Source organism: Ipomoea triloba, chromosome 8 (assembly GCF_003576645.1).
Source record: "Ipomoea triloba cultivar NCNSP0323 chromosome 8, ASM357664v1".
Taxonomy (NCBI): Eukaryota; Viridiplantae; Streptophyta; class Magnoliopsida; order Solanales; family Convolvulaceae; genus Ipomoea; species Ipomoea triloba.
In genome coordinates this window covers 20,445,320-20,517,408 of record NC_044923.1, presented here as the reverse complement: position 1 = coordinate 20,517,408, position 72,089 = coordinate 20,445,320, and the positions used below count along the sequence as shown (strand labels likewise).

The window sequence follows — 72,089 nt, the reverse complement described above, 5'->3', positions numbered from 1 at the left end:
AAGCAATAATATTAATCATCCACATAGGTCTACCATGGGGCCACAAATCCCCTATCTAATCTATTCTATCATACTAGAGAAACAAGAAAAAGAAAGGAAAATTCAAAGAAACAAGTATTGAATTAGAAGGAGAGAATGGTTACCACCCTTAGAAAGGGGATCTTTACAACCTTGATCTTGAAATCCCAATCTTCATTCTTGCCCTTGATCTATTCTAAACTATGAGAAGAAGGAATTTTCTCCCAAGAGAGGAGAAAACCCTCTAGATCTATTCTACCCTATTCTATGAATTTTCTGATCTAATCCTTAGTTGTTTTTAGGTTTTGGGCAAAAGGGATTTATATAGGTGACAAAAAGAGATCAAATTTCCCAAAATGGCCCTTGGCCCGACCACGCGTGGTGGTGGGTGTGGGAGCTTACTGGAATTATTCCACGCCCAGCCACACGCGTGTGAGGCTGCGTGGGATGCTACTGCATTGCGGCTTGTTTGTCTTTTGCTCTATTTTAGCCTCAAATCCCTCTCCAACCTGTGAAATATCTCAAAACTCTTTCTAGAAATGTTGTTAGAAGATTTTGATCGCATTTGAGCTAAAATGCATGCAATTGTTGTAGTCAGATGTCAAAACGATGCACTTTTAATCTAATGAAGACCCCTTATAAGTGCTATTCTTGGTGCTTATCACACCCCAAAGACAACAACACACGCTAGCGACCGACGCCTGCGGACGGGTCCTGCGGAGGAACTCTAGTGCCGGAAAGGTGGGGGTTCTGTGCATAGAAGGTATGTCATTGCGCATCCACCCACTGCGTCAGATTAGCCTCCATAGTGTCCACTCGCTGCATGAGGGTCAACTGCATAGCATCAAGCCGGGCAAACACGTCCTGGCGAAGCTGATCCAAAGCCCCACCCGGAGCCTCCGGTGGCGGGTCAGGCGCCGGGCGACATGCACGACCCCTAGGATTCCATAGAGGCGGCGGGGTAGGCGGCCGATCAGCATCATCATCATCCGAAGTGTCGTGGACACGAGAAAAACCAATTGTTTCCAACCTCCTGTGGTTAAAGGACCGCATCAGAGCCAACGACCTCTCGTCATCCAACTGTGGCCCGAGGCGCAAACCACGCAGCAAGATAGATACGGGCCAATGAATATGCCCGTAGTCTTATAAGAGTCATGCGCCTGAAGCATGCGAGCCATAACCATCCCCATGTGAATCTTAACACCCCGGACCATGCTATATAAACACAAAAGGTCCAAATGGTTGACCACAGTGGGGGCACCCATTCGGCCTGTAAGTGAACGCGCCAACATATGATGCATGACCTTAAACTCAGGTTGGGCCAGCGCGGTAGCTTTGGACTTACTACCCGCAAAGGTTCCCTACCGTGGGTGAGCTCAGCCCAAAACGCCGTCCGATCGATGGAAAGGACATCGTCCAACCAGGATCTGAAGTCATCGGTGGTGGTGTCCTTCAATTTGTAGAATCTCATTTTGGCACCCAAGTCATTGACTGAAAGGGAATATTCCACGCCGAAAGTAGAGAAATGGACGACTTTTTCAGTACAGTTATTGAGGTGGTCAATCTTCAGTGTAGCCAAGACTTCAAATGTCACGGGTGTAAGAGTGGATTCCCGTATGCTGAAAAAGTGCTTCCAATCAGGGCTCTCAATGAGAGGGGCGAGGAGGGACATCAACCCGTACTTAGAAAGCACGGGGTAGTCAAAGTACAGCACCGTTCCAATCAACTTGTTCTGATAGAAAGTAAATTTCTCCATGCAGCCAGGGGGCAACTCAACCTGGCGGTCCAACACCACCGGATGCCCGGAACTTGAACTCTCACCAGTTGGCCGAGATTTGCGTTTTTGAGTGGCTTTCTGCGCGTCATCGGTCGGGGCTTTCTTGCGAGAGTTCTTCCTGCACCCCAACAAAGCAAAAATACATAGAAAAACAAGGGTGAGTGGAAAAAACAATGATGTATATACTCTGCTCGTGGGGCATTCTGTCGTTGTTGTGTCTCAAATTGCAATGAATACGCACTTTTTTTTTTGGCAAAGAAAATAAGAAATAACGTATAATAAGCATAGAATTGGAATGACAAGAAATAGTGAAAACTAAAACATGAATGGAAGCTAAAGATCAAATGAACAAGAGCAACTAAGAAAGCAATTGCAATAAAGAAAAGACAGGAAAAGTAAAGCGCAATATATACAAAATAGCCAAATTTCCCCAAAATAGCCTAATGAATCAAGAAAAAAAATGACTTAAAAAGTAAAAGAAATAATGAAAACAATAAGAAGATAGAAGGATAAAGTTCCAATAAACAAGAACTACTAAGAAGGTAAATGCCTTAGATACAAAACACTCCTAAGTCTCAAAACTTGGATGGTTGTAGAATCATTTCACTGTCAACAAGAAAGAGAGCCAAAACACAGTAAAAGGAACAAATAATGTAAAACACAAGGGAACAAGTAACCAAGCATGTGCATAGCGCACGGTTCCTAGTTTGTGTTATTTTGTGATTTTTGTGAAATTGAAAACAGAAAGCATAATGAGCAAGAAGTAGAACTAAAAAAAAAAAAAGCAGTGAACAAAAGCTAAGAACAAGAAATTTCAAGACATGTAACATCCCCACTTTCCCCCAAATCCTAGGGTTCATGTACAAAGCTAGGAAATTCACAACTCAATGCTAATGCTATACCATTGCCCAAATTCGACAAGATAAAAGCAATGCTATAACCCCAAACAAGCAACAACACACAAGGAGGACAACATTGTATAAAGTTCGCACAAATACAAGCAATGACAACAGCAAGGAATGGACCTATAAGCATGAATATATGTACTGAAAATATAAACAATGGACAAGAAAAAACGAAACAAGATATGGAGTGCCAATCTAGTCTCCATGAAAGCAAATACGAAGCGGAGAAAGGAAAAAGCGGTGCTTGTGCGCTGCTGTGTGTGCGACAGCGTCTGGCTGGTGTGCGACGGACAGGGGGGGGGGAAAGGGGCGGTGGCGTGTGCTGCGGAGGAATGTGATGTTTGTGTGTGGCTGAGCGGTGGTGGGAGGGCAGTGAGAGGGCGGTGGTGCGCGGGTGAGGCGGGTTCGCAACAGAGAGACAGAGCGAAGGGTTTTGGGTTTTTGGGTGTTTGTTTAACTGTGGACTGTCGCGACTAAAATATTTTTTTTTAAGGGGTCACGGTCAAGGTCACGGTGTGACCTTAACCGTGACTATCATAAGAGCTTTCGGATAGTTGGGGTCACGCTGGCGGTCACAGCGTGACACCCCAACTTCAGAAATACAACAGCGGTGTCACGCTGGTGGTCACGGCGTGACGGCCAGCGTGACACCCTACTTTTCTCTTTCCTCTTTTTTTTTTTTTTTTTTTTTTTTGAAAAACAAAGCAATTGAAAGAACAAAAACAAACAATAAAAAAAAATGAAAAGGCTAAAAAGAGTTTGGGGTGCCTCCCAAAATCGCCACGTTTAACGTCTTTAGCCCGACGCAAAGTTAATTCAGAGTTGAAGCTCAACCAGCTTCGTGGTTTCCACGGAACGGTCAACACTCCCCACGTGGTACATTTTTACCTAGTGTCCATTGACTTTAAACTTCCCTTTTTCTGAGTGTGCAACTTCAATGGTGCCATATGGGAACACCTTGGTGATGGTGAATGGACCAGACCACCTAGATTTAAGCTTTCTAGGGAATAACTTCAACCTAGCATTGAACAACAACACATGATCACCTACTTTGAACTCTTTGCTTTGTTTGATATGCCTGTCATGATACATTTTAGTTCTTTCTTTGTAAGCCTTAGAATTTTCATAGGCTAGAGTTCTCCACTCTTCCAATTCATCTAATTGCCAAAGCCTTTCTCTCCCTGCAAAATCAATATCATTGTTAAGCTTTTTTATAGCCCAGTAGGCCTTGTGTTCAACTTCAACCGGCAAGTGGCATGCCTTGCCATAAACCAACCGGAATGGAGTGGTTCCAATAGGGGTTTTATAAATAGTCCTGAATGCCCACAAGGCATCATCAAGCTTCTCAGGCCAATCCCTACGGTGCCTTGCAACCGTCTTTTCCAAAACGGCCTTAATATCCCGGTTTGCATTTTCAACTTCGCCACTAGTCTGAGGGTGGTAAGGAACTCCCCCTCTATGTTGCACACCATATTTTGCCAACACTTTTTCCAATGGTGCATTCCTAAAGTGAGTTCCCCTATCACTAATAAGCACACGAGGCACCCCAAACCTAGAGAAAAACTTTTTAAGAAACGTAATCACTGATCTAGCATCATTTGTTCTCAAAGCCTATGCCTCTACCCACTTGGAGACGTAATCTATGGCCACCAGGATATATTTAAGTCCCTTAGCATCAGGAAATGGGCCAACAAAATCTAAACCCCAAATATCAAACACCTCACAAGCCAGGATGTAGGTTTGAGGCATTTCATCTCTCCTAGAAATATTACCTACTCGCTGACATCTATCACAATTCTTAACACAACATTGGGCATCCCTAAACAGCGTAGGCCAATAGAAACCAGCTTCTAAAACCTTCCTAGCTATCCTATTTGCAGAATGGTGCCCCCCAGTAGGCCCAGCATGACAATGTCCTAAGATTTCCAATCCTTCCTTCTCCGACACACATCTCCTAATCACTTGGTCAGCACAAACTCGAAAAGGAAAAGGATCATCCCAAAAGTAGTGCCTAGCCTCGGCTAAGAACTTTCTTCTACCGTGAGATTCTAAGTGAGTGGGCATGACTCCCCCAACAAGATAATTAGCTATATCAGCATACTAGGGGACCTCATCCACACTCAACAACTTCTCATCAGGAAAACACTCATCAATCTTAGAATTCTCATCCCCACACTCTGGCTGCTCAATTCTAGAAAGATGATCAGCAACCCCATTTTCAGAACCTCTCTTGTCCCGAATCTCAAGGTCAAACTCTTGCAAGAGTAGGACCCACCTTATTAATCTAGGCTTCGCCTCAGCTTTAGACATCAGATATCTTAAAGCCGCATGGTCTGTGAACACTATGACTTTAGACAACAGAAGGTAGGACCTAAACTTATCAAGGGCAAAAACAATTGCCAACAACTCCTTCTCAATGGTGGTATAATTCTGCTGAGCTTTGTCTAAAGTCTTAGAAGCAAAGGCAATAGGTTGAAAATATTTTTTCTTCCTTTGCCCCAAGACCACACCTACTGAATAACCACTAGCATCACACATAAGTTCAAATGGCAATGCCCAATCAGGTCCTACTAAGACAGGAGCACTCACCAACATCTCCTTAAGAGTCCTAAAGGCAACTAGGCACTCCTCTCCAAATTCAAACTCAACATCTTTCTCTAAAAGCTTGGTCAAGGGTGTGGCTATCTTAGAAAAATCTTTAATGAACCTTCAGTATTCCCTCTTCCACCATATAATAACACTTTTCCCAACTCAATGCAAGATTTACCTCTTGACACCTTACCATTACTTTTTCCAGATTTTTAAGACATTGTTCAAAAGATTCCCCCCAAATGGTAAAGTCGTCCATAAAGACCTACATGAAGTCTCCATTGTAATCCCCGAATATGGCTATCATGCACCTCATGAAAGTGGTTGGTGCATTACACAGGCCAAATGGCATGCGTCTGTATGCAAAGGTTCCAAAAGGACAGGTGAAAGTGGTTTTTTCTTGATTTTCTAAAGCCACTGGGATTTGGAAATATCCACTCATCCCATCTAGAAAGCAATAAAACCCATGTCTACTAACCCTCTCTACCATTTGGTCAATGAAAGGTAAGGGAAAATGATCCTTACGGGTGGCATCATTCAACCTTCTATAGTCAATGCATACCCGCCAACCCGTGACCTTCCTAACGAGAATCAATTCATTTTTTTCATTGGTCTCAACAGTTATCCCCCTTTCTTTGGCACAACATGGGTCGGACTCACCCAAGCACTATCGGAAATGGAGTAAATCATCCCCACATCTAGGAGTCTGACTACCGAAATGGAGTAAATCATCCCCACATCTAGGAGTCTGACTACCTAAATGGAGTAAATCATCCCCACATCTAGGAGTCTGACTACCTCATTTTAGTAAATCATCCCCACATCTAGGAGTCTGACTACCTCATTTTTCACAACCTCATTCATATTGGGGTTTAATCTTCTTTGGGGTTGGGCTACAGGCTTGGCTTCGTCCTCTAAAAGGATCTTATGAGTGCATAAAGTGGGGCTAATCCCCTTCAGATCACTTAGTTTCCACCCAATTGCCCCCTTATTCTTTTTCAACACCCCCACAAGTCTATTCTTTTGATTCTCCTCCAGTGAAGATGAAATCACCACTGGAAGCGTAGAATCTTCCCCCAGAAAAACATACTCTAAATGCTCGGGTAAGGGTTTAAGCTCACTCTTTGAACTACTTTCTTCCATTCCTCCCTCTTATTTTTCTTTCACATTATCAGCCACTAATGCAACCCGTTTCAATCCAACCCTTTCCTCCTCAACTTCACCATTCATATCGCAACAAGTATTATTATTTTCAATAACAGAAATAGCATCACAAGCATAAGAATCAACACTGTCAAACTCATCAACATCCAAAGATTCATCATTTACACAACCAGCAAGATTCTTATCAACAAGTTCAAAATTCTCTTCACAACAAGCAATAGTAGTGCCCCAACTAAACCTATCAAGATCTCTTTTGTTTTTTTCATCAAGAATCAAATGGGGCACTACCAACTCAATATGGTTATGCAAGATATCAACAAAATAGCAAGAATCATCAGTAGACATGGGGTATTTTGTCAATTTAGACACGTCAAAACTAGCACACTCGTCACCAGCACGAATGACTAGTTTCCCACTCCCCACATCAATAAGTGCCCTCGCAGTTGCCAAGAATGGCCTACCAAGGATTAATGGCACATCAATGTCGGGGTCCATGTCTAAAATGACAAAATCCACTAGAAAGATAAACTTATCAACTCTAACCAACACGTCTTCAACTATCCCCTTGGGATGTTTAATAGACCGATCGGCCAACTGAATGCAAATACGTGTTGGTTTAAGAGTTCCCAAATCCAAATTCTTAAAGAGTTCAAAAGGCATAAGATTAATACTTGCACCTAAGTCAGCTAAAGCCTTATGAAAATCTGTGTCACCTATCTGGCAAGGAATCGTGAAGCTCCTAGGATCCTTTAGCTTTTGAGGTAAGTCTTTGTGCACAATTGCTGAACACTCCTCACCAAGTACCACAGTGGTTGATTCCTCCAGTTTCTTCTTATTGGTGAGGAGGTCCTTCAAGAATTTTGCATATCTTGGCATCTGGCCCAAGGCATCTACAAAAGGCATGTTAATATGCAATTGTTTTAACAGGTGTAAAAACTTACCATACTGAGTTTTGTCCTCATTTTTCTTCAACCTCCCAGGATAGGGAAGTGGTGGCCTGTAAACTGGAACATCAACTTTTTCCTTGCTTTTTTCTAAGGCTTTCTCAGCATGTGGACTCGCGGGAACAACTGGGCTAATGTTTTGTTCTGCACTCTCTTCAACATGGACTTTCACGTTTTCTTCCTCAATTGGACTCTTTGAGGTAGAGCCCTTATGCAAGACAGGATCAGGAAGCTCTTTACCACTTCTCAAAGTAATGGCCTGAACTCTCTCCCGGGGGTTATTTTCTGTGGTACTAGGAAGTGTTCCCCGGGGTCTTTCTGCCATTGTTTTGGTAACTTGGGCCATCTGATTTTCCAGATTGCGAATGGAAGAAGTGGACTATTGCCTGTAGTTTGAGACCTCTTGTCTCACAGCTGAAACTTCCTGTCTTATATCTTGTTTCCACTCCTGCCTCATGTATCCCATGTCTTGCTTGATTTCAGTCATCATTCTCAACATTTTCTCTTCAAAACTCTCCCTTGGTGGCTCATCTCTAGGAGGATAATTTCCTGTTTTCTGTGTAGGTGGTGGTCTATAGGGCCCCTCTCTTTGAGGTGGAATTTGAGTGTTAGAATTGCCTGTAACACCACAATTTTCATAACAAATTTTTACTTGAATATTTTCTCTTTCTTAATTGAAATTTTACTACAATCATAGCGGAAGCATTAACTAACCAAATGAAAATGGGTGTTACCGCCACGCTCAGGTATTTCTCCTATACCCAAACGCTAAGGCTACTACTTACAACTTACAACACTTAATAAATAATCCAAATTCATCTAAAACCATAAAACTTTTAATAAATTTACAACCATGAATAAATAAATCAACTCTTCAAATAAAAATCTTCTCAAAAGAGTCTATTCTTATATAGACTTAATTCCATCCTCAACTTGAATTCATCTCAATTCCATCCTTGTTCACCTGTATAAATCATTTTAATACAAAAACAGAGTGTAGACAAAAATTAGCATAAGCTAAGTAAGAATCACTTCACCCCGTAAAATATAGGCTTGGATTTTATATTATTTTCAAAACTTGTATACTTTTATACTTTTCCAAAATACATATGTGGAAGTACACCTTTCATAGTATAGAGAATTAATATTTATAAATGGAGAATTAACAATCTCATCAAATCCACTTAGAAACTGAACCAATACCTATGTGTACACCCCTAGTAGATTCCAAGCCACTGGGTAGTATATGATCCAAGTAGCTACTCTTGCTACCTCACCCTTATAAAATTTGGAAACTGGATCACAACCTATGTGATACACCCTCATGGGATTCCAAGCCCAATGAGTGGTAATTGGCCCAAGTGATCAGTAATTACCTTTACTGAACACCACACAGAATAATGGTTTTCTAAAATAAATTATTTCTCCACAAATAAATACTTTTCTCCACAAAAATACAATTTTCTCCAATAAAATAATTTTCTCTAACATATATAATTTCTCTAAAAGATATATAGAGTTTCTCAAAACACATTTTCTCCACATAATTTCTCAAAAATAAATATTTAGTTCACAACAGTGTTAATACAATTTCATCATACTAATATATATAACACCAAAATTTCCAAGCCACACTTTTACTCAACACACGGGCTCGACATTCGAGACCCATTCTCGATAATTCGAGAATCACCACTCACAATGTTACCATTTATCGATAAATGTACTTGTGTTCACATTAATAGCATATATCATATCACAATCACACATCATATAGATATATATATACATTGGGGTAAAATATTTAGTTTTAGTGAACATGAAAACTTACCTCGAAGCTCAAAAACTCTTATCAATACTTAATTATATTCACCTTGATAAGGAACCTGTGTATCAATCAAAACTAATTTATTTAATAATACTAATATTATTATTATTTTTGCGTATCATCATTCTTAATCACAAGTCCATCCTTATCTTATTATTATTATCAAAACAAATACTGCCGAATCATCATCATGATCAAACTCCAACATCAACTCACCAATTTTATAATTATCGTCATCACTTTGCCATCATTATAATAATCATAAATATTATTATAAACTAACAACACCAAAATCATCAACCTCAATTCATTATCAGTAAGCTAAATTATTTAATCCTTACCTCATCAATGATCTTAGTATTGGCTCATCAACCACCCAATCATAATACCAATCACCATCTCATGGTCCAGAATCCTTTATCTTCATTGTCTCATGAATTCACCATTTTCACGCCATCAATACCCCATTAGTTATCATCATAAATTTCCAGATTAACAACTTAAAGAAACCCAAAATGTATTGATAACTCCGATGGATCGAGAGAGATTGCTTCAGTAGGAAGAACTTGCCATGAAATTGTGAAGTGGCTGAAATCTTAGAGAGAAAGACGGTCTTCGAAGGGATATAGGAGGAGAAAAGGGATGACTAAATCATCTCTTTATCCATCAAAAATAAATAAATAGGAATTATGAAGGGAAATTGTCATTAGTATAGGATTTGTAACCTCCAATCACAATCATCAAGAAATTTATTTGATTATCATATTTGATTATAAACATGTGCAAAATATATTATAATATAATATATACACATATATATGGACCAGCAGAAGAGATTAGAGTGGTTGCACAAGGGATTAGAATTAAAGAAACATATATACATGTGTCTGCCGAAAGAAAAATGGCAAAACATTGATCTAAGTTTTAAAACTTTCTGGGCGATTTAGGTAAGGTATTTTGACTCCATTTTCACCAAATATGGAATTCAATAAGTCTAGAACCTACATAAAAAAATTTCATAACGATCCGTGTAGTAGAAGTATAGTTTTTGAATTTTTTTTTCTAAAACTGGTCCAGAGAGAAAAGAATTCTGGACAGCACACCGTCAAGGGCAAAAATGTAATTTTCTGTGTTTACTCGAAGCTAAAAATGACCAAAATATTTTAGGGTTCTACCATAAAAATTTCAAGTAAAACGGAGTTCAAGAAGTATTTTTACTGAATCAATCTTTCGAACTGCGCCAAGCTGAAATTTTCTGAAAATGAATGGTTAGAAAAAATATTTGGCTAAAATTGAATTGTGTAACAATAATGGTGACGAAATTTCGGGGTGTCACACTTTACCCCGTAAAGAAAAGGCTTCGTCCTCGAAGCAACTTTACTTCTCACATAAATATTTCCAAAAAACCAAAAATTCAAGCCAAAATTTCTCTAAGGGTCTCTAACCATTTTGGTTCCTACCTTTCAACTTTTCATAACTTAAACCTATACTCAAAAATTCACAACTTAGGTTTTCTAATACCTCAAAGGTTCGTACCGCTCTGATACCAACTTGTAACACCCCCATTTTTCAAGATCAATTTAGACCAAATTTCCCTTTTTTTTTTTCAAATTAAAACTCATTCAGAATGCGGAAGCTTTACAAAACATAAACGAGGGTATTACCGCCACACTTAGGCAATTAACAGACCTAAGTGCTAAGGCTAAACCAAAATAGTATAATAAATTAAACCTCAATTCCAATAATTCTTAGGGAAAATACTATCCCTTAAACCACAAATGTACCAAATCCAAAGGAGTCTAAATAATTTATTACAAATTCAAACTTTCTCCTTGAAATCAATCTAACACATTTGCTCAATATTATAGCCCCACTCTCATCCTTCATCCATAATCAATTACCTGAACAATATATAATTTTTCCAAAACATATAAAAACAACACACAAAGTTAGCAAGATTTTGCTAAGTAATGTTTACCCACCACGTAAAATAATATTTATCAAAAATCATTTTTCTCACTAATAAATAATTTCAGGAAAATTACTTAGCCCCACGACTCTTTGAAATTTTCATAGTACACAATTTTCCATTTTATAAATTCAAATCTATAATTTGTAAATTTTAACAAATAATAATATTTCCAAATTCCAAAAATAAGGAGGATAACCAAACCAATAAATGGGAGGGTACTTAAACAATTAAGGCCCAGTGAAACAGTTTTTACAATACTGTTCACTCGCAATAATCCCAGCAATAACACATAATGGGCAAGAACTCACATTTTTAAAGTTCCTAGTGAGTCAGCTTTTACGTCACTGCTCACTACTCAAAATCCCATTCTCAATGCAACAGGACTAATACCTTAAGTGTACACACCCCCAAAGGATTTCCAGCCCCAAAGGGTAGTAAATAGTCCTAGTAGTCAGGATAGGTTTCTACAAACTACTCCTCACAGGGTATTTTACCCTAGTGGTTACAGCTTTTACGTCACTGTCCACTCCTCAAAACAACAGGACATTACGTCCTAGTGAGACAAGATATGTTTCACTGCTCACTTCTCAATCACAAACTTTGGGTTTTCTCCCAAATCATAAATTCCACATTATTCCTCCATAATATGCTTTCTTTTAATAATAATAATACTAATAATAATAAGCGTATTCAAAATAAATTCTAACACGCTTAATTATTTCAACTAAAATAAATAGATTCTCAAAACACTCGTTCCTTCATATATATTTCTACGAAATGACTTAATGTATTCAAATTTTTAAAAACAAACATTTTAGATACCAAAAACCACATTATGAGCAATTTACCAATTCCCTTATAAAATCATTACACTCATAATTGTAATTACTTAAATATACATATATTTACTCAATACAGCAATATATATATCCTATTTACGTAAGAATTATTTATGTACATATAAACTTAGACGATACATAAATTTATTCATATAAATACAATACATATTTACGTAAGAATTGAATAATTTATTTATATACACACATTTATATAGATAAGATACATAGATTTTTATATATAATACTAATTTACGTAAGAATCATTTATTTATATATTTACATTTATATCAATTATATGATACAGGGAGACATATATATAGTATAAGATTACTGATATATACTCTCAAAGAAATTCGTATATATGCATACAATTTTATAATGCTATATATATATATATATATATATATATATATATATATATATATATATATTAGAAACCACAAGAAATTTATAATAATTATTTTTTTTCAGTCTACAAATAAAATTTTTCCACGACAATACTCATAATGAAAATTTCCAACCAACTCATAATTATAATCATGAGAAAAATTCACACATACATTCCACGTAGTGGGAAAATAGAGATTTTAGTGGCATAAACACTTACCTGATTTTCCATTTAGAAATCCTCAAGATCTTTCAAGCCTATTCTTGCTCTCCTAAGTTTTCACCTCTTGAACACTTGATTCTCTAATCTTTGATGAACAAGGTTTTTTTTTTTTTCTAGAAAATATAGTGATAGGTTTTCAACCAAATGATGAAGACAAAAATGGTGGGGAATTCTCGGCCAACAACAGGAGGAAGAAAATAACTAGCATTGGCCAAATATTGAATAAATGGAAGATATCCCGATGATTAAAATTGATTGATAAAATTAGACTTAATAGGAAATTGACAACTAAAATTAAGCTAATTGAAGGATGATTTTTTGTGATTTGTCTAGGTAAGGTTTGACCACATGGAAGAATGAACCTAGACTCATCTTTAATCTAAATTCATACAAGCATATAATTAAACATATATAATATCATCTATATGTACATATAACGTATGTATGTAATAATATTTTTTTAACGTGTACCATTAGAATATAATAAGATACAACATAGCATAATTATACATATACAATACTTTATATATAAAATACTAGGTATATATATTATACGTTTATGTATATATATACTATATATACAAAATACTACTACTATTATATAATATATCCTTAATAGATTATTAAAATAAATACTACACATATACTACTATATCATAAAATAAAAATTTTGTATAAAAAAAATAATAAATTCTTACTATAAATAACTATCCAAATTTTGGGGTATCACAATCTACCCTCTTTAAAAAAAAGCTTCGTCCCCGAAGCTCCTAAAATAAAACCAGCCTAAGCAGACACGATTCTCAAGTTGCACAAAAAATAAAGCAGAGAAATGCAGCACTAAAAAAAATGGAGTGCAGACACGATTCTCAAGTTGCACAAAAAATAAAGCAAAGAAATGCAGCACTAAAAAAATGGAGTATTAAATTCTACCCTCCTTAGAAATAAAGTTACGTCCTCGTAACTTAAAAGAATACATGACTGAAATAATTCCGGATATCTACTCCGCACCTCTACTTCCAAGTAGTTCTTTTTGCTAATTTTTTTTTTTACCACAAAAAGCCTTGTATGCAACCCAATATTATACCACAGAGAATAAGCATTGGATTACCGCTAATGACCTCACTTAGACTCATTTCCTTAATTTGCACTTACAATTATGGATACTCATCAATCTTAGAAGTCCAACTAGAGGCCACACAAAATGTAGTCTTCATAATCAAAACTTTTTAAAAAAAAATATTGAGTTTATCCAACGATTAATCCAATAAGCCCGGACAACAATCCCCACTTCCAAATTCAAAGTCAAAGACTTAATCAGTCCAACAAAATTTACCTTAATTAAATATCTTAATACTAATAATTTCTCATTCTCAAATTTATGATCCAACATGTTCAATCTTTCAATCTAGCTCTCAAAAATTAAACACTATTATTCTTTTGACTATTTCTCAAGTAAAACTTCGAAACCACTAGTTCAAACATATCAAGTCTAGAATTTATTGTAGTCAATGCTCTTATCCACCTTTACAAAAATTATTACTTAGGCTATTTAGAAATAACCTATCTTTCATAATCAATAGTTGAGTAATTCAATCCCTAAAATCATCAAGTAATTCAAATTATCAAATAATCTAACTTTTACCATTAAGGATTTCAATATTCCAAATAAAATCACCGAGTTCAAGTATTTCCCTCAAAACATAGATTATCTCTTGAAATTTATACCAAAATTTCAACAACAAGTATCCGTACCTTGATTTTCATTAGTCAATTCAATGTCCAAAATTCCATAACTTAGGCTCTTATATCCAAAATTTCATAACCAATTCAAATACTTTCTTAAAAACCTAAATTCTCAAGAAATCAGCTTTTAATAACATCACAAATTCCAAATCATTTCCTTTTTAGGGAATCAATAAGTAGATCTTAAATAAGCCACTTAATCCAAATATTTCCTTCAAATATAGAATCGTAATATTTCTAAATATCTTCCTCAAAATTATTAAGCCAAGCAATTTCCTAATATAATAAATAACCAGGACTTCATAATAAATAATATTGTCTTAATAAGATTACTTAGTCTAACCACTTCCAAATAATTCTACTTCCATCAAATATAGGATACTTTCAAATAATTATATTCCTACCAAAATACAAAACACAACTTTAAAATATTTCACTCAACATAAATCATTACCTCCAAATATTTCTCTTTCCATCAACACATGTAACACCACCTGCTGATGTTAGCATTCAAAAACAAACATGCAACAACAATACAATGCCACACATCCTCACCGTGATATTTCTAAAATTTTAAAATCCTAAACATTTAAAATCCATCCGAAACAACTTTACTTCATATGTCCAAAAGTTCATAACCTAGGGTCTTATACTTTCTATATCAAGGTCTCATAACCTAGGCCCCCAAAGGTTCGAACTGCTTCTCATCATAAAAATAATTTTAGAATTTCAATTGTGAGTTCTCCGGGCTCACTCCGGTTTCCATACTTAAATTGTGAGTTCTTCCAGCTCACTCCGGTATTATGACCAAATTCCAATTAATAGGTTGTGAGTTTTCCGGCTCACACCAACACCAAATATCGTCATCCTCCAAGACTAAAATTAAATAATTTCTCCAAAATATTTCATATATAATTTCATACAAAAATATTTCTTTTCAAACTTTATTTGATTCTATGAACGTGGAAATATGATTTTGAGAAAATTGGAATTAATACCAATATATATAAGTATCAAAAATTCCAAGCCAATCATTTACACAACACACGGCTCGACATTCGAGACCCATTCTCGATAATTCGAGAATCACCACTCACAATGTTACCATTTATCGATAAATGTACTTGTGTTCACATTAATAGCATATATCATATCACAATCACACATCATATAGACATATATATACATTGGGGTAAAATATTTAGTTTTAGTGAACATGAAAACTTATCTCGAAGCTCAAAAACTCTTATCAATACTTAATCATATTCACCTTGATAAGGAACCTGTGTATCAATCAAAACTAATTTATTTAATAATACTAATATCATTATTATTGTTGCGTATCATCATTCTTAATCACAAGTCCATCCTTATCTTATTATTATTATCAAAACAAATACTGCCGAATCATCATCATGATCAAACTCCAACATCAACTCACCAATTTTATAATTATCGTCATCACTTTGCCATCATTATAATAATCATAAATATTATTATAAACTAACAACACCAAAATCATCAACCTTAATTCATTATCAGTAAGCTAAATTATTTAATCCTTACCTCATCAATGATCTTAGTATTGGCTCATCAACCACCCAATCATAATACCAATCACCATCTCATGATCCAAAATCCTTTATCTTCATTGTCTCATGAATTCACCATTTTCACGCCACCAATACCCCATTAGTTATCATCATAAATTTCCAGATTAACAACTTAAAGAAACCCAAAATGTATTGATAACTCCGGTGGATCGAGAGAGATTGCTTCAGTAGGAAGAACTTGCCATGAAATTGTGAAGTGGATGAAATCTTAGAGAGAAAGACGGTCTTGGAAGGGATATAGGAGGAGAAAAGGGATGACTAAATCATCTCTTTATCCATCAAAAAAAATAAATAGGAATTATGAAGGGAAATTGTCATTAGTATAGGATTTGTAACCTCCAATCACAATCATCAAGAAATTTATTTGATTATCATATTTGATTATAAACATGTGCAAAATATATTATAATATAATATATACACATATATATGGACCAGCAGAAGAGATTAGAGTGGTTGCACAAGGGATTAGAATTAAAGAAACATATATACATGTGTCTGCCGAAAGAAAAATGGCAAAACATTGATCTAAGTTTTAAAACTTTCTGGGCGATTTAGGTAAGGTATTTTGACTCCATTTTCACCAAATATGGAATTCAATAAGTCTAGAACCTACATAAAAAAATTTCATAACGATCCGTGTAGTAGAAGTATAGTTTTTGAATTTTTTTCTAAAACTGGTCCAGAGAGAAAAGAATTCTGGACAGCACACCGTCAAGGGCAAAAATGTAATTTTCTGTGTTTACTCGAAGCTAAAAATAACCAAAATATTTTATGGATATAAAGTAGAATAAGTTAGGGTTCTACCATAAATATTTCAAGTAAAACGGAGTTCGGGAAGTATTTTTACCGAATTAATCTTTCGGACTGCACCAAGCTGAAATTTTCTGAAAATGAATGGTTAGAAAAAATATTTGGCTAAAATTGAATTGTGTAACAATAATGGTGACGAAATTTCGAGGTGTCACTTGCCCCTATATGTGTTATATGAAAAACTTCCACCCTGATTTCCTCCTATCCTTTGATTTTGCCACCATTGATTCTGACTTGGGTGTTGTTGCCACCCTTGACCTTGCCTCCAATTCTGATTGGTGTTTCCATATGAATTGAAATTTTGAGGCCTTTGGTAGCCCACAACACTCACTTGCTCACAATCGGGATCATCATAAGTAGAAGTGCATTCTTGTGTCCCGTGAGGTCCACCACATATGTCACAGTAAAGAGCTAATGACATACATGGATTTCCCTCCTGTGGTTGTTTTCCCATTTTCTCAATCCTTGCATGGAGCCTCTGGATTTCTTTCCCATTGCCTCAACTCTAGCATCTGAAGCGGTACTGTTACTCACCTCATACAACCCAGACTTGGAATCCCTTTTATTATACCAACAAGATGTGTTAGCTGAAATAGTCTCAATCAATTCCTCATCATCTTCCGGTAATGAGGACACAAATGCTCCCTTCGATGAGGAATCCAACAGCATCTTATTCTCATTTGTTAGTCCCCCGTAGAAAGAACTAATGACATCCCACGGATGAAACACGTCTGGTGGGCATTGTCTTTTAAGTGCCTTGAATCTCCTCCAAGCTTCCCCTAATGACTCCATTGAACCTTGCTTGAAGTCCTGAACTTGCTTCCTAATTTTTAGAGTCTTTGTTAAGGGAAAGAACTCCTGCATGAATTCTTTGTGCAACTGTTCCCAGGATCTGAAGTGATTGTTGGCATGAGAATCCAACCAATGAGCAGCATCCCCTATCACTGAAAATGGGAATAACTTTAGCCGAACCACTTCTTCAGGCACCCCATTCTGTCTGTACATTCCACAAGACCTCACAAACCGAGTGATGTGGCCATGTGGATCCTCTGAAGGCAAACCACTAAATGGAGCATTTTGAACAAAAGTTATAACCGAAAGCTTGATGTCAAAGTTGTTTGCTTCCACGGGTGGTATGTAAATAGAGTTGTGCATACTGAACTCCGGGGTCATGAAATTTGCTATAGTTCTTCTTTCTTCTCGTCTTTCTTCTCTCATATAACCCTGGTACTTCTCGCGTGGAGCATTCATCCTCCTTGGTTCATAGTAATCATCTCTAGGAACTTCTCTTCCTCTTTTATCAAAGAAGTTCTCCCTCGGTACATTTCTCCTTCTCGGCTCAAACTGATCTTCCCTTTCATAGAATCTAGCTCTATCATTGGGCTGCTCATAGTAGGGATCCCTTTCCTGATACTGCCCAACATGGGGTAGTGGTATCAATGGTTGATCCCTTTCCCTTTGAAGAGGTTGTTCCCCATTTTCATCTATCTCTCTCAGTGGGGATATGTTCTGAGGTGCACTCAATCCTGCACTCCTTAATGTTTCAGCAGTGACCCCGTCTGGATGTTCAACCCTGCTTGGTGAAGCCATTTCTTCAATAATATGTTCTTGATTACGAGCTGCTTTATTTCGTCTTCTCACTATAGCGTTGATCTCGTGGTCAATTGCTAGCAATCCTTGTACACCTTTGGAACGGGTTTGCATGCAACTAGCTATTCACCTGTAAGCACAAAAACAACAACAACGCTTTTGCAACCAAAAGTAGTTGCTAGTGAGAGTAGTAACCAATTTAAAAGCTTAAAACGAAAAAGAAAAATCAACGAGGTACTTTGTGAGAACAATAAACAAAAAGATGTGGTTAGACTCTCTAACTTAGATGGTGGCTCATGTTAACCCAAATAAACATGCCACTCAAAACCGATGACATTTCCCGGCAACGACGCCATTTGAAAGTTGTAATTTTAGTGGTTGAATTTAGTGATTGTCGTCCTCTAGGAATGGCTAGGAGGGATTTGAGTAGCAAAGGATTAAACACAAGTTCATCGAGTGTTTGAAAGCTAACCAAAATGATGTATTTGATTGCATGAGATAATAATAAAAACAAGTAATTAAATAGAGAAATAAACAATGATAAAGAGGAGGATTTAAATCAAATAGCAATGCACAAATGCTTCTATAATGTTCTAAGATTCTAGGCTTAACAATGCTAAACAGCGAAGCGAGGGAATTAAGTCAATGCCAATGCCACTCTCGTGGACATTGGCTATCACCACAGTTCTAATCTCATTCTCATAGCAATTAGACTAGGTGAGGCATTTAATCAAACACATTGTGGGCATAATCCCTTCCAACTTCCCTTTCTCAAGAACAAGTTAGAATTGTGAAAGGGGTGGCTATGGTAGATCCCTATTCTCATAGGTGAAACACCAATTCCATAGATTTCTTGCATAATTTGGCCACAATCAAACAAGAATCAAATAATTCCCTAAAATCACAATCACATTCATATTAAAAGCAATGCAAAACCTAGATTAAACAATGTAATTCATGTAAGCATTCATGCATAGCAATTCAATCTAAATCCCTAAAGGATTTAATTATCCATAATGGAATTGAAAACTAAAACAATTGGAATAATCAACAATGAATTAAAATACAAAAGATATTGGAGAATTAAAAAGAAAAGAAATTAGAATTCTTACTTGAATGAATTTGTAACTGCCAAAATGAAATTGAAGTTTAATGTGTGATTACAATGGAGAATTCTTCTCTAAATCTTCTTCAAAACTAATGGAATTGTAATGGATTTAAGTTCTAAAGTGTTTATAGAGAGAAAACCTAAAAGAAGACTTAGAAAAATTGAAAAGTGAATTTAAAATAAAGCCTAATCCTATTTATACTATGACATTTGCGCCAAAAAAACTACCTTCAGGATGCCTGGTCACGATGGAGGTAACGGCGTGACCTTCATCGTGACCAGACTTAAGCTTTGCGGGTTCCAGGCCGTCACGCTGCATGTCACGGCGTGACCTGCAGTGTGACGCCTTGAATCCGCAAAGTGGCCTGCAGGTCACGATGGAGGTCACGGCGTGACCTTCATCGTGACCACACAGGCTACTTTCAAATGGTGCTGGTCACGCTGCGGGTCACGGCGTGACCTGCAGCGTGAGACACACCATCTGAAAGATAACCATGGTGTCACGCTGTAGGTCACACCGTGACCTCCAGCTGTGACACCCTCCCGGTGGTGTTATCTAGCTTTTCCTTTGCTCCAATTCTCCGTTGAACTTGCTATGGTTTTGACCCTTCATTCTTGACCAATTTTTGCCTTGAATTCATCCCGAATTGTCTTCATTTTACGCTTCATCATGCCTAGGTCCCAGTTTTCAATCATTGTGCCATAAACACCTGAAATATACTTCGTTCTTGCACAAACACATAAAATTCACTTAAAAGTTAGTACAATTAAAGCATATTTATAGGTTAATTCACGGCTTATCAGTTGGGTTCATCAGTTTGGGTGCTCAAACGGTGAATCGTAACACGTTTTATCCTGGGAAACCTAGGCTACAACGCTCCTAGCACTTTTGGGAGGTAGTAAATAAGGTTTTAAGGAAAGAGTGCTTCGCTCGACTCATGTTAACCCTTTCCAAATTATCCCTTTCATTCTTATCATTATTTTATCACAGAAATATTATTTTCGTAGTAATATTTCCCAACAGTCTTAAAACCTTATTCCTTTCTGTTTTATCTCTAATTTCCTCAAAGAAATGGATAACCCCGTTTTGCCAGTTCACAATGAGAACGATAATGTTGTTGAGAACAACAATGGTGAGAACGACAATAATGTTACCCAATCCCAGACTCCACCAGTGAATGTTGGTTCACAAGATGGTGGGAGCACCGAGGGATACATCCCCACGATGCGGGTACCTACAGTACCGATGACTCTGCTCTGGACGATCAGGTAGCTTCTTCGAGAGGTGAATCCGAGACCTCTGAAGCACTTGAGGTGGCCCCTAACACTGTTCTTCTTTTGCCACCACCTGAGTCCACACCCTCGAATGACACCGATGAAGCACAGACAGTTCGAGAGGGTGACATACCGTTGCTCCAACTCCCAGGCTTTCCCATCGATATGGAACTGCCTTCACCATTCCTACTACCAGATGACACAGCATCAACCTTTGTAGCTAGGATGGTTGAAAGAGAAAGGTGGAGTGCACCAGCTGCTCCTGAAACAATAGTGATTCCTGACTCGCCTGAGCAAGCTGAGGTGCGATCTGATGAGCAACGAGAGCAGAATGTCCCAAGTCCTGCTGGTTCGAGAGGTACTGAGGAGGACGATGCGACCATCGAAGGTGGAAACAGGGAAGCACCTGTCGACACTTCGTCTCCAACGCTAAGGGGGAACTTCTAATGGATGGAAACCGGGAAGCGTCCAATACAGAAGATCCCTCCCTGGCTGATCCAATCCCAACAGTTGCTGAAGCTGAGGCTCTAGGTTCGAGAGGTGAAGAGCAAGAAGTGATCCATCCCTCAGGTGGAAATCGGGAAGCGCCTGACATGGAGCTACCTTCGCGCTCTGAACCCAGTGTCCCTGCTGGTCCTCAGGAACTAAATCGAGAGGTGGACTCACAAATGCAATTCATGGGTGGAAATCTGGAAGCACCCAAGTCCCCTCTGATAAAAGGTACTTCTACTTCTCCTTCTACTTCTGCCTATGATCAACAGGCCGAGCAAGCTTTCATTGGCGAGGTGCGTCAATTCATGGCTGATCAATCTCAGAAGATGGTCAACTTGAGGGCGTACTGACCATTGTTCGAAACGCTGCAATACCTGCGGCTGGCACAAGTGAATCTCAAGCCAGTCATGAAGAACTTCTCGAACAGGCAGTATGGGTTGAGGATGCAGCACGGAGAGCTGCAAATGAGGCTGCTGTAGCTCGAGCAGAGGCTGAAGGTGCGAGAGCTGAATTAGCTGAGTTACGAGCAGAGCTTAGAGCCTACCAAAACTCTAGTGAACTTCGACAGGACATAATCAAAGCCCTACTTGATGATCTGTCGAACCAAGTACCTGCCCAACTTCAAGCACTCTTCGAAGGCATGTCCACCCTCCTTTCCCGCGCAGATGATGCCACCAAGGGGGAAAATACTCAGGGAAGGACATCAACAACTAGCAAGAAGAAAAGGGCAGCAAGTGAACTAGCTGGACCTCCTCCAAAAGTCCCAAAGACAATAAGCAAGGCAGTGGAGGAAGCCAAGAGGAAGGAGGATCTAAGGGTTCAGCGCACAAAAGAGTTAGAGAAGAGAAGAGAAGAAGACAGAGAAAGAAAAAGGAAAAGGCAAGAACAACAGACAGAGAAAGAAAGACAAGATGAACAAAAGTTGATCGCCTTCAAGTTCGGGAATAGAGAAGACACCGAGCAAAGTCTCGTTCATCAGATCTTCAATCTGGTGAAGTATGTTGGAATGTCTCTTCACAGCAACATGTCTCCAGAAGAATGTATCTACTGGTGGAAGAACGAAGTAATTGAAGGTGAGTTTGTTGGGGAGGCTTTCAGGAACTACCTATTCTTCCATGTCACAGATGACTATCTGAGTTTGGTAGACACAAAAGACCCCATCAAGACACGAGAAGCAATCAACAAGAAGATTCTAGCAAACAAGAAGTAAGCTCTCGTAGTCCATAACTCTTTCTTGATCATCTCTGATTGTTCTTGATCTCTTTTGTCTTCTTCTATCTTATCTTTTCTGCTAAAGTCTTGTAAAACATTCCCTTTATGTTAATATATATATATCTTTTGCTGGGGTGTTGCGTGAGTTCTTACTTCATGCTTTAGCAGATTAGCTCGCTTGTCAAACTTACCGTATGCGCTGAAAATAAAATCAATGTTCTTCTCTTGCTAATCAGCCATACAAGTAAGTATAAGTGTTGGCATCATCAAAAAGGGGGAAATTGTTAGGAACATATTGTAATAGGTTTTGATGATACCAAATGTAATCTATAATCCCCTAAGTCTCGAAAGATAGGAAATTATATGTAAGTTCGACAAGTAAACTAAGAGCGAAAATACAACCGGGTAACTTGAGCTCAACTCGGATAATATTTAAGCTTAAGGTAAACTTGTGTGAACATCTTAGAAGTCTCGTGTTGTAATCTAATAGACAGATCAGAAGAAGGCACGGGACAACACTGGAGGAATAAGGGTCTGCGAGACATTAACTAAGTCTCGAGACATAAGCAGAGTCCGAGAGATAGGATCTCTTGATACAACAACCCAGTTCGAGACATAAGCAGAGTTCGAGAGATAGATCTCTCGATACATGGGGATCAAGACATCAAACAATCGAGACATCAATCTTGGTCTCGATAAACTGACACTTCTCCAAAAGGCTGAATGACGGTCAGGAAGCATGGATAAAGTTTGGAGAAGAAAAATATCATGGAGATAAAATATTAAGGAGGTGCCAGAAGTGGATGCCACATCAGAGTTCCACAACAAACGGATAGAAGGTGCACTAATCCAAAGTCGGTCTTATTCCCTAAAACGAGGATCAATGGGAATTTAAAAAGAGTAACTTTTACCAAAAGTAGCAAGTGGAGCATGGACTCAAGAAAGTGGATTATGGAATATCCACTACCAAACAAAAGGTTCAAGTTACAAGACCACCACTCCATGAAAAATGCTGAAAAGATGCAAGTCCCATACACAACATGAGAGACAGATTTCAAACGGAATAATTTTCCCTCCAACGGAATTATTCCTCAACTCTCATATAAAAAGGACGTGAAGACACAAGAAGAAGTCAGTTGGTTCATTTGAAAATCTTAAGATGTGTCTGATTCAAACGTTCAAAAGTGCAAGTGCTCAATCTGGAATATCATCCTGATATTCAAAACAACGAGAAAAACACATCTTAGTGTTTGAGAGAGTTACAAAGCTTAAACTGCTATACATCTAGAAGGTGACCGAAGTTGCTCTACATCGAAGTTGATTCAACGATAGCTTTTGGTCAGATTGGAGCTTGTTACACTCAACTGTGACAACCAAAGGTCCTTGCTTTGGATTAAGCAAGAAGAGGCGGAGTAACCTGGCAGCTGTCTAGTGAAGATCCTGAGGCTTGAGGCGGGCTTGGTGATCAAAGCTCAAGTGCTCGAGAGGTGGAGTAACTGGAAGCGGGGAGAAAAACCTGAGGAGAGGCGGAGTAACCTGGAAGCTGTCTTGTGAAGATCCTGAGGCTTGAGGCGGGCTTGGTGATCAAAGCTCAAGTGCTCGATAGGTGGAGTAACAAGAAGCGGGGCGAAAAACCTAAGGCTTGAGGTGGGCTTCGTGATCAAAGCTCAAGCGCTCGATATTGTACTAGAAAGGGAAGTTTTTAGTGCAATCCTTCCAGGGAGTTTCTGGAAGAAGAGTGGACGTAGGCGGGTTGGCCGAACCACTTAAAAATTCTCTCTCGCATTTACTTTCTGTTTTTATCTCTCGCTAACTCTCGAACTGCACTACATATAAACATACCTCTCGAACTAACTCAAACTCGTGCTAATTAAAAGGGGATAACTTTTCCGCTGCGCATAAAACTTTGTCTTCATCTTGTGAGGTATCGGACCTAAACATCCTAAGTCCAATACACACGAGAAGTCGAAAAAGATTTGCAAAATCTTATACAAGTCTATTCACCCCCCCTCTAGACTTGTACCCCATCCCCTTGGGACCAACACTCTCAAGGAAGCAGCAAGGACCATGCTCTCACAAGCCAATATACCTCAAGGATTTTGGGCAGAAGCAGTCAACACAGCGTGCTATACCCAAAATCGGTCCTATATCGTGAAAGGAGTTGGAAAGACTCCATATGAGTTGTGGAATGGAAGGAAACCTAATGTAAGCTACTTCCACACATTCGGGTGCAAATGTTATATCTACAACAATGGGAAGACTCAGCTAAGAACTTTTGAAGAAAAGGCAGATGATGGAGTATTTCTGGGGTACTCATCGACAAGCAAAGCATTCAGAGTCTTCAACAAGCGGAGATTGGTGGTTGAAGAATCCATACATGTTTCTTTTGATGATAGAGCATCGACAGATCAACCATCGAAGTCAATGGAAGCAGCTGAGGAAGTTCAGCCAGAGTCTATCGAGAGATCTTACTTACCTCTCGAAGAAAAGCAGTCGATAGTTCGAGACGTTGCGGAACTCCAATTAGAATCAGATGATGAAAAGTCTACCAAGAAGAAAGCTCCTGACTCAGTTGATCCAATCTAGATCATAGATGTTCAACCCACATCTCAACCTACAACGGAGGTATCAACTGAGGAGCCACAACCCGACCTAAGATGGCTGAGAAGTCACCCTGCTGATCAAGTGATTGGAGATGTACGTGACAGAGTTCGGACCAGATCAGCATACAGAGAAAGCATGTTTGCTTGCTTTCTATCTCAAATAGAGCCTAAGGTGATCGATGAGGCTCTATGTGATCCAGATTGGGTGCAAGCCATGCAAGAGGAACTTCATCAGTTTGAGCGGAACGATGTTTGGAAACTAGTTCCGAGACCTCATCATCAGAATGTCATTGGTACAAAGTGGGTTTTCAGAAACAAGATGAATGAGGATGGAGTCATTGTTAGGAACAAGGCCAGACTTGTTGCCAAAGGATATTGCCAGGAGGAAGGAATAGATTTTGATGAAACCTTCGCTCCGGTGGCACGTCTCGAAGCCATACGCATCTTTCTCGCATATGCCGCCTTCAAAGACTTCAAAGTGTATCAAATGGATGTCAAGAGCGCTTTTCTGAACGGACTTCTTGAAGAAGAGGTGTACGTTGAACAACCTCCGGGTTTCTTGAAGGACGTGGGAGCTGACAAAGTATACAAATTAAAGAAGGCACTTTACGGCTTAAAGCAAGCTCCGAGAGCTTGGTATGACACTCTATCCTCTTTTCTACTTCAGTGTGGGTTCACCAAAGGCCTAGTGGACAAAACATTGTTTAGAATTAAGGATGGGGATCATATCTTATTGGTGCAAATCTATGTGGACGATATCATCTTTGGGAGCACCAATCCAAAATTGTGCGAGAAGTTCTCTAGTTTGATGAAAGGGAAGTTCGAGATGAGCATGATGGGAGAACTCAATTACTTCCTTGGACTACAAGTGAGACAACTTAATGAAGGCATCTTCATCAACCAGGAGAAATACACCAAGGACCTGCTCAGGAAATACAACATAGAAGGGAAATCCTCAATCAAAGTACCCATGGGAACCTCTCTACGAATCGGTGTCGACAGTGAAGGTCGAGAGGTCGATCAAACTACGTATCAAGGAATCATCGGATCTCTTCTTTATTTAACTGCTAGTAGACCAGATATATCCTTTGCAGTAGGTGTATGTGCTAGATTTCAGGCAAGTCCTAAGGAAAGTCACTTAAATGCATCTAAAAAGATCCTTAGATACCTCAAAGGTACGCAAAGTGTTGGACTTTGGTATTCGAGAGGTGGATCTTTCGAACTTATGGGTTATTCACATGCGGACTTTGCCGGTTGTAAAATAGATCGAAAGAGCACATCAGGGACATGTCAGTTTCTAGGTGGAAGACTTGTCTCATGGTTTAGCAAGAAACAGCATTCGATAGCTACAAGCACCGCTGAGGCAGAATACGTAGCAGCTGGAAGTTGCTGTGCTCAGATTTTATGGATGAAGCAACAACTACTGGATTATGGTGTTGAATGTAAAGAGGTTAGGATTATGTGTGATAACACCAGTGCTATAGCTATTACTCAGAATCCAGTGTTACATTCAAGGACAAAACACATTGATATCAAGTATCACTTCATCCGAGACCATGTTGAGAAAAAGGATATAACTTTGGAATACATTGCAACGGAGGAGCAACTAGCAGATATTTTCACAAAAGCGTTTGCAACGGAGGAGCAACTAGCAGATATTTTCACAAAAGCGTTATGAACGGAGGAGCAACTAGCAGATATTTTCACAAAAGCGTTATGTGAAAATAGATTCTCTCAACTTATTTTCACAAAAGCGTTATGTGAAAATAGATTCTCTCAACTAAGGTTAGAATTGGGAATGATAGAATTAGGGTGAATAATCAAATCTTATCTTCTTATATTAAGTGCCATGAACTGTTTCGCATGTGAGGAGCGGTTTCATCAACTTTATGGCAGCCTTGGAGTTACACAGCATTGAATGATCATTCATACAGCATCCCGTGACTCTACAGTGTTAACTTTTTGGGCTATAAATAGAGTGTTTCCTTCAGCAGTTTATGTCATCGACTTCTTCATGGAGAAGAAGAAAGGAAAAGACGATGTACCGTTCTGGTATAGAGGAAGGAAATCAGCAACCAAGTCCAAAGACTTCCAAGGAGAAAACTATCCAGAATCGAATAAGGGTGAACAGATTGCGGAGCTTCCTGATAATCCAAGCAAGCATCCTATTCCCATCCAAGGTGAATGGATCCCCAAATGCGAGGAGATCCACAACGATGGGATACTGGAGTCAGGAGAAGAGTCCCGTATAAGTGGGACTCCTACAGCTGCACACTCTGGAAAAGGCTCTCCCTCAACCAAACGGAGAACCAAGGGAAAGGGAGATGGAACCTGTAAGGAGGGCAGCAGCAGAGAGAAGAACAAGAAGAAGTAGCCACCTCCAGCTCTAGACCTTAGATGGCTAGTTCTTGTTCTAACAATAGATTCCTATATGGCTCTCCAAGGCCAAACAAAAGTTTCTAAGGAATCTAATAGGATATTGATTCATATGTAATGTATGTGGAAATCACTAAATGAACTTAAGGAAATGTTCCAAGTGATATCTTTTGGATGAATCAATCTTGTTTCTATCATCGCAATCTGTGTTTGAAAGGTAGTTCGAGAGATATATGTTCACTTTGCCTATTTATGTTATGTCTCGAAGAAGGGTAGTTCGAGAGATACGAGGAAGGGTAGTTCGAGAGATCACTTCGAAAGATATCAAACTGACTATCTACGTATCTCTAAAAAGAGGAATAAGGAGGGTTAGGGATCAATCACTCAGGGGGAAGATCCTTAACCAGATCAAGACGGAGGAATAAGGAGGTTTAGGGATCAATCACTCAGGGGGAAGATCCTTAAACTTATTTGGAAGACGGTTCACCTTCGAGAGGTGAAACTGATGAGCTCAACGGATATATGTGGAATGGCTAACTTTGGGCATTAATGTTAGCCACGTGGTCTTCGGTTACTGACGGTTTTCCGTACTTAAAGGCATTATCTTGATGAGTGGGAGCATTCTTATATAAATATCATCTCTTTATATCCCACTATCCAAAACCGTATTATATCTTACCAAAATACCTTTACCATACCTTACATACATAACCGTTATAAAAGGGTATTTCTGACCTTTCAATTCTTTTAAATTAACCGGGATCCCTTTTTCGGGTCAAGCTCTCAACCCTACCCATATATCCAACCCGAATCCACATGATATAAAAGCCAATTTCTTCTTCCTCACCCGGATTCAAGCTCAAACCGAATACCCAAAACCCCCAAATCCTAAACACTGTACACAATCCCTCCAACACCTCAAACAATGGCGTCTGAATCATCATCATCATCCTCATCTTCCGGTGCATACCAGAGGGAGCTGGAACACATACGCTCTCAGATAAAACAAGTCAAGGCGGGGAGTATCCTTGACAGAGATGGTTTCGTTGCTCACTCGACGAACCCAACGATGGCGGAGAAAGTCCTGAAGAAGTTCGAAAAAGCAGGACTTATGAAATACATGACACACGACTACCAAACCATTCATGAACTCGACTTCACTGAATGGTTCGCGAATGCCAAGGTCACGAAGGGCAAAATAGAGAGTCGGTTCAATGAGATCCATATCACGACCTCTGTTGGTGACCTCAGAGCAGCATTCGACTTCGCAACGTCGGAGGAAGCAGTCCAGCACCTCTCGGATTATAACTTAGACAAGCAAGCTTTTTGGGACAAAATCCGGCTGGAGACTGCACCGCCCAGAGCATCCTCTGCCCTCCGCAAGTTCCACCTCAAGGAGAGGTTTGCTTTTGCTACCGACCTTATCATGAAATTCGTGCTCGGCAAGGTGTCTGGAACTGACGAAATTAATCTGGACATCCTCAAAATCCTCCACGCCATCTGGAACAACAACAAAATGGACTGGGCCCATATCATCTTCAACTTCCTCCAACAACAAGTGCAAAGCTCAGTCTCCAACACCAACCTGACGATATGTAAAAAGGTTGGTTTCGGTTTTGTTGTTCAATATCTTTTGAGTTTGAAGGGCTTACAACTGAGGGAAGGGCGAGAGGTTCATCGGAATACCTATATGGGTAGGACGAAATCTCAAGCTCCAAAGGCTAAAGGTGTTAAGGTTACACCTTCTCCCTCAAAGCCTAAAGGAAGGGGCAAAAGGAAAGCCCCAGCCAAGGAGAAGGAATCTGATGGTGAGCCTCTGGATACCCTAATCAAGAGGGTTGCCTTGCCAAAGAGGGCTAAGAAAGCCAAAACCATCACTCAAATTCGAGAGGTAACACCTTCAACAATCCAAGTACCATTCGAAGACAGGGCACAAGCCCATGGGGAACCTCAGGCTACACTGGCCACTGAGGTTGAGAGAATGCCCCCTACCAGGTCCCTGTCAGGAGCTTTCTGTGTTGATCTACATGTTGATGGTGCTGAGGGTGCTGATGAGTCTGTAGTTGAGCCTCGAGAGGAGGTTCGAGAGATTGAAGGTACTGGGATCAGTGATCCAGTACAGGCAGATGTTGAGGAACCACGAGATGTGGTAGAAGCTGCATCACCAACGGAAATTCTATCCGCTGCATCTGCTGAATTGAATGCTGAAACTACATCTCGGTTGAATCAAAGTGCTGAAAATGTGTCTAGCCTGGATGACTTCTCCAGAGTACTTCGATGGATCAACTGGAGAACAGGTCCATTTGATCAACTGATCTCGAGAGCAGCAGATATGGAGGTTGAGGAGATATTTGCACTACACTGGTTAGACCTCACTGCAATCCCAGCCCATGAACTTTTACATCATGCCCATGAGATGCAAGTGACCAGGAGAAATCTTGGTCGATCTGACAAAGGAAAGGGCATAGCTGTTGATGCACAAGAAGTTGAAGCCGAGCCTGAGGAAGATCCAGAACTTGATGTTCAATTTCGAGAAGATATCAGGCTCGCCACTGCAATATCCTTGGGACAGACTGTAGCACATACGAGAGGTCCAGGAGAGACCTCTTCAGCTTCTGCTCGAGCTACTGCAGCTTCATTGGCAGCTTGCCGTGCTGCATCTTCAGCCCATGCTGTTGTTCGAGAAGTTCTGCATGACGGCCTTGGGATTCACTTGTGCCAGCGGTAGGCATTGCAGCATTGCGGACAACAGTGAGTATCCTCTCGAACTGAGCCATCTTCTGAGATTGATCGGCCATGAATTGACGCACTTCGCCAATGAAAGCTTCTTCGGCCTGTCGATCATTGTCAGAAGTAGAAGAAGAGAAGTGAGAAGTACCCTTTATCGGAGGGGACTTGGGTGCTTCCAGATTTCCACCCATGGCTTGCAGTTGCGAGTCCACCTCTCGATTTAGTTCCTGAGGACCAGCAGGGACACTGGGTTCAGAGCGCGAAGGTAGCTCCATGTCAGGCGCTTCCCGGTTTCCACCTGAGGGATGGATCACTTCTTGCTCTTCACCTCTCGAACCTGGAGCCTCAGCTTCAACAACTGTTGGGATTGGATCAGCCAGGGAGGGATCTTCTGTATTGGACGCTTCCCGGTTTCCATCCAATAGAAGTTCCCCCTCAGCGTCACCTCTCGAACCAGTGCTGGAAACTTGGTCATCTGCTGGTGGGGTTGGAGACGAAGTGTCGACAGGTGCTTCCCTGTTTCCACCTTCGATGGTCGCATCGTCCTTCTCAGTACCTCTCGAACCAGCAGGACTTGGGACATTCTGCTCTCGTTGCTCATCAGATCGCACCTCAGCTTGCTCAGGCGAGTCCGGAATCACTATTGTCTCAGGAGCAGCTGGTGCACTCCACCTTTCTCTTTCAACCATCCTAGCTGCAAAGGTTGATGCTGTGTCATCTGATAGTAGGAATGGTGAAGGCAGTTCCATATCGATGGGAAAGCCTGGGAGTTGGAGCAACGGTATGTCACCCTCTCGAACTGTCTGTGCTTCATCGGTGTCATTCGAGGGTGTGGACTCAGGAGCTGGCAGCAATAGAACGGAGTTGGGTGCTACCTCAGGTGCTTCAGAAGTCTCGGATTTACCTCTCGAAGCTGCTACCTGTTCGTCCAGAGCGGAGTCACGAACTTGGGATATTGGAGTTGCTGCTGTTGCTATTGGATATTCAGGATCATTTCTTGCAACTCCTGAGGTTTCTCCTGGACCTCTCGTATCTACTACTGGATATCCCAGGGATAAAGCAGTGGCGAGCCTGATATCTTCTTGAAATTGAGCTTCTACTTCAGGATCTACTTCAGGCCCGGCTTCAACTTCTTGCGCATCAAAAGCTATGCCCTTTCCTTTGTCAGATCGACCAAGATTTCTTCTGGGCACGTGCATCTCATGGGCATGATTCAAAAGTTCATTGGCTGGGATTGCAGTGAGGTCTAACCAGTTTAAAGCAAAGTCCTCCTCAGCCACCATATCTGCCGCTCTCGAAACCAGTTGATCAATCGGACCTGTTCTCCAGTTGATCCATCGAAGTATTCTGGAGAAGTCATCCAAGCTAGACACATTTTCAGCACTTTGATTCAAATGAGAGGTGACTTCAGCATTCAGCTCATCAGAGTCAGCAGACAGAAGTTCTGTTGGCAATGCACAATCCATTGCGTGTTCATTTATCTCTCGATGATCATCCGAGAGATCACGAGTCAACCCAACATCTGCTATTGTTCTTGCAATTGATCTTTCGACTTGTGCAGATTCCATGGGTGTCATTACAACATTTTCAGCATTTTGCACTGGGTCCCTGACCACAGTGCCATGATCATCAGCAGCGGCTTCAACTGAGACTTGATCTTCTGCTGCTGGGACTGATAACTCTCGAACCACCACCCGTGGTTCCTCAGCATCTGCCACAGTTTTGGCCCTCTTGGCCCTCTTCGGCAGTTCAACTCTCTTGACTAGAGTTTCCAAAGGCTCATCATCAGAGCCCTTCTCCTTGGCTGGGGCTTTTCTTTTGCCCCTTCCCTTAGGCTTTGAGGGAGAAGGTGTAACCTTAACACCTTTAGCCTTTGGAGCTTGAGATTTCGTCCTACCCATATAGGTATTCCGATGAACCTCTCGCCCTTCCCTCAGTTCTAAGCCCTTCAGACTTAAAAGGTATTGAACAACAAAACCGAAACCAACCTTTTTACTGATCGTCAGGTTGGTGTTGGAGACTGATCTCTGCACTTGCTGTTGAAGGAAATCGAAGATGATATGTGCCCAGTCCATTTTGTTGTTGTTCCAGATGGCGTGAAGGATTTTGAGGATGTCCAGATTAATCTCGTCAGTTCCAGACACCTTGCCAAGCACGAATTTCATGATAAGGTCGGCAGCAAGAGCAAACCTCTCCTTTAGGTGGAACTTGCGGAGGGCAGAGGATGCTCTGTGCGGTGCAGTCCCAAAAAGCTTGCTTGTCCAAGTCGTAATCCGAGAGGTGCTGGACTGCTTCCTCCGACGTCGCAAAGTCGAATGCCGCTCTGAGGTCACCTACGGAGGTCGTGATATGGATTTCATTGAAGCGGCTTTCAATCTCTCCCTTCGTGACCTTGGCATTCGCGAACCATTCTGTGAAGTCGAGGGCGTGGATGATTCGGTAGTCATGTGTCATGTACTTCAGCAGTCCTGCCTTCTCGAACTTCTTCAGGACTTTCTCCGCCATCTTTGGATTCGACGAGTGGGTGATGAAGCCATTTCTGTCAAGGATACTCCCCGCCTTGACTTGTTTGATCTGAGTGCGAATGTATCGCAGCTCCCTCTGGTATGCGTCGGAAGATGAAGTTGAGGTTGAAGATTCGGACGCCATTGTTGAAAAATTTGAGGTTTTGGAGGGAATGTGTACAGTGTTTAGGATTTGGGGGTTTTGAGTATTCGGTTTGAGCTTGAATCCGGGTGAGGAAGAAGAATTTGGCTTTTATATCATGTGGATTCGGGTTGGATATATGGGTAGGGTTGAGAGCTTGACCCGAAAAAGAGATCCCGGTTAATTTAAAAAAATGAGAGTTCAGAAATACCCCTGGTAACGGTCAGCGTATAACATAAGGTAAGGGTATTTTGGTAAGATATAATACGGTTTTGGATTGAAGATAGTGGGATATAAGAGGATAATATCCATTTAAGCATGCTCCCACTCATCAAGATAATGCCCTTAAGTACGGAAAACCGTCAGTAACCGATGATCACGTGGCTAACATTAATGTCCAAAGTTAGCTGTTCCACATATATCCGTTAGTTTTACCTCTCGAAGGTAACTCTCGACTTTGCTAGTTTAAGGATCTTCCCCCTGAGTGATTGATCCCTAAACCTCCTTATCCCTCCATCTAAGCATTCCTGTGGTTAAGGATCTTCCCCCTGAGTGATCGATCCCTAACCCTCCTTATTCCTCCATTTAGAGATACGTAGATAGTCAGTTTGATATCTTTCGAAGTGATCTCTCGAACTACCCTTCTTCGAGACATACCCTATCTCTCGAACTACCCTTCTTTAAGACATAACACAAATAGGCAAACTGAACATGTACCTCTCGAACTACCTTTCGAACACAGATTGTGATAAAAGAAGCAAGATTGATTCATCCAAAAGATATCACTTGGAACATTTCCTTAAGTTCATTTAGTGATTTCCACATACATTACATATAAATCAATATCCTATTAGATTCCCTAGAAACTTTTGTTTGGCCTTGGATAGCCTTATAGGAATCTAACGTTGGAACAGGGACTAGCCATCTAAAGTCCTACTTATCCTAATATCAGAACTAGAGGTGGCTACTCCTTCTTGTCCTTCTCTCTGTTGCTACCTTCCTCACAGGCTTCATCTCCCCTTCCCTTGGTTCTCCATTTGGTTGAGGGAGTTCCTTTTTCAGAATGTGCAGCTGTAGGAGTCCCACTTATACGGGACTCTTCTCCTGACTCCAGTATCCCATCGTTGTGGATCTCCTCGCATTTGGGGATCCATTCACCTTGGACGGGAATAGAATGCTTGTTTGGATTATCAGGAAGCTCCGCAATCTGTTCACCCTTCGTTGATTCTGGATAGTTCTCTCCTTGAAAGTCTTTAGACTTGGTTGCTGATTTTCTCCCTCTATACCAGAACGGTACATCGTCTTTTCCTTTCTTCTTCTCCATGAAGAAGTCGATGACATAAACTGATGAGAAAACCCTTCTATTTATAGCCCAAGAAGTTACCACTGTTGAGTCACGGGATGCCATATGAATGACCATTCAATGCTGTGTAACTCCAAGGCTGCCATAAAGTTGATGAAACCGCTCCTCACATGCGAAACAGTTCATGGCACTAAATACAAGAAGATAAGATTTGATCATTCATCCCAATTCTATCATTCCCAATTCTAACCTTAGTTGAGAAAATCTATTTTCACATAACGCTTTTGTGAAAATATCTGCTAGTTGCTCCTCCGTTGCAACATATTCCAAAGTTATATCCTTTTTCTCAACATGGTCTCGGATGAAGTGATACTTGATATCAATGTGTTTTGTTCTTGAATGTAATACTGGATTCTGAGTAATAGCTATAGCACTGGTGTTGTCACACATGATCTTAACCTCTTTACATTCAACACCATAATCCAGTAATTGTTGCTTCATCCATAAAATCTGAGCACAGCAACTTCCAGCTGCTACATATTCTGCCTCAGCGGTGCTTGTAGCTATCGAATGCTGTTTCTTGCTAAACCATGAGACAAGTCTTCCACCTAGAAATTGGCATGTCCCTGATGTGCTTTTTCGATCTATTTTACAACCGGCAAAGTCCGCATCTGAATAACCCATAAGTTCGAAAGATCCACCTCTCGAATACCAAAGTCCAACACTTTGCGTACCTTTGAGATATCTAAGGATCTTTTTAGATGCATTTAAGTGACTTTCCTTAGGACTTGCCTGAAATCTAGCACATACACCTACTGCAAAGGATATATCTGGTCTACTAGCAGTTAAATAAAGAAGAGATCCGATGATACCTCGATACGTAGTTTGATCGACCTCTCGACCTTCACTGTTGACATCGATACGTAGAGAGGTTCCCATGGGTACTTTGACTAAGGATTTCCCTTCTATGTTGTATTTCCTGAGCAGATCCTTGGTGTATTTCTCCTGATTGATGAAGATACCTTCCTTAAGCTGTCTCACTTGTAATCCAAGGAAGTAGTTGAGTTCTCCCATCATGCTCATCTCGAACTTCCCTTTCATCAACCTGGAGAACTTCTCGCACAAGTCTGGATTGGTGCTTCCAAAAATGATATCGTCCCCATAGATTTGCACCAATAAGATGTGATCCCCATCCTTAATTCTAAACAATGTTTTGTCCACTAGGCCTTTGGTGAACCCACACTGAAGTAGAAAAGAGGATAAGGTATCATACCAAGCTCTCGGAGCTTGTTTTAAGCCGTAAAGTGCCTTCTTCAACTTGTATACTTTGTCAGCTCCCACGTCCTTCAAGAAACCCGGAGGTTGTTCAACGTACACCTCTTCTTCGAGAAGTCCGTTCAGAAAAGCGCTCTTGACATCCATTTGATACACTTTGAAGTCTTTGAAGGCGGCATATGCGAGAAAGATGCGTATGGCTTCGAGACGTGCCACTGGAGCGAAGGTTTCATCAAAATCTATCCCTTCCTCCTGACAATAGCCTTTGGCAACAAGTCTGGCCTTGTTCCTAACAATGACTCCATCCTCATTCATCTTGTTTCTGAAAACCCACTTTGTACCAATGACATTCTGATGATGAGGTCTCGGAACTAGTTCCCAAACATCGTTCCGTTCAAACTGATGAAGTTCCTCTTGCATGGCTTGCACCCAATCTGGATCACATAGAGCCTCATCGATCACCTTAGGCTCTATTTGAGATAGAAAGCAAGCAAACATGCTTTCTCTGTATGTTGATCTGGTCCGAACTCCGTCACGTACATCTCCAATCACTTGATCAGCAGGGTGACTTCTCAGCCATCTTAGGTCGGGTTGTGGCTCCTCAGTTGATACTTCCGTTGTAGGTTGAGATGTGGGTTGAGCATCTATGATCTGGATCGGATCAACTGAGTCAGGAGCTTTCTTCTTGGTAGGCTCTTCATCATCTGATTCTGACTGGAGTTCCGCTACGTCTCGAACTATCGGTTTCTTCCCATCGAGAGGTAAGTCTAATCTCCCGATTGACCCCGACTGAGCTTCCTCAGCTGCTTCCATTGACTTTGATGGTTGATCTGTTGATGCTCTATCATCAAAAGAGACATGTATGGATTCTTCAACCACCAATCTCCGCTTGTTGAAGACTCTGAATGCTTTACTTGTCGATGAGTATCCCAGAAATACTCCATCATCAGCCTTTTCATCAAAAGTTCTTAGCTGAGTCTTCCCATTGTTATGGATATAAAATTTGCACCCGAATGTGTGGAAGTAGCTTACATTCGGTTTCCTTCCATTCCACAACTCATATGGAGTCTTTCCAACTCCTTTCACGATCAAGGACCGATTTTGGGTATAGCACGCTGTGTTGACCGCTTCTGCCCAAAATCCTTGAGGTATGTTGGTTTGTGAGAGCATGGTCCTTGCTGCTTCCTTGAGAGTTATGTTCCTCCTTTCAGCAACCCCGTTCTGTTGAGGTGTTCGAGCAACTGACAACTGATGATGAATCCCGTTCTCGTTGCAGTAGCTCTCGATTACTTGATTGACGAACTCTCCACCTTGATCTGACCGAATCTTTAGTATCGAGACATCCTTTTCAACTTGAACCTGCTTCAGAAGGTTTGGTAAGGCAACTTTTGTCACGCTTTTCTTGGTTAAGAACACGGTCCAGGTGAATCTTGTGTAGTCATCTACTACCACAAGAGTGTACTTTCTTCCTCTCATGCTGGGTGGGTCTACTGGGCCAAATAAGTCCATATGGAGAAGACTTAGTGGTCTAGTAGATGATGTCTCGGCTTTGGTTCTGAAAGAGGATTTGATCTGTTTGCAACGTTGACATGCCTCACAAATCTTGTCCTTTCGAAACGTAACTTTGGGCAGTCCTTCCACAAGGTTCCTCTTAGTAAGCTTGTTGATAGTTTTGAAGTTCAGATGGCTAAGCTTACTGTGCCAATCCCAGCATAAGTCTTCCTTGCTCCTTGCCAGCATACATAGGGATGGTTTGGCAGATCTCCAATCCACTATGTACATGTTTCCTTTCCTTGCTGCTTCCAGGACGACTTTGAGAGATTCCTCTTGTATGATTTGGCACTTGCTTTTGGTGAAGATCACTCTGTAGCCCTTGTCACAGAACTGGCTTGTGCTAAGGAGGTTGAATTTGAGCCCCTCAACGTAGGATACCCCCTTGATCACCACTTCATTCTTATGAATTTCACCAACAGCCTTTGTGCGTCCTTTCTTCTCGTTGTCTCCAAATGTCACCAAGGGACCTTCGATAGGATGGATGTTCTCTAGCAGTGTTAAGTTTCCCGTCATATGTCTCGAACATCCACTGTCAATGAACCATATGTCCCTGGTGTCCTGCAAGCAGATCAAGCAGATTTAGGTACCCAAACTTTGGGTCCTGGTTGGTTAGTAAGTTTAGGCATCCATTTATACCTTGGACCCATTACTCCAGGCCTAGGTGCAATGTAGCCATTATACGTTTGATAATCATAAGGAATGCTAGCAAAAGTTTTGGGCCTCTTTGGTGCATAAATCAACTTAGGTATAGACTTTTCGATCGGCTTACGCACCATGCCTTTCATACGCTGTTTGGTCATGTGAAATTNCATCCGTGAGTTCCTAACTCTATGGATCTCAGACCTTCCATATTTGCCTTGAGGCGCATTATATGGAATGTAGCTTCTTTTGTACTTGGAATGGCCTTGCGAGAGATAGCTAGGTGATCTCTCGATATTGTTTACTCGGCCATTCTTCGTAGCTTTCCTATACTTTCCATTGCTGGTGTATAGGGACGGTTTATGAATAGCTACTCTGGTCTTTTCTGTTGGTCTTTTATGACTATTGTTTGGTTTGGGTTGAGATCCTCCATTATTTGAAGTTCCCAAACCATTGGTCTGTTTATCACTCGAGAGACAGTTCTGACGTAACCCTAGACCGGTTCTATCACTGGTAGGTCTGTGATCATTCACCATTTTCTCCATAGCTTTGGAGGAATTAGTGTATNGGTTACTTTAGCTTCTAACTCACTTACTTTGAGAGTTAGCTCCGAATTCTCTTTCGAGACGTTCTTAAGCATATCTCTTTCAGCAGTTAGCTTGCTGTTTTCTTCCCTGATTTTGGCATGAGTGCTGTTAGCGACAGAGAGATCCCTTTTAAGTGTTTCAAGCATCTCAAAGGGATCTTCATCGCTTCTGAACGAAGAACAACGAGAGGTAGAGGTAGAGCAGCGAGATGTGGAAGTAGAGGTTACCTCATTGTCAATGGCCATTAGACATTGATCCTCTTCTTCCTCGGTGTATAAGCAGATGAGTCCCCTCTCATCTTCTGAGCTGCTGCTGCCTTCACTGGAGCTCGACGTCTCGGACTCCTCGATTGCTCTCTCGAGTTCCTCAGCAACAAGCGCCTTTCTGCGCAGATGTTTCTTTGAATCTCCCTTGAAGCCACTTTGTGCTGGCTTCTCTTTGGATTCCTCCTTTCTCCTGGAGTCCCTGCCTTCTTGGCCTTGATACTTGCTTACCATAGGGTAAGGGCACTCGGCTTTGAAATGTCCTGGTGTCCTGCAGTTGTAGCAAAGACCCTGATTTTCCTCCTCTATCCTTCTGGATGAATGTTTCTCATTGTTCCTTCTTGAAGAGGAAGGTGAACTTGTGTTGCTCTCCGTTGACTTCCTCATGAATTTCCTGAATTTCCTCATGAAGAGAGCAAACTGTTCGTCAGATAACATATTAGTTGGGTTAGGGTCTGACCTTGAGGATGTGGATGGTTGATCAGCAACAAGTGCCACGTTTCGTCGATCCACTACGTCCTCATCTCTCGGGAACATCTCAAACTCGAAGGCTTTGAGGTCTCGAAAGAGTTGGTTTGTGGAGGTATTCTTCAGATCTCTGTGATCTCGCATTGTGATCACCTTCATCTCCCACTCCTTGGTTAGGCCTCGTAGGACCTTCAGGTTTAGTTCCTTCTGTGGGATGTCCTTATTGAGATCATTGATCTTGGTTGTCAGCTTCATGAACCGAGATTCCATGCTGTCGATGCTCTCTCCTGGCTTCATCTTGAAGTCCTCGAACTTCTTCATAGCCACAGTGAGCTTGTTCTCCTTCTCCTGTTCGTCACCTTCACCAATCAACATTAAAGTGTCTCATACCTCTTTGGCTGTATTGCACTTCCTTACTCTAGGGAAGATGGTTTCGTCTATGGCTCTGAAAAGGATGTCCTTGGCAATGTTGTCAAGGTTGTTCCTCTTCCTATCGTCACTCGTCCACTCTTCCTTAGGTTTGGGGACATACTTTGGTGTATCCTTGGTTTGTTCAGCAGCCGTGTTGACCATTAAAATCTTGACTGGTCCAGATGTTATAACTTCGGCCATCTCATCATGGAGGGCTGATAGATACGCAAGCATGCGTGTTTTCCAGTCATCGAACCTGCTAAAATCAAAAAGGAGATGTCTCGACAACATGCTATCCATATTTGAAAAATTATCTCGTGCTTTGAAAACTTTTAAAGGATTTTTCAAAGAAGGATCTCTAGGCAATATAAACAAAGGTTTATATCGATCAGAGAACTTGCTCTGATACCAATTGTTGGTCCCAAGGGGATGGGGTACAAGTCTAGAGGGGGGGGGGGATAGACTTGTATAAGATTTTGCAAATCTTTTCAACCTCTCGTGTGTATTGAACTTAGGATGTTTAGGTTCGATACCTCACGAGGTGAAGACAAAGTTTTATGCGCAGCGGAAATGTTATCCCCTTTTAGTTAGCACGAGTTTGAGTTAGTTCGAGAAGTGCGTTTATATGCAGTGCAATCGAGAGGTTAGCGAGAGATAAAAACAGTAAGTAAATGCAAGAGAGATTTTTAAGTGGTTCGGCCAACTCGCCTACGTCCACTCTTCTTCCAGAAACTCCCTGGAAGGATTGCACTAAAACTTCCCTTTTTAGTACAATATCGAGCGCTTGAGCTTTGATCACGAAGCCCGCCTCAAGCCTCAGGTTTTTCGCCCCGCTTCTTGTTACTCCACCTATCGAGCACTTGAGCTTTGATCACCAAGCCCGCCTCAAGCCTCAGGATCTTCACAAGACAGCTCCCAGGTTACTCCGCCTCTCCTCAGGTTTTTCTCCCCGCTTCCAGTTACTCCACCTCTCGAGCACTTGAGCTTTGATCACCAAGCCCGCCTCAAGCCTCAGGATCTTCACTAGACAGCTGCCAGGTTACTCCGCCTCTTCTTGCTTAATCCAAAGCAAGGACCTTTGGTTGTCACAGTTGAGTGTAACAAGCTCCAATCTGACCAAAAGCTATCATTGAATCAACTTCGATGTAGAGCAGCTTCTGTTACCTTCTAGATGTATAGCAGTTTAAGCTTTGTAACTCTCTCAAACACTAAGATGTGTTTTTCTCGCTGTTTTGAATATCAGGATGATATTCCAAATTGAGCACTTGCACTTTTGAACGTTTCAATCAGACACCTCTTAAGAATTTCGAACGAACCAACCTCTTCTTGAATTTGTGTCTTCACGTCCTTTTTATATGAGAGTTGAGGAATAATTCCGTTGGAGGGAAAATTATTCCGTTTGAAATCTGTCTCCCATGCTGAGTATGGGACTTGCATATTTTCAGCATTTTTCATGGAGTGGTGGTCTTGTAACTTGAACCTTTTGTCTTGTAGTGAATATTCCATAATTCACTTTCTTGAGTCCATGCTCCACTTGCTACTTTTGGAAAAAGTTACTCTTTTTATATTCCCATTGATCCTCGTTTTAGGGAATAAGACCGACCTTGGATTGGTGCACCTTCTATCCGTTTGTCGTGGAATTCTGATGTGGCATCCACTTCCGGTAGTTCCCATAATATTCTTTCGGCACCTCCTTAATATTTTATCTCCATGATATTCTTCTTCTCCAAACTTAGATTATTTTATCCATGCATGTTGACTGCCATTCAGCCCCTTGGAGAAGTACCAGTTCATCGAGACCAATGTTGATGTCTCGACCACTTGATGTCTCGATCCCATGTATCGAGAGATCTGTCTCTCGAACTCTGCTTATGTCTCGAACTGGATCGTTGTATCGAGAGATCCTATCTCTCGAACTCTGCTTATGTCTCGAATCCATGTCTCGAACTGTATTGATGTCTCGGGAGACTCTATCTCTCGAACTTTGCTTATGTCTCGAGACTTAGTTGATGTCTCGCAGACCCTTATTCCTCCAGTGTAGTCTCGTGCCTTCTTCTGATCTAACTATAAGCTTACAACACGAAAACTTCTAAAATGTTCAATCAAGTTTACCTTAAGCTTAAATATTTTCCGAGTTGAGCTCAAGTTACCCGGTTGTATTTTCGCTTTTAGTTTACTTGTCGAACTTACAAGAATTTCCTATCTTTCGAGACTTAGGGGATTCTGAAATACATTTTGGTATCATCAAAACCTATTACATTATGTTCCTAACATTACCAAGGCCAAGTTCCATGGTAAGTGCTACAATTGTGGCAAACCTGGCCACAAGTCTTCTGAGTGCAAGGCTCCAAGGAAGAAGAACAAGAGTTCTGAAGCCAACGTTGTTGGAGAAAGCAGTCAGAAAGAGGAGGCCGAGATTAGCCTTTCGGCCATGCTGACCGAGGTGAACCTCGTGGTTTCAAACCAGCGCGAGTGGTTCATTGACACTGGTGCAACAAGGCATTTGTGTTGCAACCGAGAGATGTTCAGCACCTTTGAGACCGTTGAGGGCGAGAAGGTCTGGATGGGTAACTCTTCTCAGTCTGCTGTGGAAGGCGTGGGCAAGGTGGTTCTGAAGATGACTTCTGGGAAGGAACTGACGTTGAAGAACGTGCTGTATGTTCCAGAGCTGAGGAAGAATTTGGTATCTCGCTCGTTGTTGAATAAGCATGGCTTTAAGATGGTGTTCGAGTCAGATAAAGTAGTTTTGTTTAAACTAGGAATGTTTGTTGGTAAAGGTTATGTAACTGATGGGCTGTTTAAGCTTAGTGTAATGCCTGTTATCATCAATCAAAGCAAAATCAATTCAGTTTATTTGCTTGAGTCTTTCAATTTGTGGCATGGTAGACTAGGTCATGTTAATTTTAATTCTATGCGTATATTAATTAGCATGAACCATATTCCTACGTTTCAAATAAACACAAATAATAAGTGTGAAATTTGTGTTGAAGCAAAACTAACTAAAACACCTTTCAAATCAGTTGAAAGGGAAACTGAACCACTTGAATTAATCCATAGTGATTTGTGCGATTTTAGATCGATTCAAACGAGAGGTGGTAATAAATATTTTATCACTTTTATCGACGATAGCACACGTTATTGCTATGTGTATTTGCTAAAGAGCAAAGACGAAGCCTTGGAAAAATTCATTCTTTATAAGAATGAAGTTCAAAACCAACTTAATCAGAAAATTAAGAAGGTTAGAAGCGATCGAGGTGGTCAGTATGAAGCACTTATTGGTGACTTCTGTGCAAGTGTAGGAATTATACATGAGTGTACGTCACCTTACTGACCTCAATCGAACGGTGTTGCCGAACGAAAGAATCGTACATTGAAAGACATGATGAATGCGATGCTTATAAGTTCAGCCCTACCTCAAAATATGTGGGGTGAGGCGATTTTGACAAGTAATTACCTTTAAAATAAGGTACCCCGCAAGAAGCTCGATAAGACTTCTTATGAGCTGTGGAATGGTATGAAGCCTTCCTACCAATACCTCAACGTGTGGGGCTGTCTTGCCAAGGTTTTGGTACCAACACCTAAGAAAATAAAGATAGGTTTAAAGACCGTGGATTGTATCTTTATCGGCTATGCACATAACAGTAGTGCTTATCGGTTCTTAGTACACGAGTCCCATAATCCGGACGTACATATGAACACGATAATAGAATCAAGGAATGCATCCTTCTTTGAGAATGTATTTCCTTGTAGGTCTAGTGAGGGACCGAGTACGTCAAAACGAACGTTTGACAAAGCTATGGATAATGATTGTGGAGAATATGAGAAAGAACCCGAGTTCGAGCCTAGACGCAGTAAGCGGGCAAAAGTTGAAAAATCATTTGGCCCAGATTTTCTAACTTACTTGTCAGAGTATGATTCAGGTACTCTAACTTGTTTATTAGAAAATGAACTGGATTTTTTATCTTGTTTGATAGAAAATGAGCCTCGAACGTATGTGGAAGCTGTGACTTCTACAGAAGGACCAATGTGGAAAGAGGCTATTAAAAGTGAAGTGGATTCTATTTTGTAGAATCACACTTGGGAACTTGTTGATCTTCTTCCGGGTAGTAAACCCTTAGGATTCAAGTGGGTCTTTAAAAGGAAGATGAAATCGGACAGTTCCATAGAGAAATATAAGGCTAGGCTTGTAATCAAGGGTTACAGGCAACGCGAGGGCCTTGATTACTTCGACACGTATTTTCCGGTAACGAGAATAAACTCCATTCGATTGATACTTGTCATAGCCGCGTTGCGAAATTTGGAAGTTCATCAAATGGACGTGAAAATAACTTTCTTAAATGGCGAGTTAGGTGAAGAAATCTATATGGAACTGCCCGAAGGGTTCGTTGTTCCGGGCCAAGAAAGGAAAGTCTGTCAGTTGGTTAAATCGTTATATGGGTTAAAACAAGCGCCTAAGCAATGGCACGAGAAGTTTGACCATGCGATGTTAACCAATGGTTTTAAAATAAACGAAAGTGACAAGTGTGTCTACGTTAAGAAAATGGTAGACGGGTATGTCATTCTTTGTTTATACGTAGATGATATACTCATCGCCGGTAGTAATGATCGGATGATCAAATCCACCAAAAACATGTTAAATGCAAGATTTTACATGAAAGATATGGGTTTGGCTGATTTAATCCTCGGGATTAAAATCGTTAGAAGACCTGACAGTCTTGTGTTGACTCAATCTCATTATATTGACAAAATCCTTGAAAAATTCAATAAGGATGATGATCAATTGGCTAGAACATCGTTTGATACAAACGTCCATCTAACCAAGAATCATGGAGAGGGTATTTCTCAAATAGAATATGCTCGGGTTATTGGTAGTTTGATGTATCTTATGAGCTGTACTAGACCGGATATTGCCATTGCGATTAGTAAACTCAGTAGATATACGAGTAACTCTGGTGATATGCACTAGAAGGCAATAGTAAAGGTTATGAAATACCTCAAGTATACTCGTGACTTTGGACTGCACTATACCAGATATCCTGCTATACTTGAAGGGTATAGCGACGCTAACTGGATATCGGATATTAAGGACTCTAAGTCCACGAGTGGCTATGTGTTTACACTAGCTGGGCAGCCGTTGCATGGAAATCTTCTAAGCAGACTGTGATAGCTAGATCCAAGATGGAATCTAAGCTGATAGCCTTGGACAAATGTTGTGAAGAGGCTGAATGGCTACGCCATTTTCTAGAAGATATTCCTAATTGGGAAAGACCTGTACCTCCAATTTGTGTGCATTGTGATAGTCAAGCCACACTTGGACGAGTACGGAGTCATATGTATAATGGTAAGTCTAGACATATACGTCGTAGACATAATACCATTAGACAACTTCTCACAACAGGTGTTGTCTTGGTTAACTACGTGAAGTCAAAAGACAATATAGCAGATCCGCTAACCAAAGGGTTGAGCAAAGAAGTTGTGGAGAAGCTTACACAAGGAATGGGTCTAAAACCCTTGGTATAAAAAGTCCTATAGTGGATACCCAACCTAGCTGGCACCTAGGTTCAATGGGATAACTAAATTATAGAACGGAGCGTGTCACTGTGAGCATACTATTCCTCGTTAAGAACAGTGGATACCCAACCATTAGACTTCCTACTATTCCTCGTTAAGAACAGTGGCTCCCGCACGAGGTTAGCATGTTGATGCTTTAATGATTCAATTGTTATCTGACATATGTTGTGTATGCAATGTCAATGGACATATGTTGAGTTGCGGGAAACTCGAAAAAGAATCACCTATGTGAGAGAGAAGTGAGGGTCGCTTCAAAGGAGAATTGAACAGTGCTCAATTCTTTAGAAACTCTTGCAGAACCAAGAATGGTGACCCATGACCAAAATGGGCACAGTCATGAGAACAGAGCATGGTTGGGAGGTTCCTGTGTGAGATATGTCATCGTCTACACAAACGACAATCGGTTCAAAGACATCGCGTTCTACCGTACAGCCAGTAGAGTAAATGTATCTTCATGAGGGAAGTTTCAAAGAGTAACACCTACCTATCCTATGCAGGGATCGACCGTTGAACACAGTTGTTTCCTATTTCAAAAACAGCCCCGAAAATCAATTCATTCATGTGGGGGATTGTTGGAAAAATAGCATAAAATGGCATTTTTAGTGGCTATTTTGTGGTACAAATATATGAGGGGTCCACTTCCGATTTGGGTCGGGTCAAAGTGGATTCGGATTCTTCGTAGTTAGACGAAGAGATTGATATATGGTACGCAGAAAATGGATAATGGGTGAATGAGAAATTGGTTCTCAAAGTTGACCCATTTGAGTTGGAAAAATGGTGGGAAAGCTTTGAAGTAAGCTTTTGTCCCACATTGGTTTGGGAAGTGGGTTTGCACAACTATTTATACAAGAGCCTTTCTATGGCTTAGTGAATTGTATAGCATAGAGGCTCTCTCTCGCGCACAGGGGGGGTGCAAATCAAATCCCAAAATGAGCCCAAAAAGGTTTGACTCGTGTGCGCCGGCACCGACGGGCACGAATGTCGTCCGGAAAATTGGCTAGCTGTGCGGGCTCAGTTATGCCAAATTTCCGTTACATTTTTCCAACACGTAGCTACTGAACTCGAGTAAGTCTTCGGTCTTTTTTACTCGAGGAGAGGACTTACTCGATAGAGGGCTTACATGAGTAGAGGACTCGGGTAGAGAACTTGAGTGAACCAGAGTACTAGAGACCAAGAGGACTCGGTCTTAAGTACTCGTGGTAACAATCTGTATCGTAGTCCTCGCCACTCTGGTACACATCGGGTTTACTCCTCGTGTTCTCGTTTGTGACCATTCAGAGACTTAATTCATCTGTTACGGAATTAATTTCGTATTAATTTCAATTTTTAAATTTTGAATTAAATCTTAGGCAATGGTCAGCTGTTACAGGAGTTAAAATTTTGATTCATTTATTAGATTAATGCCATGAGTAATTGCTATTTAATCTTCAACTCCTATATAATTCGTTGGTGGAAGCAGCAGATTTATACAATAAAAACACACACAACAAAAACAACGAATTGGTTTCTCTCTCGAAACTCTACTTCTACTCCTTTCTCTAAACTGTGTTCATCCTGTTGCTCTAGTTCGCTGGGTTCATCAGTTTGGGTGCTCAAACTGTGAATCGTGCTCAAACTTACTCATTGATTTCTATAAGAAAGATCGTAGGTTCGAAGCACATCCCAAACAGAATTGGCATACTTGTTGAACATATATTATGAATATGTTAGATTGTATTAAAAAAATACAATATAAAATTTGACATGAACTTTGTTCAAATAATTTTCCCGGCTAAATACATAGCATTCAAAGTTAAACATCAAAGATTACAAATAAAGAACCTTGAAAATGATTTTCTTGCATTTCAAAAAAAAACAAATTTAGGTTAAGTTTTTTTTCATTTAGTTAATTTTCTTTTGATTATTTAGAACAAGACTCAATATTTCAATTATGATTTTGTATTATTGGTATTACTAGTATGCCACCCGTGCGATGCACGGACTAAATATTTAAAATATTAAAATAACTCTATGTTATTAAAAATTATTAATATTATTAAATTTCATATATAATAAGGAAATATGATGTTTATTCATTTATAAAGTTTTATTATTTGAAAATTATGTTGATTTGATATGATAAAATTATGAGCATAAATATTTGTAATTAAAATGCAAATTGATATTTAAGGTAGTTTTTTTTTTTTTTGAAAACTTTAAGGTAGTTAATTACTAAAAATAATAAACTATATTAAAAGAGTTGAATACAAAGTATTTAAAATTTCACCCGTGCAATACACGATATTAATTCGATCAATTATATAAGAATATACTCTAAGAGTATTAAGTGATAATATACAATATTAATTAAATGATGTGGATATGTGATTGCATGTAAATTCATTATTTACTGACAAATAATAAATTCAGTATAAAACATGTACAAAAAAGCTATATAATTAAACTTATATATTGTGAATTTGTGATGCACAAATAGAACATATATATTATAAAATTCATGTAATATTATGATAATTTTAATACAAAAATCAATAATAAATTCAAACTATTCTAACATAATACGAAGAATTAAATTCTATTATAAATTTCAAATTTAAACTTTTAAAATTTGTTCAAAAAAATAATTTTTGAGTACTATTGATTATAATAGAGTGTAGTATTTGTTTAATATACTTTAAAAAATTGTTTAAAATAAACACATTATTAAAAAACAATTATTTTCACAAATCTAAATTAGATGTAAAATAATAATCTTTAGATGTTATGAAGATTTAGTCATGTGGCCATTATCATTAGTAGTTAGTTAGTTTCCTACATTGTAGGAAAGTATATACTTTGTATCCTGTAACAGTTAATGCAGATGAATGAGTATTTTCTCCCTGTAACCTTTCCTGTGCACTCTTCTCTCTCTATCTGTATTCTAGTACAATCGCGTAATACACATTACAAGCGACAAGCGACGATCACCGAAGATTTACAACTTAAGAAAGCTTTTACGCACAACACGTTATCAGCACGAGCTCTCAAACATTCTTCGGTGAACGGTACAATTATGTTGAATCCTGATTACTATTATTCAAAAATCTATCTATGTGATATTATGTGTAAAGCATGTTATATGATTGCTTTTATATAATCAATGTATGTTTTATATACGGTTATATAATCAATATGTGTTTCAATCCTTCTACAAATTGATTTCTTCAATATAAATATTGATTACCCTTGATCTGTTCTCCTATCACCGCCTATCTTCCGTATGCGTTTTCTTCTTCTCTGTTTTTTTTTCTTACGGCGGTGAACGACAAGAGACAAGAGACGGTGAGCATCCTAAACGTTAAGGTGGGAGATGGCGTGTATTGCGGGGTGCCTCGGCTCTCCGATCGGAAAGCCCGCGTGCAGCCGGATTCATCTTTCCAGCGTGCTCCGGCGAGAGGCGGAATCAGCGTGGACCTCTCCCCCCTGGGATCCGCCGGCGACCCTGACCAGATCAGGTCGGTTGCGTCACAGTCGACGATCCGTTTTGAAGCCGCCGATTGGTTATGCCCAGATCTCCAGTGACGTCATCTCACGGACGGCACCTCGCGAACTGCGAAATTGCGATCCCGTTTTCAGTCGTCATTGTGCTAATTTGTTTTACGTTATCGGCTAATTTGTTTTCGATGGTAATATTAAATGTTGGGATACTGATAAAATGACATGCTTAATATGCTTAATTATGCTTAATATTTAATATACATGTGGTTGCTATGTGTATGTATAATAGGCTCATTGAATTTTTCGCCAATGTATATGCATATGCTATATTATTTAAGTTCTTGATATGCACAGCTATTTATATATAATTTATGATTATATATGCAAATTAGTAGAAAGGCATGCAAGTATAATGTGGGCTTTACGGTCATTGTGTATGTTTGTGATATACTGTGTATGTATATATCATGTTTGACATCATGTATATCATTATAACATCATGCTTGATTATTTGCCATTTCCTATATGTTAACTTGTGATCCACCGAGTTGTCAATTAAATTCTGATATAGTAAATGGCAACAGTGTAGTATTATACCTTCGAAGTAAATATTTATTGATTTGTTCTTAATGTCAACATATTATTTGTTATAGGTCATATATGTTGAGATTTATCTCAGATATTATAAATGAAACTATAGCTTAACCTTAGCGTTGCCTAGAAGGCGACAAATCATAGCACTAATTAGAAGATATATAATAGCACTAGGACAATTCCTCCCGGCAACATTGACTTGATAATTGATTTAAAAGTCAATGATTATCTGTCCAAGTTCAAGCCTATTTATAGTGCTAGTTTTGGCTATAGAAACTATTCGACATAAGTCTTGAATACTGGAATTTCTATCATATATATTAAGATTTAAAATTTATAGCTCACAACTTTTGGATACAGATTTGCCTAGAAGGTAAATTAAGAGCTTAAATTTTTATATCACCCCTTAGACCAAACCTTGATAATGAATATATAGTTGGTCGAAGATGATCCCCAAATCATATGTCAGTCTTGGAAGGATTGTTATGATAAGAAATTATTATAATTCCCCCTTAACTGAATTTAAGGCTGTAGGATGCTGAATTATTTATGGATTTTGTTAGGTCATTTTGGGCAAAATAAAATGAGTCAGATCTCCTTCACATGATTTTAGGGAATTCCTAAATTATCTATTTTTACCCAAATTTGACTCACTGCATATCACAATTATACTCCCTTACATCCAGTACGTGGTTCAAAACAAACATTTCCCTATCTGCGCCATTGTTTTTAGTATGCAGTCTATTTCCATATATCACCACCACAGCGTACCTCTAAAAGGGTTATCATATCAAAGAAACTTCTATCTATTGATAACCAAAATCCCATGATAGGGGATTGTTGGTTTTATGACTCCGGGGTAGTCAGTCGGCAGGCCAACACAACCGTAAAATCAACTGATATCGTACAGAATATTTGAACAGTATCGTAAAGATAGAACAATAATGGTTTTATGAACAATACACCAGGAAAATAACCATTAGAAGAGAGAGGTGAGTCACAAACGGACTACTTAAATACCAAGTCTCATCCAAAGATTTTCCTAGACATGTAAGGTCACTCTACCAAGATTGATTCTTTCCTACACGATATGAACAAAAATAACAGTTGATAATAGGAGAGAATAATAGAGAATAATAGAAAGCAATTGTAAGAGACAAAGATTTACGTGGAAAACCCCAAGAGGGTAAAAACCACGGGTAAGGCTAAAGGTGTTTCACTATAAGGAAATTATTACAACTCTTCTTTCGGTGTAACAAAGAGAAAACAATGGAGAATTTCTCTCTTGCTAAGGAAAGAAAGAGCAACTACTAAAGGAGAGATGTGAATGATTTTGGGATGATGAGAATGATACATTGGTAGGGTATTTATAGGTGGAGTTTAGGGTTCAATCTCGTAAATAACATAAAATTTGGGGTGTGAAATGTGATTTTCTACCCAATAATTTCAATATTAAAATATGATTATCTCTTCCTTGATCAGCCATCATCTTGTCTAATTGTCTTCCACTTGCACCACTTTTTCAATAATTTGCCATCAACTTGATATATAATATATTATCACACACTATTGGTGAAAATGGGATGTCCTTGTCTTGTCCTTCCTTTTTGGCCATCATGAAGTCCGTGGATGGCTTTGTGATCTTCATGAAGTTTATAGCCCTTTGAATTATCTTTCCACCAGTTCAAGAATCTCTCAATTTGGATATTCCTACAGTGAAATATGATTTAAATACTAACAGTCGCCAAGTAGGGTGAGAAATAGCATACCCTTGCCTTCTATGCTGTTTTTTGTCATCTTATCTTCAGATATACACTCTGGGTAACATAAGAGTTGTAGCCCTTTGAGTCTTCTTTCTAATGTCACCGGAATCGCCTGATTCGGATATTCCCACGCCGAGATATGACCAAAGTACTGAATCCCGACAAGTTGGGCGGGAAATAATACTTTATGCTATTTTACCCAATTCATTCTTACATAATTGTATTTCTCCAACTTTAATTGAGCTACCTATACGGATTGGATGGTTATTTGCACTTTGGGCCTCCGCCAAGCTCCTAATCAAATCAAACCAATACATCATTCTGGGCCGATGGGCTAGGCCCAAACATTCAGGCCCAAGTATCTCACCCAACAGGGATCAATATATAATTAGATACGCTGACTGCATACTTAGTGAAGATCGTTTCTCGGCATTAGGGGGAGATAAGAGTCCAATAGTTAATAGAATGCCGAGAAATTCCATGGAGTGGAAAGATCTTCGTTATTTTAAATCCACGTACTAGTTAGACTGAACTGGAAGTTCAGGTGATAATCAATCTGCCAAATATATCTATTGATCATATTGATCATAAAAGAGTGACTAGGTCCCGTAAACTTTTCCTAACTTGGACCTCACTTTCTTGTGGCTCACGAAGTTGAAGGCACAAGAAAGTAAAAGACGAACACTAAGCCCAAAACCTCCATGAAGTTGTCAAGAAATACATATGAAACATTATTGAGCATCAGCATTATATACAAAGAGTGCAAAGAATGCAAGAACTTATCGATATGCAGGTGGAATAGCCCTGGAGCTGAGGCCAGATGAAAGTAACATCAAGGCCATCATCACATGAATTTGAAATAGCTGAAATTTCTGCTCATCCAAGGCACAAGAAANATAACAGTTGATAATAGGAGAGAATAATAGAGAATAATAGAAAGCAATTGTAAGAGACAAAGATTTACGTGGAAAACCCCAAGAGGGTAAAAACCACGGGTAAGGCTAAAGGTGTTTCACTATAAGGAAATTATTACAACTCTTCTTTCGGTGTAACAAAGAGAAAACAATGGAGAATTTCTCTCTTGCTAAGGAAAGAAAGAGCAACTACTAAAGGAGAGATGTGAATGATTTTGGGATGATGAGAATGATACATTGGTAGGGTATTTATAGGTGGAGTTTAGGGTTCAATCTCGTAAATAACATAAAATTTGGGGTGTGAAATGTGATTTTCTACCCAATAATTTCAATATTAAAATATGATTATCTCTTCCTTGATCAGCCATCATCTTGTCTAATTGTCTTCCACTTGCACCACTTTTTCAATAATTTGCCATCAACTTGATATATAATATATTATCACACACTATTGGTGAAAATGGGATGTCCTTGTCTTGTCCTTCCTTTTTGGCCATCATGAAGTCCGTGGATGGCTTTGTGATCTTCATGAAGTTTATAGCCCTTTGAATTATCTTTCCACCAGTTCAAGAATCTCTCAATTTGGATATTCCTACAGTGAAATATGATTTAAATACTAACAGTCGCCAAGTAGGGTGAGAAATAGCATACCCTTGCCTTCTATGCTGTTTTTTGTCATCTTATCTTCAGATATACACTCTGGGTAACATAAGAGTTGTAGCCCTTTGAGTCTTCTTTCTAATGTCACCGGAATCGCCTGATTCGGATATTCCCACGCCGAGATATGACCAAAGTACTGAATCCCGACAAGTTGGGCGGGAAATAATACTTTATGCTATTTTACCCAATTCATTCTTACATAATTGTATTTCTCCAACTTTAATTGAGCTACCTATACGGATTGGATGGTTATTTGCACTTTGGGCCTCCGCCAAGCTCCTAATCAAATCAAACCAATACATCATTCTGGGCCGATGGGCTAGGCCCAAACATTCAGGCCCAAGTATCTCACCCAACAGGGATCAATATATAATTAGATACGCTGACTGCATACTTAGTGAAGATCGTTTCTCGGCATTAGGGGGAGATAAGAGTCCAATAGTTAATAGAATGCCGAGAAATTCCATGGAGTGGAAAGATCTTCGTTATTTTAAATCCACGTACTAGTTAGACTGAACTGGAAGTTCAGGTGATAATCAATCTGCCAAATATATCTATTGATCATATTGATCATAAAAGAGTGACTAGGTCCCGTAAACTTTTCCTAACTTGGACCTCACTTTCTTGTGGCTCACGAAGTTGAAGGCACAAGAAAGTAAAAGACGAACACTAAGCCCAAAACCTCCATGAAGTTGTCAAGAAATACATATGAAACATTATTGAGCATCAGCATTATATACAAAGAGTGCAAAGAATGCAAGAACTTATCGATATGCAGGTGGAATAGCCCTGGAGCTGAGGCCAGATGAAAGTAACATCAAGGCCATCATCACATGAATTTGAAATAGCTGAAATTTCTGCTCATCCATCATCACATGAATTTGAAATAGCTGAAATTTCTGCTCATCCAAGGCACAAGAAACAAAATGAAGCTGAAATTTCTGCTCATCCAAGGCACAAGAAACAAAATGAAAACCCCACCAAGTTGAGGGGCTACATTTTAAACCACTTGGTGACAGATAATCCATGTGCTTTATAATAGCCCATATTTTTCGGATCATAAAGACTTCCATGATCACCAGTTTCTTGCAAAGTTTCATGGCTAAGTATCCATGTGCTTGACCTCTGATAGGAATTTGTCTCGCCAGGTTCGACTAGAGTATATTTTTTTATTTATTCCGAAGGGTATGATGATTCTTACTCCACAATGTCGAAGAAGCCATATATATACTTGAGCTTTTGCACCTTCTGGGATTAGGTTGAGTATCTGCTAAGCTTTGGTCCATTTTCTTGATGGGGTTCTGAATCGGCAGCTTGTAATGCACGAGAGTGATTATTTGACATCGGGAAACGTAACATCAGTTGTCGACAAGATCCTGTTTACTTTTAGAAAAATCTGAAGAAAACAAATTAGGTTACTATAGTCTTTACGACTAAAAGAGAGTAACTATTCGTCTGCTCTCGAGTATGTCCTTTTCTCTTTTAGAAAATCTGAAGAAAACAAATTAGGTTATTGTAGTCTTTACGACTTTTGTAAAAATCAGAATACCGAAGTTGCCCCTAGAACTCACTATACAAAGGCATCTTCCAAATCCAATTCAATTAGGAACCTTCCCTCTCTCTTTCTTGCTCCATTTATTTTTATTCTTATTTTTATTTTTATTTTTTATTTTTTTATGGAATCCCCTTCTTCTTCTTTGTGTAACCTTGAATATGAAGTTACTTCATCCTCCTTCTCTGATCTTATTGACTGCCTAGTTTTGGGATACTCCCTTTGGGACCGTCATTTGTTCATGCCAGATAGTTGTTTCGAGGTAACCCCCGCAACGGAGCGGTTTAACGATTCCCTCTCTCCAATTTCTCCAACAGACACTGAACAGAGTCATAATGGGATCCATACATTAATATACCTATGCGAATTTAAAGAATAGTTAATAACAAATACTTCACCTCATAGGTTGCAGTGATGACACTAGTGTGGAGAGTTCTGAGGTAGGTGAAGTGACAATTGTGGAGGATAATTCAAGCAAGAAGGAAGGTAGAGGAAGGCGTCCTGTTCCATCAACGTTAAGCAGGGAGGTTATTTCCAGCTATTTCCACATGCCAGTTTGTCAAGCTGCGGAGGAGTTAGGGATAGGGGAAACGACGCTCAAGGAAAGGTGTAGGAAAGTGGGAATCCCTCGGTGGCCCCATCGAAAATTAAAGAGCTTGGAAGCCCTAATGAAAAATGTGCAGGTATATTCTTTCAACTCATCTTGAGACTATGGACGAATATTAACGATTTCATCAGACAGGATTTTGAAGAAAATCCGAAGGATGCTTTGACAAGGGCGACTATAGGGGTTTTGAAAAATAGGCATAAGCTACTGTCTGACATGCCGGGTTCGAACTTAGATCCCGAGACCCTGTGTTTGAGGAATGCCTACTTCAAGTTAAATTACTTGAAGAGAAAGCTTAGAAGAGCGATGATATCCTCATCTCCTTCTGTAAGCTCCCCTTGGACTCCCATTTCTACCGCATGTATTGGTACGGAGGGCGACGAGGAGGATATGGATATCCCCCTGAAAGAACTTTTGAGAAGGTCGAAGGCGAGCCCCCCCTCCTTCGTGAATGTTGTGACCCCGGTGATGATTGAAGGTGTACCCCCCAATGGATAACGTGACCCCCCTCTTTTTTTTTTCTTTCTTTTTTTTTTGTAAATATAATAATAATAATAATAATAATAATAATTTTTTTTTCAAAGAAACGATATGCACGCATCTTTAAAAAAAAACTGAACTTACTGGAGAAAAATATTCAATTGCTATGAATTTCGTGAAATGCGAACTAAATTAAAATGAACATATATAAGCTAACCTTTCTCAGGGGGATACATGAAATATTATGCTTTCACCAGGCCATATTCTGAAAGGCTAGTACGTTAACCACATACTGGTTAGGCATCCTGCAAAACTTAAAGTATAGACTTAATCATCAACTAGAGTTTATACTTATCTTAATCTTTTTAATCCATCCTCAGTCCTTAACCGATTATCAAGTTACCATCCACCTTCTTTTCCATCCTTATTCTCAAACCAATTGACAAATTAATTTTTTGCTTTTCTATCATCCATTTAAGCACTCCGCTTGAATTTTGTAAAAAATTTATTATAAAACTTGTTCAACCAGTTGAGTTATCTGGTTAGCTTGTTCTTTATACATTCATACCTTCCACCTTTCTTTTTTAGAATGATCGCCTGATATCTGTACCAGGACGCCTTTTGATCTTCCTTTCGTTTTGACCGTGTTGGTCTGTATTCCATCCCATGACTCCTTTAAATTTATATGCAAGGAAATAACTTTATTAAATAAAATACGAGATAACATTGACAAGGAAATATTAATGGTAAAAATCTTTTGAGGCAATAAGAGTTCCAGGTACGCTCAATCAATTCTCCCTCCATCGTTTCTAGCTTGTAGGTACCAGGTCTGACAATGGCGGACACCCTATAGGGTCCTTCCCATTTCTTCGCCATTTTTCCTCCACTGGTTGGTTGACTGGCTTCTCGCCATTTCTTCGTCATTTTAGTGTGGGCATCTTGGTACCTTTTGACTGAGCGTTGGTACTTAGCCACTCTTCTTTCCGCTACATCTCTTCGTTCCTCCAGAAAGTTTTTCTCTATTTGCATGGTCTCCTCATTGGTTTGATCATCATATAGCTGGACCCTTCTAGTCGGGTTAAGAATTTCCACAGGTACCTTGGCCTCAAACCCATAGGTCAAACTGAAGGGTGTTTCTCCAGTTGCTCGGCGTGGTGTGGTCCGGTAAGCCCAAAGGATGTAATCCAACTGGTCGACCCAAGCACCGCCTTCTTCTTCAATTCTCTTTTTGAGGCCTTCCATAATGATTCGGTTGGCATTTTTCACTTGTCCATTACCCTGAGGATAAGCTACCGAGACTTTGGTGTGTCGGATGGCATATGTTGAGCAGAACTCGGTGAATGCTTGATTGTCAAATTGCCGACCATTATCAGTAACCAGATGTTCTGGAAAACCAAAGCGATAGATGACCTTTCTCCATAAGAACCTTCTACATTGGTACTCAGTGATGGTGACCAGTGGTTCAGCTTCGATCCATTTGGTGAAATAATCTATAGCCACGATGCAGAGCTTGTGTCGACCAGGGGCCATAGGTAATGGTCCGAAAAGGTCCACCCCCCATCGAGCAAAGGGAATTGCAGTGGTGATAGGGGTGTAAAAAGTAGCCGTTCGAGTTTTCTTCTGTGTGAACTTTTGACATACCTCACAGCGTAAAACTTTTTGGATACAGTCTTGAACCATACTAGGCCAGTAGTATCCCTGAATGATCAACTTCCTGGTCAGAGTGTTAGCTCCTTGGTGAGCAGCACAAACCCCTTGATGAACTTCTTCCATCACTTCCTGAGCTTGTTGGGGCAGTAGACACTTAAGCAGCGGTCCGCCAAAAGACTTTTTGTACAGTTGTCCATCTAATATCACATATGTTGGTGCTCTTCTTTTTATCTTAGCTGCTTTTTTGGGATCATTAGGGAGTTCAGCTTGAGTAATATACTTAACTAACTCTTCAATCCAATCATCCGGGGTCCGCACCTCTAGGGGGAACACTACGGCGATTACCAAAGTTTCCGTACTTGGCATATCAACTATCTCTGTCTTGCATATTCGCTTCAGGTGGTCAGGTATCCCTCCCAAGGATAACTTGGATAGGATGTCGGCCTCCTGATTCTCCAACCGCGGCACATGATGGATTTCATAAGTTTCCAATTTGGTGAGCAGCCCTTCGACAACATCTTTGTACAACCTCATGTTTTCTCCTTTGGCCTCGAAAGTTCCTTTAATTTGTCCAACTACTAGCCTGGAATCCGTGCGAATCCGAACTTTTCGAGCACCTAAAGCAATTGCCAGTCGCACACCCCCAATCACGGCTTCATATTCGGCCTCATTATTAGAAGCCTTGAACTTGTATATTAAGGCATAATATACCTGGAAACCTTCTGGGGATGTCAACATAACTCCTCCTCCACAGTGCTTTGAACTGGCTGCTCCATCTGCGTTCAATATCCACCAATCAGTCTGGTCATTGATTAAGGATCGATCGCCCGCAGACACCTTGGCTGAACATTCCACTATGAAATCTGCCAAGGCTTGAGCTTTTATCGAGGGACGCGGTTTGTATTCCAAGCCATATTGTGTTAACTCTATCGCCCATTTTACCATTCGTCCAGAGGATGTTGGATTCCTTAACACACTGGCCAACGGCTGGTCGGTAAGCACTTCCACAAGATGCGCTTGAAAATAAGGGATCAATCGTCGCACGGTAACCACTAAAGCATAGACCATTTTTTCCAATGGAGTGTACCTTATTTCCGCATTCTTCAATAGTTTTCCCACATAATATACAGGGTATTGCACCTTGTTTTCTTCACGNGATTGTCAAATTGCCGACCATTATCAGTAACCAGATGTTCTGGAAAACCAAAGCGATAGATGACCTTTCTCCATAAGAACCTTCTACATTGGTACTCAGTGATGGTGACCAGTGGTTCAGCTTCGATCCATTTGGTGAAATAATCTATAGCCACGATGCAGAGCTTGTGTCGACCAGGGGCCATAGGTAATGGTCCGAAAAGGTCCACCCCCCATCGAGCAAAGGGAATTGCAGTGGTGATAGGGGTGTAAAAAGTAGCCGTTCGAGTTTTCTTCTGTGTGAACTTTTGACATACCTCACAGCGTAAAACTTTTTGGATACAGTCTTGAACCATACTAGGCCAGTAGTATCCCTGAATGATCAACTTCCTGGTCAGAGTGTTAGCTCCTTGGTGAGCAGCACAAACCCCTTGATGAACTTCTTCCATCACTTCCTGAGCTTGTTGGGGCAGTAGACACTTAAGCAGCGGTCCGCCAAAAGACTTTTTGTACAGTTGTCCATCTAATATCACATATGTTGGTGCTCTTCTTTTTATCTTAGCTGCTTTTTTGGGATCATTAGGGAGTTCAGCTTGAGTAATATACTTAACTAACTCTTCAATCCAATCATCCGGGGTCCGCACCTCTAGGGGGAACACTACGGCGATTACCAAAGTTTCCGTACTTGGCATATCAACTATCTCTGTCTTGCATATTCGCTTCAGGTGGTCAGGTATCCCTCCCAAGGATAACTTGGATAGGATGTCGGCCTCCTGATTCTCCAACCGCGGCACATGATGGATTTCATAAGTTTCCAATTTGGTGAGCAGCCCTTCGACAACATCTTTGTACAACCTCATGTTTTCTCCTTTGGCCTCGAAAGTTCCTTTAATTTGTCCAACTACTAGCCTGGAATCCGTGCGAATCCGAACTTTTCGAGCACCTAAAGCAATTGCCAGTCGCACACCCCCAATCACGGCTTCATATTCGGCCTCATTATTAGAAGCCTTGAACTTGTATATTAAGGCATAATATACCTGGAAACCTTCTGGGGATGTCAACATAACTCCTCCTCCACAGTGCTTTGAACTGGCTGCTCCATCTGCGTTCAATATCCACCAATCAGTCTGGTCATTGATTAAGGATCGATCGCCCGCAGACACCTTGGCTGAACATTCCACTATGAAATCTGCCAAGGCTTGAGCTTTTATCGAGGGACGCGGTTTGTATTCCAAGCCATATTGTGTTAACTCTATCGCCCATTTTACCATTCGTCCAGAGGATGTTGGATTCCTTAACACACTGGCCAACGGCTGGTCGGTAAGCACTTCCACAAGATGCGCTTGAAAATAAGGGATCAATCGTCGCACGGTAACCACTAAAGCATAGACCATTTTTTCCAATGGAGTGTACCTTATTTCCGCATTCTTCAATAGTTTTCCCACATAATATACAGGGTATTGCACCTTCTTCAATAGTTTTCCCACATAATATACAGGGTATTGCACCTTGTTCAATAGTTTTCCCACATAATATACAGGGTATTGCACCTTGTTTTATAGTTTTCCCACATAATATACAGGGTATTGCACCTTGTTTTCTTGTTTTCCCACATAATATACAGGGTATTGCACCTTGTTTTCTTCACGCACAAGGACCGAACTGAGTGCTTGGTCAGAAACCGCGAGATATAAATACAAGGTCTCTCCTTCCTTAGCAGAAACCGCGAGATATAAATACAAGGTCTCTCCTTCCTTAGGTTTAGCTAGCAAGGGAGGGGACAACAAGTACTTTTTCAATTCTTCGAAGGACGTTTGGCACTCGGTGGTCCACTCGAAGCTATCCTTTTTCCTTATTACTTCGAAGAACGGTAAGGCTCTCTCAGCTGATTTTGAGAGGAATCGGCTGAGAGCCGCTAAGCAACCAGTCAATCTTTGGACTTCTTTCAAGGTAGTCGGTGGCTTCATGTCCAATATTGCTTTTACCTTCTCAGGATTGGGTTCGATTCCTCGTTGCGTGACCATATATCCTAGAAATTTTCCTCCTTTCACAGCGAAGGCACACTTCTTCGGATTCAGCCGCATATTATATTTCTTCATTAGCTCAAAACTGGCTTTCAACTCTGAGGAATCCTCAGCTGCTTCCTTACTTTTGACCAGCAAATCATCGACGTAAGCTTCCATTCCCTTGCCAAGTTGTTCCCCAAATATTCGAGCTATCATTTGAGTGAAGGTCGCACCAGAGTTCTTGAGACCGAATGGCATCACCTTATAACAGTAAACTCCATCTGGGGTAATGAAGGCGGTTTTCTCCTCGTCCTCCTTCTCCATGAAAATTTGGTGATAGCCACGAAAAGCGTCCATAAAACTGAGTAGGGCACATCCGGCGGTCTGGTCAACCAACAAATCTATCCTCGGAAGGGGAAAGGGGTCCTTGGGACACGCCTTGTTTAAGTCGGTGTAGTCCACGCACATTCTCCATGTTGGAGGCTTCGGAACCAATACCACATTGGCTAACCATGTTGGATATTTAACCTCCCGGATATGGCCGATCTTGAGTAGGGTTGCTACTTCTTTCTTCACAAATTCACGTCTTTCTGTGGCTAGAAACCTTTTCCTCTAAACCACAGGTCGGGCTGCTGAGCTGACGGCTAATCGGTGTGTAATCACTGATCGGTCAATCCCGGGCATGTCTTCCGGCCCCCACGCGAATATCATCTTGTACTCCATTAATACTTGCAAAATGGATTCTCTAACCTCCTTGGTTAGCCCGAGGCCTAACCTCACTGTCCTGTTTGGGTGGGCAATCTCCAAGACGACTTTTTCTAACTCAACGGCAGGCTCCGGCCGTTCAACTGATTCCTTCTACTTGACTTTTTCTGCGATGGTATGGATTCGCATGTCTTTTTCCCCAATCGAACGACAGGCTTTAAGATAGCAAGACTGAGCTATCCGCTGATCGCATCTTGCAACTCTAACTCCTTCAGGCGTTCTGAACTTCAAGCAGAGGTGTTCGAGTGACACGACTGCTCCTAGGTCTTCCAAGCCCGGACGACCCAAGATGATATGAGTGGAGGTCAATTTGACCACTACAAATTCCATGTCCAGCTTTCGCACCCTAGGGTATTGTCCGATCTCGACAGGTAAAACGATGCGTCCTTCAGCTTCAATGCTATCACCGGTGAACCCAGCCAACGGGGTCCTAACTGGTAGGAGTTTCGTTTGGTCTAAACCAAGCTTATTGAAAGTATCTGCATACATCACATTTACATTGCTTCCTGTGTCCACAAACACTCGCCGAACGACTGTTCCTTTTATATCTATGGCTATCATCAGAGCATCTCGGTGCGGGACCGTTCCATGCGGTATATCATCATCCGTGAAAATGATCGGGTCCCTTCTAGGCTTCTTTGGGGCGACTGTATGTTGAATTGCCCCTACATAAAGCTGTCTACCCCATTGTTTCCTTTCCCGAGCCGAATCGCCACCTTCCGGACCGCCATAAATTATATTGATCACTGGTTTGCTGTGTTTCCAATTCTGCTCCTCCCAGCCTTCTTCTTCCTCCACTGGTCGTTTTCCCCGATCATCTGGAGTAAGAATTGTTTGTTTATCTGAAGGCGAAGCCGTGTCATGCCCCGTTAGCGGCGGTCGACGCGATTGGTTCGTCGGTCGATCAATTGGCCGGCCTTTTTGAATCAGACTCTCTATTTCCCTTTGTAGCGTTGCACACTCCTCCGTGGAATGCCCAAATCGTCGGTGATATCGACAATATTTCGCATTGTTGGGAAAACGTGGTAGATTGTGGACAAGCGGCAAAGGCGGGAGTGTAGGAGCATCAATATGGCCAACTTGACGTACTTCATGTAAGGGTAAAGTACCTTGTGTTCGAGTCCCACCAATTTGGAAACCAGATGGCCTCTCCAATCCATTTCGCATTTTGTCCCCTCCAATCAGGCGGTCCCTTGGACGCTGCTCAATTTCTTCCCGAGGTCGTTTGGACGACGACCCTCCTTCCTGCTTCTTCTTTAATTTCAGAGCTTGCTCAGTTTCGGCATATCGATTAGCCCGTTGGATAGCTTGAGCAAAAGTATCAGGAGTATTATTCCGCAAATCTTCGAATAATTTACCTGATCGGAGTGAGCGCATAAACATCATTAAAGCAGATTTATCATCTATCCCGTCCACCGCCTGTATATCTTTTTGCCACCGCTTGATGTAGTCTTTTAAACTCTCGTATTCCCCTTGATTTACCTTAGTAAGATCGGTAAAGTGTTTCCTAGCTCGCATGCTACCAGCGAAACGGGTAAGGAACTGATTGGCTAGATCTTCAAAGGTACTTACTGATCCACGAGGCAAAGAAATGAACCAATCCCGAGCTATTCCCTCTAATGTAGAGACAAATACACGGCAATACATAGGATCCTTAGCTCCAACTATCAGCATTTTGGCTTGGAATCCCATTAAATGATCACTAGGATCACTAGACCCATCGTAAGTAGGCATAGACGGGAACTTAAAATCCTTCGGGACTTTGTAATTTTGGACTTTGGCAGAGAAAGGTTCGATGGACAACTGAAACCGAGTGGTAGGTCCGTCTTTCCCCTTTAAATGGCGTTGTAGATTGCGCATCTCTTCTTCCAATTCTGCGATCTTTCGAGCCTGGATTTCTCGAATTGGTTCGGGGGTCTCACCACTACTTTCTTCAATCGTTTGAGGGCCACCCTTCTCATGTCGTTCCTCCATCTTTTCCTTGCCTTTCAATCGTCGCATTGCTTCCTCGTGATGACGACAAGGATTGTGATGGGCATGTCGCGGGGCACTGGTAGTCGTATTCTCAGGGCTCAAACGATCAAAAACTGATTGGCGATTGTGCGATCCTTGTCGATCAACCTGTGTCCGTGATGGTTCTGGTCGACACGGCAGACCAGATTTTTGAACACCATGTCGAGGTTGGCCACGACCGGTCGATTGTCCTCGTGCTTTGGTGGCAGGGTCCACACGATCGGGGACTACATCTGCTACAGGATTTTGCCTCAACGCCTCTAGTAAACGACCCACGGCTTCTGCCATAGTCACAGTCATTCGGGGCCTCTCTTCTTCATGTGTTAATGGTTGTCCAACTGGTAACGCGAGTTGTGACGCCAGTTGTGTGATGGCTCTGGGTTCTGCTCGTTGTTGGGACGGCTGCATAGATTCCCCTGAAGGTGCTTGTGCGTTGCCTCTACTAAGCGTGTTGCGCAAATCCTCCTTTGGTAGGCTTCCCGCTTTACGAGTGACGACCATGGTTCTGGATAATAGTAACCAGGAAACCAAAACAAAAGCAAAGGCCTTTCATTTCGCTCCCCACGGACGGCACCAATGTTGGTTTTATGACTACGGGGTAGTCAGTCGGCAGGCCAACACAACCATAAAATCAACTGATATCGTACAGAATATTTGAACAGTATCGTAAAGATAGAACAATAATGGTTTTATGAACAATACACCACGAAAATAACCATTAGAAGAGAGAGGTGAGTCACAAACGGACTACTTAAATACCAAGTCTCATCCAAAGATTTTCCTAGACATGTAAGGTCACTCTACCAAGATTGATTCTTTCCTACACGATATGAACAAAAATAACAGTTGATAATAGGAGAGAATAATAGAGAATAATAGAAAGCAATTGTAAGAGACAAAGATTTACGTGGAAAACCCCAAGAAGGTAAAAACCACGGGCAAGGCTAAAGGTGTTTCACTATAAGGAAATTATTACAACTCTTCTTTCGGTGTAACAAAGAGAAAACAATGGAGAATTTCTCTCTTGCTAAGGAAAGAAAGAGCAACTACTAAAGGAGAGATGTGAATGATCTTGGGATGATGAGAATGATATATTGGTAGGGTATTTATAGGTGGAGTTTAGGGTTCAATCTCGTAAATAACATAAAATTTGGGGTGTGAAATGTGATTTTCTACCCAATAATTTCAATATTAAAATATGATTATCTCTTCCTTGATCAGCCATCATCTTGTCTAATTGTCTTCCACTTGCACCACTTTTTCAATAATTTGCCATCAACTTGATATATAATATATTATCACACACTATTGGTGAAAATGGGATGTCCTTGTCTTGTCCTTCCTTTTTGGCCATCATGAAGTCCGTGGATGGCTTTGTGATCTTCATGAAGTTTATAGCCCTTTGAATTATCTTTCCACCAGTTCAAGAATCTCTCAATTTGGATATTCCTACAGTGAAATATGATTTAAATACTAACAGTCGCCAAGTAGGGTGAGAAATAGCATACCCTTGCCTTCTATGCTGTTTTTTGTCATCTTATCTTCAGATATATACTCTGGGTAACATAAGAGTTGTAGCCCTTTGAGTCTTCTTTCTAATGTCACCGGAATCGCCTGATTCGGATATTCCCACGCCGAGATATGACCAAAGTACTGAATCCCGACAAGTTGGGCGGGAAATAATACTTTATGCTATTTTACCCAATTCATTCTTACATAATTGTATTTCTCCAACTTTAATTGAGCTACCTATACGGATTGGATGGTTATTTGCACTTTGGGCCTCCGCCAAGCTCCTAATCAAATCAAACCAATACATCATTCTGGGCCGATGGGCTAGGCCCAAACATTCAGGCCCAAGTATCTCACCCAACAGGGATCAATATATAATTAGATACGCTGACTGCATACTTAGTGAAGATCGTTTCTCGGCATTAGGGGGAGATAAGAGTCCAATAGTTAATAGAATGCCGAGAAATTCCATGGAGTGGAAAGATCTTCGTTATTTTAAATCCACGTACTAGTTAGACTGAACTGGAAGTTCAGGTGATAATCAATCTGCCAAATATATCTATTGATCATATTGATCATAAAAGAGTGACTAGGTCCCGTAAACTTTTCCTAACTTGGACCAAATGAAAGATACTCCTTGATGCCAGAAGTGTAGGAGATCTATCAGTGTAAAAGATATGAGTTATAATACTAGATCTAGTAAAGAAACTTTGTCACTCTTGAAATATCTTGACATATATTGAAGAATTATGTCCTAAAGACATTCGCCTTGAAGGCGAAAATCCCCAGTAAACTTAAAGGTATACCAAATAATTATAATATTGGGAATGCGGAACGACCAGATCAAAATATCTTTGGGAAATGATCATAATCTGGTTGATTTAGAAATTGCCATGCATGAATTTTATAAATATGGGAGAAAGTTATGAAAATATTAATAGTTTTCGACAACGCGATTGCCTTTACAAATTGCTCCATGATATGATAATCTGGATCCAAAGTTAGGCACTAGAAGTGCCATGACTATTTAACATATAAATGAGCAATTAAGGCGTAGATCAACTCGCAAAAATAAATTCTCTTTATAACACGTACACCATTGAAGGTTAACCCTGCTGGTTATATAAATGGGTGTTCGTACGTAAGAGAAATAAGGATAATGAGGTGGTGTGATAAAGCGAGTTTTGTAGCTAAGGGGTTCACGCAGAAACCCTTGATTGATTTTAATCAAATACACTCTCCCACAATAAATGGCATTAAGTTCCGCTACTTAATACCATTGGCAGTAAATAGCAAATCAGATATGTAGCTAATATTTATTTTGACAAGTCCCTGAAGGATTTAAAGTTCTCGAAATGAGAATAATGAAGAATGCAAAATGCATATTATCAAATTGCAAATTAAAGGTCCTTATATGACCCAAAATGTAAATAATTGATTAAGTATTTTTCCGATTGAAGAAGGAATATGTAGATAATATGTGCTATTATGTGCTCATTAAGGAGTTGCTAATGGAGTTATTTATCATCTACTTAGTCCATATGATTGATATAAATACAATGAAATATATATAAAGAGCTTAATGGTGTTAGCTCATGCCTAAAGACAAAGTTTAAAATAAAAGACTTGGGAAACCAAGTATTGTCTCGACCTGAAGATCGAGCTTCTCCTTGAAGGAGTTTTATACAATAGTTAGCCTACTTGAAAAAATGTCTTGAAGATATTTTACTTGTCACATTAATGGTTGTTCAATCTCTCGAAGTAGATAAGGAACCGTTTAGACTCAAAGAACATAATATGGATATTTTTGAGACCAAAAGTCAATTACTTCATTGTAGTTGGAGCACTATTTAAAGACCAGAAGTTCTATAATCGCATCAAGCCTAATATTGTTGAAATTGCTAGCAACATTTTGTGTTCCTCCTACAATGAAACATTAAAATGGTGTTTAACATATCCTCTAGTATCTTCAAGTTACAAAGATTTTGGAATTTACGTGAAAAATCAATGTATGGTTTTATTAGGCTACTTGGGTATTGGCTGTCTTATTTTATCCCTACAATGCCAACTCCCAAACTGGTAACTGGTTATACTTTGTTTCACCACCACGGTTATATATGAGGACAATAAAGCTTGTGTTGCACAAATGATATATGGCAATATTTTATGTAGACTTTGAAGATTATTATCTTCAGGGGGAGTGTCATTCATTTGAATCAATCCTGAAGATTATACTTGAATCAATCCTGAAGATTGGACATGGAGACCAGTTGTACTCTTTTTCCTTAATTAAAGGTTTTGTTTTAACGAGGCAACTAGGTTTTTTCTAACGAGGCAACTAGTGCAACACATGAATACATATATATCATGTACTATTTTCCTCAACTAGTTTTTTCCATTGGGTTTTTCTAGTGAGGTTTTTAACAAGACATGAGTGCAACATAATAATTAATATCAAAAGGGGAAAAGTTGCAAATAAATTTTTCAGTAGGCAAACCCCAAAATCTTGAAGATTGAAGGTTTATGTTTGGTGTATGGTTGTATTTTTCTTTTAGCTAAGTTTTTCCCACCGGGTTTTCTTAGCTTAAAGTTTTTTTTGTGACAACCACTATAACACATGATTTTACATATATCATGTACTCTTTTCCTTGACTAGGTTTTTCCCACAGGGTTTTTCTAGCAAGGTTTTTAACGAGGCATGATCACAGGAAGATAATGTCCAAGGGGGAGTGTTATGAAGATTTAGTCATGTGGCCATTATCATTAGTAGTTAGTTAGTTTCCTACATTGTAGGAAAGTATATACTTTGTATCCTGTAACAGTTAATGCAGATGAATGAGTATTTTCTCCCCGTAACCTTTCCTGTGCACTCTTCTCTCTCTATCTGTATTCTAGTACAATCACGTAATACACATTACAAGCCACGATCACCGAAGATTTACAACTTAAGAAAGCTTTTACGCACAACATTAGACAATTTTTTTAAAGATAAAAAGACAATTTTAAAAAAACAAATTTTTACAAATATTATATGTTAAGGCCAACTTATAACTTTTGAGAAAGAAATAACCAGATATAATATTTAGATACACCATATTGCAATAACACGCGCTATTATGATATTAAAATCCAACCCAATACAAACTATGACAAAAACGTGATCTAGTTTCTAGCCCCAACTAACTCAAACCCAACTACCCATCTTATAAATGCTACAACTCATTCGTTTGGAACCCTGAGTACCCATTCTTTATTCTTCCGCAACTCCACCTCCCGCTCCTCCTTCAAAGATAACTCGAGAAAGAACCATACTTGAATCTTCTTTGGTTTCTTTTTTCTGCAGATACTGTGATTGTCTCAAACCCATTGAGGCACAAGTTTCTTCAAGTTCGTCATTGAAAAATATAAATAACTATATGAGTTCTTAAGTTTTGATAATTTACAAAGAATATAATAATCTAATAAAATATATTAAACTTAAATTAATAGTAAAAAAATACAATTACACATATTAAAGAAGAATATAAATTGGGTCATACGATATATATAATGAGCCAACGGTCCAAAAGTTAATAAGGTGATCCTAACTCCCAAACAAATAAAACCTAACTCAACAACAGCAAACTCACATGTTTCTTCGTTCCAACCAACATTTCTTCGTAAAATCATAGGTTACTGTCGCGATCTTTACTATATTTCCACGGTCGTATTGTTGATCTTAACTGCTATCATTTAGTCATAAAAAATCGTATTCAACAAAACACCTAATTAAACATCAATATAAAAAAAAAAGTTGTTTAGTAAAATGTAAAATAACAAATTATAGGCTTAAATATAAGTTTTTGAAAATTTTTAAATGCATAATATTAGAAGGTAGTTATAATTCATTGTTATGTGTAAACCTTCCTAGTGATTTCTGTGTAGTGGATAATTTTAAGATTTACATGTTGATGCAGTTCTCTTGATAAATTAATACAATTAAGTGTATTATGATAATTTTAATATGAATAATGAATTATAAATTTGAATAAAATCAAACTATTCTAACATAATACAAATAATTAAATTATATCATATATTTATTTAAATTTAAACTTTTACAGATTGTTCAACAAACAATTTAAACACACATTATTACAAACAATTATTTTACAAATCTACATTAAATGTAAAATAATAATCTTTATCCTATTTTAAGAAAACAAATTTTTACAAAATATTACTCCTTATATGTTAAGCCCACCTATATATAAGCCCTATTATTATTATTATTATTATTATTATTATTATTATTGTTGTTGTTGTTGTTGTTGTTGTTGTTGTTGTTGTTGTTGTTGTTGTTGTTGTTATTGTTGTTGTTGTTGTTGTTATTATTATTATTGTTATTATTATTATTATTATTATTATTATTATTATTGTTATTGTTATTGTTATTGTTATTGTTATTGTTATTGTTATTATTGTTATTATTGTTATTATTATTATTATTATTATTATTATTATTATCCTCCCACTCTCCCAGACACAACCCTAGCTCTAACACCCATCTCTCTACGACTCTGAAGCCCTCACCCACCGCCTCTCATCGTCTCTCTCTGTCTCGCAAACTTTCCGGGCGTCTTCGGCTCTCCGCCCTCGACGTCTCCGGCTCTCCACCATTGGCATCTTCAGCTCTTCGCCCTCGACTTCTCCGGCTCTCTGCCCTCGGTATCTCCGACTCTCTGCACTCATCGTGTCTCTCAGTCTCGCAGCCCCTTCGATTTCGATTCGCCGCCATCAGCTTCTCCGTCTCCCTGCCCAAAGGGCTTTCATGTTCGAAGCCCCTCTTTCAGCATACATGTGAGGCAATCCATCGAACAGGTGGTGTGTTTGAACCTATATCCATGTAAAGTACATGTTTTTATTCCTCCAAAATGCTAGTACGAATTTTACTGCAATTCCTCATTTTTCATTTCCCACATTAGAATTAGGGTTAGGGTTAGGGTTTCACCTTTCAATTTCCCGTCCATCGCTCTTTTCTCCTTTCATCTTGCGATTCTTCTTCCTGCTTAGGAAATTCATTTTCCAATGTCAGAAAATAATAGGTAAATGCTAGTGTTTCAAATGCAGTATCTTATATTTGAATAATTTGTCATTTGTGTGCAGCTATACTTAACAATAAATCGCGTTTTTGGGATATCAAAAAACAACATACTCGAGGCACTTAGAGAAGGTCAATTTATTTTAATATATAAATTGCGCTTTCATTAGATGTATATAGAGTCATTTCCATTTTTGGTCCTACTATTATTGAGGCATTGCCAATTTTAGTCCACTTCACTAATTATTGCCACATTGCGGCCAGTCTTATTTAGTCCATGCCACTTTTAGTCCACCGTTAAAATTTTCATCAAATGGTCGTCCAAAACAAGGGTACTTTTGGTCTTTTCATGCTTTGGTCATCTCCTTGACCCTTTGCAGTGGTTTTCCTTACACATTTTCATGCAATGAAGAAGTTCGGTGAAAGCCATGTGAGCCACATTACAAAGCCATGGCTTTCGCCGGACCTCTTCATTGGATGAAAATGTGTAAGGAAAACCACGACAAAGGGTAAAGGAGATTATCAAAGCATGAAAATACCAAAATACCCCTATTTTGGACGATTATTTGACAAAAATTTTAACGGTGGACTAAAAGTGGCAAGAACTAAATAAGATTGGCCACAATATGGCAAAAATTAATGAAGTGGACTAAAATTGGCAATGCCCCACTAACAATAGGACCAAAAATGAAAATGACTCTTATATACATATCAACAATGACAATAATTTAATATTGGTTGTGAATTTATATACAAATGCCGATTCTGTGTTAGGATATATATAATGTCTAATGTATTCAACTATCAGCCTATATAAATTTTATCCTTTAAAAAAATAAATTACTATTGAAAGTTCAATACAATTTTCCCTTTATAAAACTTTTGTTTTTCCACTTTTTCAACTGTTGAAACTCTCTGTCACATATACACAGCAGCACAGCTAGCTTTGTAATTTCAACTGTTGAAACGCTTGCTAAGCTTCTTCCTTTTTTCCTGGGCAAGTGTGTGTGTATGTGTTTTCCTTAATTGGGTTGATTTACATTGGTTATGTGTCATTTCTGGGTATTGGGTTTCTGGAAATGGGCATAAAGATTCTTTTATTTAGGAATGGAAGATTCAGATTTTGGTAATTGTTTCTTCTTGAGATGTAGTTTTCAACAGATGTGGTGGATGATTGATTCTTGATTCAGGGGAATATGAATCTGTGTGTGTGTGTGTAAATATATGTGTGTGTGTGTGTGTGTGTGTGTGTGTGAAATTCATAATAATAGAAAATATGTTATAGTAATAGAAAATAGAATACATACTTTAGAATCACTTGGAGACTGAATACTTGGAGACTCAATGTGCTATTGTTTGACCTTTAGAATTCTTCAATCTCATATCTGCAGTAAAAAAAATAAGAAGTTTGTACTATCAGTTCATGTAACTGCAGTAAAGTAAAAACATTTTGAAGCCTGTTTTGCTTAATACAGTACCTTTTCAAGAGGTGGTTACCGTTATTTGAGTAAGTACAATGTCTTAGTATAATTAAAGAAATGAAATCAGGAAATCATTAACTTTACCTCTATTTGTAGCTTTGTGTTTCCTCTTATAGTCAATGGTATGCCCATTAAGCTTCTTCACTATAATTTGGTTTGCCTTCTCTCTATTGAACATGCTTGAAACTGAATGTTATTTGCAGAATGTTTAATATTTTTTTCCTCTTTTTTTTCTATGGTCTAAATGGTTGACAGAGCTTCTGATATATAGCATAATTCTCATGCTTCAATAAGATTAATGAATACAATGAACATAAGATATAGTAACTAAGCGACTAAGATGAAAAATTTCTCTTTATTTATATGAGCAAATTATCAATGTAAGAATAGGCATGAACTTACTTGTGTTTGAGTTTTATTGATCATAATATGCTCTTGATGATTTTAGGCGTCAATATTAGGGGTATTACCTCTTGTTTCCTGATTTTTTCTCTCCTTGGCTTCCTTGGCGACAATGTAAATGTTCGATTTCACTGCTGGCATGTAGTATTTATAGGATATTTTCCACAAATATTTAGATTCAAAAATTGTAATCATTATTATTTTTTAGCATGCTTCTTTTATTGTAACTTGTAAAAGTAAACACATCAAACCCAATGATATTGGGAAGCAAAATCTTTACAGCCCATATACACGCATGCATGCTTTAACTTCTGCCCATATACACACAGTTTCATATTTCCAATGATATTGGGAAGCAAAATCTCTACAGCCATTGAAAATCTGGAACTTTTAAAGGCAAGACTTTTTAATAAAAAATCAAAAAGGAAAAAAAAACTCCAAAACTTTGAGCGGGAGAATGCAGCCATATTAGAGCCTCTCTTTATTATAATAAGAGATTATATACAAGACTCAATAGCTCAATATTTGTAAAGTGTGTTGTTAGAGGGAAAATGTTTAGTGGAGAGAATCACTCTCAACCCTTAGTTTGAAGTTTGAATTGTGGTTATGTACAGTCTTTAGCTTGTATATATAGTTTCACTTCCAGTGTACTTAACACATACAGTAAATGCAAACACGTACATTACCTACTAGCAGTGGTGTGTCTAACATGGTATCAGAGCTCCGGCGACGGTGACGAGGTGGGTTGTGCTCGGAAGAAGACGGCGACGCTTCGCCGTGGTTTTGCGACGCCACTGGAGCCTCCACGCGCCACCGCCACAGCCTGCTCGCCAACTCATGCGCCGGCGTGTGAGTGTGTTTTCAGCGACCTTTTGCAATGGCGATTGCACTTGCGGTCTCGCCGTGAAAAAGAGGTTTGACCTGGGTGGAGAGTGAGAGGTTTTGTTCAAGTTTTCTCTAGTGTTCTCCTGGTCTATCGTTGTATCTGCGTACGTAGGAGGTGTTTGGTCTTCTAGGTCGGTCTCTTTATTCTTTTTATTATGGCAGATGCAAGAAATATTACGTGTAATGTTGTGTC

The 72,089-nt window shown here is 39.6% G+C and overlaps 3 protein-coding genes across 3 annotated transcripts; 1 reads left to right on the top strand and 2 right to left on the bottom strand.

Annotated features, from left to right (window-relative positions):
- The first annotated feature begins 44,528 nt into the window (after positions 1-44,528).
- Positions 44,529-54,986, top strand: LOC116027107 (protein RKD1-like). The gene is made up of 3 exons (XM_031268534.1): positions 44,529-44,691; positions 54,287-54,564; positions 54,624-54,986. Exons 1-3 carry the CDS (start codon positions 44,529-44,531, stop codon positions 54,984-54,986), a joined length of 804 nt encoding a protein of 267 aa, XP_031124394.1.
- Positions 54,987-57,721: 2,735 nt separating this feature from the next.
- LOC116027106 lies at positions 57,722-59,146 on the bottom strand. The gene has a single exon (XM_031268533.1). The coding sequence runs from the start codon at positions 59,144-59,146 to the stop codon at positions 57,722-57,724; it is 1,425 nt and encodes a 474-aa protein (XP_031124393.1).
- A 1,470-nt stretch (positions 59,147-60,616) lies between these two features.
- Positions 60,617-63,037, bottom strand: LOC116027105. Its single transcript, XM_031268532.1, has one exon. It carries the CDS (start codon positions 63,035-63,037, stop codon positions 60,617-60,619), a length of 2,421 nt encoding a protein of 806 aa, XP_031124392.1.
- Positions 63,038-72,089: the final 9,052 nt, after the last annotated feature.

Coding starts and splice junctions, on each gene's coding strand:
- LOC116027107 (XM_031268534.1), top strand. CDS start 44,529: ATGGAATCTAAGCTGATAGCCTTGGACAAATGTTGTGAAGAGGCTGAA. Junction 44,692..54,286: donor ACGGAGTCATATGTATAATG/GTAAGTCTAGAC, acceptor TTCACCTCATAG/GTTGCAGTGATGACACTAGT. Junction 54,565..54,623: donor CCCTAATGAAAAATGTGCAG/GTATATTCTTTC, acceptor TTCATCAGACAG/GATTTTGAAGAAAATCCGAA.
- LOC116027105 (XM_031268532.1), bottom strand. CDS start 63,037: ATGGTCGTCACTCGTAAAGCGGGAAGCCTACCAAAGGAGGATTTGCGC.